The 72,089-nt window shown below is 39.9% G+C and overlaps 4 non-coding genes across 4 annotated transcripts; 1 reads left to right on the top strand and 3 right to left on the bottom strand.

The window, feature by feature from the left end:
- Positions 1 to 21,225: 21,225 nt before the first annotated feature.
- On the bottom strand, positions 21,226 to 21,329 carry LOC112719480 (small nucleolar RNA R71). Its single transcript, XR_003161781.1, has one exon. It is a non-coding gene; the product is annotated as a small nucleolar RNA R71 (small nucleolar RNA).
- A 7,831-nt stretch (positions 21,330 to 29,160) lies between these two features.
- Positions 29,161 to 29,264, bottom strand: LOC112719324 (small nucleolar RNA R71). Its single transcript, XR_003161629.1, has one exon. It is a non-coding gene; the product is annotated as a small nucleolar RNA R71 (small nucleolar RNA).
- A 10,999-nt stretch (positions 29,265 to 40,263) lies between these two features.
- LOC112719311 (small nucleolar RNA R71) lies at positions 40,264 to 40,367 on the bottom strand. Its single transcript, XR_003161617.1, has one exon. It is a non-coding gene; the product is annotated as a small nucleolar RNA R71 (small nucleolar RNA).
- A 16,282-nt stretch (positions 40,368 to 56,649) lies between these two features.
- On the top strand, positions 56,650 to 56,753 carry LOC112719300 (small nucleolar RNA R71). The gene has a single exon (XR_003161606.1). It is a non-coding gene; the product is annotated as a small nucleolar RNA R71 (small nucleolar RNA).
- The last annotated feature ends 15,336 nt before the right edge of the window (positions 56,754 to 72,089 follow it).

The following is a 72,089-nucleotide window of genomic DNA, read 5'->3' as shown; positions in this document are numbered from 1 at the left end:
AAGAAAACTCCTCACCTCAAACACAGCCCCTTTTGAATTCTGCTAGGATAGAGTTAAAGTTTTTCTAATTGTAATTTTATCAGTTTTCATCAAATTGAGACAACTATATATTTTAACAAAATTTTCCTCTCAAGTATTTTGAATTCCAAATATTAATTTCAAAACATTCATGAAATTAGCAATTGGAACGGGAAAAGAAATCCAGGAAGTGTATCCTAACTCCTAAGAATGAAATGCAACTAACTTGACAATATTGATAGCAATAGCATATAACTTGTAGCAGTACCTGTTTAATACCTAATCAATTCATAAAACATAGAGCAATGGCATCTTGTTATAGCTTACTTAAAGTACCTCCAAACGAATCTATCTATACCAAGATTTTCATCTCTTACACAATTTTTTTAACAAGAAATAATAAAAATAAACAAAAAACACAAACCTAAATAGAGGTAAGCTAGGAGCTAAATTAGGATGACAACAAATCAATAAAAATGCACATCAAAGTGAAATAAACTTACTTCAATAAGTTTTCACTATTTTTTTGTGTTATCTTCTGGCATCTTATCCCATCTTTTGATTGATATGGGGAAAAACATAATTCGACGAGTTACTTGACCAAGAAATCTCACAAAAAAGTTTGAGCCGTTATCTCGACTTTGTCCATCTGCATCCAACTCTATCATAACTTTTTTCTTTTTTTCAAGGCCCAAACTTAAATCGCTATCATTTTGCGAGTGATGATTTCTCTAGTAGAGTGTCTGAATTAATGGAAGAACGTCAAGTCAAATTAAACTAAAATTTAAAAAAGAAAAACAAAATGGCATTATCAAATTAATTGCACACATATATATCAATAACTAATCTAAATTGCATACAAATCTAATAATAAACTGCCTACACATTTTGATACCAAACTAAATATAGTATTCGATAATAAAAGCACAGTGGGTTTTCAAGAATTGTTTCTAGAATTCTAAACTTATCAATTAAACAAGTGCAGCTTTAATGAGACAGGAAATTAGATTATATGGTTTAAGGCTGTTCTACCAACTTGAATGACAAATGAATTAAAATGTCATTAATAACATTTTTTGTTCTCAATGAATAAAAATACACATAACACAGATAGAACTATCATATCTAAACCTCTGAATCCCTCTCCATAAATATATAGCTTTTCTCTCTCTTTCTTTCTTTTATTTATTATTTATTATTATTTTAGTATATAATAGTAGCCATTGATATAAATAATCTTACAATTTAAGTATGATTGTATGGGATAATAACAACATATAATAGAAATTAAATTTCTCAATAAAATTAAATTCTGACATAAATCCGAGGGAAAAAAATTAAAGAAACTAAAATTCGTATTAAAATAAAAAATACTAATAATTTCTAAAAAAGAATGATAAGAATTTAATAAAACCACATCGTTATTCATTTTCTAAAATCAGATTTTTATTTTTTAATATTTTATTTTATTTTGTCTTTGATTAAAATAATCAAAGGTAACTATTGGTATTTTTTTTCTTTCTTTGATCACGGACAATTGATAAAGTTATAAATAACAAACTATAATAATTAATCAACCATAACAATGAAAAGCAGGGACTTATTTAAGTCCAAATTCAAGTATGGTCCAAATTTTTAACTTATAAAAAAATTTAATCCGCCTAATTAACACTTCCATTCAAAAATTAATTTCAGTTAATACTTAATATAAAGAGACAAATTACTACAAACTATCCTATTGGACATAGAAACTACAAGACCTGATTGGACATAGAGTACAATACAACATGTGTCCATTTTTAAAAGCTTTTACCTAAGTTTTATATGTATAGAAAAAAATTACATTCTATAACATAGAATTTACCATTCAATAATTTTAAAATATATTTATAATTACACATATCTAAGAGAAGACAGAAAATTCACAAATATGCTTTGTGCAAAGCAAACATAGAAGGAACTAAAACTAAATGGAACAAAAATTGAGTTGTGTAACACTCTAATATTCAAATTCTTATGCTCGAGTCATAAGTCAATGATATTACGATGGTACGACTCTCAGGTGAATTTTTAAAACATAACTATAAGTATAATTGAAAGGAGTATTGATGAGCGGATAATTTATACGCTTTTTGGCATTGTTTTTAGGTAGTTTTTAGTAAGTTCAAGCTACTTTTAGGGATGTTTTCATTAGTTTTTATGTTAAATTCACATTTCTGGACTTTACTATGAGTTTGTGTGTTTTTCTGTGATTTCAGGAAATTTCTGGCTAAAATTGAGGGACTTGGGCAAAACTCTGATAGGAGGCTGACAAAGAACTGCTGATGCTGTTGGAATCTGACCTCCCTGCACTCAAAATGGATTTTCTGGAGCTACAGAACTCCAAATGGCGCGCTCTTAACGGCGTTGGAAAGTAGACAACCAGAGCTTTCCAGCAATATATAATAGTCCATATTTTATTCGGGAATTGACGATGTAAACTGGCGCTCAACGTCAGTTCCATGCTGCTGTCTGGAGTAAAACGCCAGAAACACGTCACGACCCGGAGTTGAACGCCCAAAACACGTTACAACTTGGCGTTCAACTCCAAAAGAAGTCTCAGCTCGTGGATAGATCAAGCTCAACCCAAACAAACACCAAGTGGGCCCCGAAAATGGATTTATGCATCAATTACTTACTCATGTAAACCCTAGTAGCTAGTCTAGTATAAATAGGATAATTTACTATTGTATTAGACATCTTTGGTCTCAGTTTTGTTTTATTCTTCATCTTAGGAGGCTATTGATCACATTTTGGGGCCTGGCCATTCGGCCATACCTAAACCTTTCACTTATGTATTTTCAACGGTGGAGTTTCTACACACCATAGATGAAGGGTGTGGAGCTCTGCTGTACCTCAAGTTTTAATACAATTACTACTGTTTCTATTCAATTCTCTTTATTCCTATTCTAAGATATTCGTTGCACTTCAACTTGATGAATGTGATGATCCGTGACACTCATCATCATTCTCACCTATGAACGCGCGTGACTGACAACCACTTCCGTTCTACCTTAGGCCGGGCGCATATCTCTTGGATTCCTTAAACAGAATCTTCGTGGTATAAGCTAGATTGATGGCGGCATTCATGGGAATCCGGAAAGTCTAACCTTGTCTGTGGTATTCCGAGTAGGATTCCGGGATTGAATGAATGTGACGAGCTTCAAACTCCTGAAGGCTGGGCGTTAGTGATAGACGCAAAAGAATCAAGGGATTCTATTTCAACCTGATTGAGAACCGACAGATGATTAGTCGTGCTGTGACAGAGCATTTGGACCTTTTTCACTGAGAGGATGGGATGTAGCCATTGACAACGGTGATGCCCTACATACAGCTTGCCATGGAAAGGAGTAAGAAGGATTGAAGGAAGAAGTAGAAAAGTAGAAAAAGAAAGGGCACAGTATTTCCATATGCTTATCTGAAATTCCCACCATTAATTTACATAAGTATTTCTATCCTATGTTATTTATCTTTATTTTCTGCTTATTATTTATTATTATTTGAAAATTCATAATCAATTATAATCCGCCTGACTGAGATTTACAAGATGACCATAGCTTGCTTCATACCAACACTCTCTGTGGGATCGACCCTTACTCACGTAAGGGTTTTTACTTGGACGATCCAGTACACTTGCTGGTTAGTTGAACGGAGTTGTGTCCACACATAGCAAAGAGCCATTATAATTATTCCATACAACAATAAAGAATACAACATTGATGATCACAATTTCGTCTACTAAGTTTTTGGCGCCGTTGCCGGGGATTGTTCGAGTATGGACAACTGACGGTTCATCTTGTTGCTCAGATTAGGTAATTTTCTTTTTATTTTCTTTTCAAAAAAGTTTTCAAAAATCTTTCAAAAATTTTTCTTTATTGTCATTTTCTTAAAATATAATTTTCGAAAAAAATAATAAAAATACAAAAAAATCATAAAATCATAAAAATCAAAAATATTTTGTGTTTCTTATTCAAGTCTTGAGTCAACTTTTAAGTTTGGTGTCAATTGCATGCTTTAAAAAAAATTTTCTTGCATTCTTCGAAAATTCATGCATTCATGGTGTTCTTCATGATCTTCAAGTTGTTCTTGACAAGTCTTCTTGTTTGATCTTGATGTTTTCTTGTTTTGTGTTGTTTGTTGTTTTTCATATGCATTTTTTGTTTGTTAGAGTCCATGCATTAAAGATTTCTAAGTTTGGTGTCTTGCATGTTTTCTTTGCATAAAAAATCTTTCAAAATTATGTTCTTGATGTTCATCATGATCTTCATAGTGTTCTTGGTGTTCATCTTGACATTCATAGTGTTCTTGCATGCATTTTTTGTTTTGATCCATAAAGAAAAGAGAAAAACACAAAAATGACGTTTTTAATTTTTCTCTCTCATCATTAAAAATTCAAAAAATTCAAAAAAATATCTTTTCCTTATTTCCCTCCAAATTTTCGAAAATTTTGGGTTGACTTGGTCAAAAATTTTTAAAATTAGTTGTTTCTTACAAGTCAAGTCAAATTTTCAATTTTAAAAATCTTATCTTTTCAAAACTTTTTCAAAAATCAAATCTTTTTCATTTTTATCTTATTAATTTCGAAAATTTTAAAATTTTTTTCAAAAAAAATCCTTTTCTTAATATTATTTCATGATTTTCGAAAATTACACCAACAATTAATATGATTGATTCAAAAATTTGAAGTTTGTTACTTTCTTGTTAAGAAAGGTTTAATCTTTAAATTCTAGAATCTTATCTTTAGTTTCTTGTTAGTTAAGCAATTAATTTTAATTTTAAAAATTAAATCTTTTTCAAAATATCTTTTTCTTAAAAATCTTATCTTTTTATCTTATCTTTTTCAAAATTTTATCTTTTTCAAAAAATTGATTTAAAAAAAATATCTTATCTAACTTATTATCTTCTTATCTTTTCAAATTTAATTTTAATTTCTTTTTCAACTAACTATTGACTTTTTGTTTGTTTCTTATCTTTTTCAAAACCAACTAACTACCTATCCCTCTCTAATTTTCGAAAATACCTCTCTCTTTTTCAAAAAAAAAAAAACTCTTTTAAATTTTAATTTTAATTATATCTTATCTCTAATTTTTAAAATTATTAACTTCTTTTTAAAGTAATTTTCGAATTCTATTTCTCTTCTCCTTCTATTTATTTATTTATTCACTAACACATCTCTTCATCTCTCTTCATCTCAGATCATCACCTCTATTCTTACCCATTCTTCTTCACTCTTCTTCCCTTTCTTCTTCTACTAACAATAAGGATCCTCTTTACTTTGACATAGAGGATTCCTCTTTCTTTTTTTGTTCTCTTCTTCCCTATATGAGCAGGAACACAGAAAAAGGCACTCTTGTTGAAGCTGATCCAGAACCTGAAAGGACTCTGAAGAGGAAACTAAGAGAAGCTAAATTACAACAATCTAGAGGCAACTTTTCTGAAATTTTCGAACAAGAGAAGGAGATGGCAGCCGAACCCAACAACAATAATGCAAGGAGAATGCTTGGTGATTTCACAAAACCAACGTCCAAATTTGATGGAAGAAGCATCTCCATTCCTACCATTGGAGCCAACAATTTTGAGCTTAAACCTCAATTAGTTGCTTTAATGCAACAGAACTGCAAGTTTTATGGACTTCCATCTGAAGATCCTTACCAGTTTTTAACTGAGTTCTTGCAGATTTGTGAGACTGTTAAGACGAATGGAGTATATCCTGAAGTCTACAGGCTCATGATTTTCCCTTTTGCTGTAAGAGACAGAGCTAGAACATGGTTGGACTCACAACCTAAAGATAGCCTGGACTCCTGCGATAAGCTGGTCATGGCCTTCTTGGATAAATTCTTTCCTCCTCAAAAGTTGAGCAAGCTTAGAGTGGATGTTCAGACCTTCAAGCAAAAAGATGGTGAATCCCTCTATGAAGCTTGGGAAAGATACAAGTAGCTGACCAAAAGGTGTCCATCTGACATGTTTTCAGAATGGACCATATTAGATATATTCTATTATGGTCTATCTGAATTTTCGAAAATGTCATTGGACCATTCTGCAGGTGGATCCATTCACTTAAAGAAAACACCTGCAGAAGCTCAAGAACTTATTGACATGGTTGCAAATAACCAATTCATGTACACTTCTGAGAGGAATTCCGTGAATAATGGGACGCCTCAGAGGAAGGGAGTTCTTGAAATTGATGCTCTGAATGTCATATTGGCTCAGAACAAAGTGTTGACTCAGTAAGTTAACATGATCTCTCAAAGTCTGAATGGATGGCAAAATGCATCCAACAGTACTAAAGAGGCAGTTTCTGAAGAAGCTTATGATCCTGAAAACCCTGCAATGGCAGAGGTTAATTACATGGGTGAACCTTATGGAAACACCTATAACTCATCATGGAGAAATCATCCAAATTTCTCATGGAAGGATCAACAAAAGCCTCAACAAGGCTTTAATAATGGTGGAAGAAATAGGCTCAGTAATAACAAGCCTTTTCCATCATCTTCTCAGCAACAGACAGAAAATTCTGAACAGAGCCCCTCTAATTTAGCAAACTTAGTCTCTGATCTGTCAAAAGCCACTTTAAGTTTCATGAGTGAAACAAGGTCCTCCATTAGAAATCTGGAGGCACAAGTGGGCCAGCTGAGTAAGAAAATCATTGAAACTCCTCCCAGTATTCTCCCAAGTAATACAGAAGAGAATCCAAAAGGAGAGTGCAAGGCCATTGATGTAATCAATATGGCCGAATGCACAAGGGAGGAGGAGGACGAAAATCCTAGTGAGAAAGACCTCCTGGGACGTTTCTCAAACAAGAAGGAGTTCCCCATTGAGGACCTAAAGGAATCCGAGGCTCATATAGAGACCATAGAGATTCCACTAAATCTCCTTCTGCCATTCATGAGCTCTGAAGACTATTCTTCCTCAGAAGAGGATGAAGATGTGATTGGAGAGCAAGTTGCTCAATATCTAGAAGCTATCATGAAGCTGAATGCCAAGTTGTTTGGTAATGAGACTTGGGAAGGTGAACCTCCCTTGCTCATTAGTGAACTAGATACATGGATTCAGAAAACTATACCTCAAAAGAAACAAGATCCTGGTAAATTCTTAATACCCTGTACTATAGGCAGCATGACCTTTAACAAGGCTCTGTGTGACCTGGGGTCAGGCATAAATCTTATGCCACTCTCTATAATGGAGAAACTAGGGATCATTGAGGTACAGCCTGCCTTATTCTTATTATAATTGGCAGACAAGTCAGTAAGACAACCTTATGGATTAGTAGAGGACGTGTTAGTAAAGGTTGAAGGCCTTTACATCCCTGCTGATTTCATAGTCTTAGACACTAGGAAGGAAGAAGATGAATGCATCATCCTTGGAAGACCCTTCCTAGCCACAGCAGAAGCTGTGGTTGATGTTAACAGAGGAGAATTAGTCCTTCAATTGAATGGGGACTACCTTGTGTTTAAAGCTCAAGGACCTTCCTCTGCAACAATGGAGAGGAAGCATGAAAAGCTTCTCTCAGTACAGAGTCAAAAAGAGCCCCACAGTCAAACTCTAAGTTTGGTGTTGAGAGGCCACAACCAAACTCTAAGTTTGGTGTTGAGAAGCCCCCTCATTCAAACTCTAAGTTTGGTGTTGGGAGGCCCTCATCATGCTCTGAATATCTGTGAGGCTCCATGAGAGCCCACTGTCAAGCTAATGACACTAAAGAAGTGCTTGTTGGGAGGCAACCCAATTTTTATATCTAATTTTAATTTTATTTTATTGTTATTTTGTGTTTTATTAGGTTCATGATCATGTGGAGTCACGAAAAAAATACTAAAATTAAAAACAGAATCAAAAATAGCAGAAGAAAAATCACACCCTGGAGGAAGGACTTACTGGCATTTAAACGCCAGTAAGGTGCATCTGGCTAGCGTTCAACGCTAGAACAGAGCATGTTTCTGGTGCTGAACTCCAGAAACAAGCAACATCTTGGCGTTTGAACGCCAGGAATGTGCCTTGAGGAAAGCTGGCGCTGAACGCCAGTAACAAGCATGGAACTGGCGTTCAACGCTAGAAACATGCTACACATGGGCGTTGAACGCCCAGAGTGTGCATCACTTCGGCGTTTAAACGCCAGAATGGTGTGCAAAGACATTTTACATGCCTAATTGGTGCAGGGATGTAAATCCTTGACACCTCAGGATCTGTGGACCCCACATGATCATCTCAGGATCTGTGGACCCCATATGATCCCCACCTAACATATTCTCCCCTCTTCTCACTATTCATTCTCTCCTCCCCATAAACCCCACCTACCTTCAAAATTCAAAAAATCTTTCCCACCCAAACCCACCTTATATGACCGAAACTACACCCACTCCCCTCCCTATATATACCCTTCCATTCTACTTCATTTTCACACAACACAAACCCCCTCTTCTACACCTTAGCCGAAACACCTTCCCTCACTGTCCTCCATATTTTCTTCTTCTTCTTCTTCTCTTCTTTCTTCTCTTGCTCGAGGGCGAGCAATATTTTAAGTTTGGTGTGGTCAAAGCATAATCTTTTTGTTTTTCCATTACCATCAATGGCACCTAAGGCCAGAGAATCCTCTAGAAAAGGAAAAGGGAAGACAAAAGCTTCCACCTCCGAGTCATAGGAGATGGAAAGATTCATCTCCAAAAGCCATCAAGACAACTTCTATGATGTTGTGGCAAAGAAGAAGGTGATCCCTGATGTCCCTTTCAAACTCAAGAAAAATGAGTATCCGGGGATCCGACATGAAATCCGAAGAAGAGGTTGGGAAGTCCTAACCAACCCATGCAACAAGTCAGAATCTTAATGGTTCAAGAGTTCTATGCCAATGCATGGATCACTAGGAACCATGATCAAAGTGTGAATCCGAGTCCAAAGAATTATCTCACAATGGTTCGGGGGAAATACTTAGATTTTAGTCCGAAAAATTTGAGGTTGGCATTCCACTTGCCCATGATGCAAGGAGATGAACGCCCCTACACTAGAAGGGTCAACTTTAATCAAAGGTTGGACCAAGTCCTTATGGACATATGTGTGGACGGAGCTCAATGGAAAAGAGACTCCAAAGGAAAGCCAGTTCAACTGAGAAGACTGGACCTCAAGCCTATAGCTAGAGGATGGTTAGAGTTCATTCAACGCTCCATCATTCCCACTAGCAACCGATCTGAAGTTACTGTGGATCGGGCCATCATGATTCATAGCATCATGATTGGAGAGGAAGTAGAAGTTCATGAAGTCATCTCCCATGAAATCTACAAAATAGCCGATAAGTCCTCCACCATGGCAAGGCTAGCTTTTCCTCACCTTATTTGCCATTTATGTTACTCAGCTGGAGTTATCATAGAAGGAGACATCCTCATTGAAGAGGATAAGCCCATCACCAAGAAGAGGATGGAGCAAGCAAGAGAGACCCTCCACGGATCTCAAGAGATGCATGAGGAAGCTCATCATCAAGAAATCCCTGAGATGCCTCAAGGGATGCACTTTCCTCCCAACAACTATTGGGAACAACTCAACACTTCCCTAGAAGATTTGAGCTACAATGTGGAACAATTAAGGGTGGAACATCATGAGCACTCCATCATTCTCCATGAAATAAGAGAAGATCAAAGAGCAATGAGGGAGGAGCAACAAAGGCAAGGAAGGGACATAGAAGAGCTTAAGGACATTGTTGGTCCTTCAAGAAGAAGACGCCACTAAGGTGGATTCATTCCTTGTTCTTATTTCTTTCTGCTTTTCGGTTTTTATATTATATGTTTATCTATGTTTTGTGTCTCTACTTCATGATCATTAGTGTTTAGTAACTATGTCTTAAAGTTATGAATAATTCCATTAATCCTTCACCTCTCTTAAATGAAAAATGTTTTAATTCAAAAGAACAAGAAGTAGATGAATTTTGAATTTATCCTTGAATTTAGTTTAATTATATTGATGTGGTGACAATACTTTTTGTTTTCTGAATGAATGCTTAAACAGTGCATATTTTTTATCTTGTTGTTTATGAATGTTAAAACTATTGGCTCTTGAAAGAATGATGAACAAAGAGAAATGTTATTGATAATCTGAAAAATCAAAAATTGATTCTTGAAGCAAGAAAAAGCAGTGAAAAAAGAAAAGTGGCGAAAAAAAAAAATATATATATATATATAGAAAGAAAAAGAAAAAGAAAGCAGAAAAAGCCAATAGCCCTTAAAACCAAAAGACAAGGGTAAAAAGGATCCAAGGCTTTGAGCATCAATGGATAGGAGGGCCTAAGGAAATAAAATCCAAGCCTAAGCGGCTAAATTAAGCTGTCCCTAACCATGTGCTTGTGTCATGAAGGTCCAAGTAAAAAGCTTGAGACTGAGTGGTTAAAGTCATGATCCAAAGCAAAAAGAGTGTGCTTAAGAGCTCTGGACACCTCTAACTGGAGACTTTAGCAAAGCTGAGTCACAATCTGAAAAGGTTCACCCAGTCATGTGTCTGTGGCATTTATGTATCCGGTGGTAATACAGGAAAACAAAGTGCTTAGGGCCACGGCCAAGACTCATAAGTAGTTGTGTTCAAGAATCAACATACTTAACTAGGAAAGTCAATAACACTATCCAAAATTCTAAGTTCCTAGAGAAGCCAATCATTCTAAACTTCAAAGGAAAAAGTGAGATGCCAAAACTGTTCAGAAGCAAAAAGCTACAAGTCCCGCTCATCTAATTATAATTAATATCCATTGATATTCTGAGATCTATAGTATATTCTCTTCTTTTTATCCTATTTGATTTTCAGTTGCTTAGGGACAAGCCACAATTTAAGTTTGGTGTTGTGATGAGCGGATAATTTATACGCTTTTTGGCATTGTTTTTAGGTAGTTTTTAGTAAGTTCAAGCTACTTTTAGGGATGTTTTCATTAGTTTTTATGTTAAATTCACATTTCTGGACTTTACTATGAGTTTGTGTGTTTTTCTGTGATTTCAGGAAATTTCTGGCTAAAATTGAGGGACTTGAGCAAAACTCTGATAGGAGGCTGATAAAGGACTGCTGATGCTGTTGGAATCTGACCTCCCTGCACTCAAAATGGATTTTCTGGAGCTACAGAACTTTAAATGGCGCGCTCTCAACGGCGTTGGAAAGTATACATCCAGAGCTTTCCAGAAATATATAATAGTTCATACTTTATTTGGGAATTGATGACGTAAACTGGCGCTCAACGCCAGTTCCATGCTGCTGTCTGGAGTAAAACGCCAGAAACACGTCACAACCCGGAGTTGAACGCCCAAAACACGTTACAACTTGGCGTTCAACTCCAAAAGAAGACTCAGCTCGTGGATAGATCAAGCTCAGCCCAAACACACACCAAGTGGGCCCCGGAAGTGGATTTATGCATCAATTACTTACTCATGTAAACCCTAGTAGCTAGTCTAGTATAAATAGGATAATTTACTATTGTATTAGACATCTTTGGTCTCAGTTTTATTTTATTCTTCATCTTAGGATGCTATTGATCACGTTTTGGGGGCTGGCCATTCGGCCATGCCTGAACCTTTTACTTATGTATTTTCAACGGTGGAGTTTCTACACACCATAGATGAAGGGTGTGGAGCTCGCTGTACCTCAAGTTTTAATACAATTACTACTGTTTCTATTCAATTCTCTTTGTTCCTATTCTAAGATATTGGTTGCACTTTAACTTGATGAATGTGATGATCCGTGACACTCATCATCATTCTCACCTATGAACGCGCGTGACTGACAACCACTTCCGTTCTACCTTAGGCCGGGCGCATATCTCTTGGATTCCTTAACCAGAATCTTCGTGGTATAAGCTAGATTGATGGCGGCATTCATGGGAATCCGAAAAGTCTAACCTTGTCTGTGGTATTCCGAGTAGGATTCCGGGATTGAATGACTGTGATGAGCTTCAAACTCCTGAAGGCTGGCGTTAGTGACAGACGCAAAAGAATCAAGGGATTCTATTCCAACCTGATTGAGAACCGACAGATGATTAGCCGTGCTGTGACAGAGCATTTGGACCTTTTTCATTGAGAGGATGGGATGTAGCCATTGACAATGGTGATGCCCTACATACAGCTTGCCATGGAAAGGGGTAAGAAGGATTGAAGGAAGAAATAGGAAAGTAGAAAAAGAAAGGGCACAGTATCTCCATATGCTTATCTGAAATCCCACCATTAATTTACATAAGTATTTCTATCCTATGTTATTTATCTTTATTTTCTGCTTATTATTTATTATTATTCGAAAATCCATAATCAATTATAATCCGCCTGACTGAGATTTACAAGACGACCATAGCTTGCTTCATACCAACAATCTCTGTGGGATCGACCCTTACTCACGTAAGGTTTATTACTTGGACGACCCAGTACACTTGCTGTTTAGTTGAACGGAGTTGTGTCCACACATAGCAAAGAGCCATTATAATTATTCCATACAACAACAAAGAATACAACATTGATGATCACAATTTCGTCCACCAAGTATTAAATGAGAAGCCTGAAAAGAGTAAAAATAAAATGATGAAGTCGTATCACTCACACATCGACAACTAAAAGATAAGGCGAGACGTCAAAAGCGATATACAGATAAAGGCATTAAGGAGAACAAGGAAAGGATAGTATATAGATATATAACATAAGTAAATAGCCACTAGTCGTGACCCGCGAAGTTTAGGTCAGCTAGGGTACAATATAAAAGTAGTTGACAACAGTATCTCCTAATCTCTCCCAAAAGAAACATAAGAGCCTCTATAGGCAAATCCAAAAGAGTTCAATACATAATATAAACTTTTCAAAATAAAGGTGGAGAGATTCTAATCAAAATATAAAGTGGAGAATATGAATATCTTCGCCATCTCTTAGATGAACCACAGCTCACTTCTGAGCACCTGGACCTGTATCTGAAAAACAAGAGATATATACGGAATGAGAACCCCCGACCCATGGGTTCCTAGTATGGTAAAAGTGCCAAATAAATACAATACATTGTAATAAAAACTCACTAAGCATCCTAAACTTCCTTTCACCAAATATTCATCCTATGTTCTCGCTAATCCACAAACAGGCAACTGTCATAAGGAATGCTAAATCTAATTCATCTTCCTCAGGCTTTCCAACTTTCTAACTCTCCAACGAATCAGAATCAGAATCATAAACAAAACCATCACCAGTTATTCTGTCTCAGCAATTCTATATCAATACATCATATCCTCACTTGGAGCAAAATCACTTCACTACGTCTACCCAGGGAGCTCAATTACCTCATTCAATAATCATGATCATTATTCAATCACATCATCAATTCATCTCATCAAGAACAGCCCTCAGCATCCACCGACAACAGCATGAGGGACCTCTCAGTTGTACAAACACAAGCAATACAGGCAAGTAATACACAATTAAAGTACAAGTAGAACAAATAGCACATAATCAGGTAAGATAACATATATGATATAGCAATCCAAAAAAAGTAGGCAGACCCAAACAATTCAAAACATATGCAAATGATATATGCCTACCCTATGGCTGATGAGTCTCATCTGTCGGTTATAAAGCCAACTCGAAAAGTCCTGGTAGCTAACCATTGGACTGTCCCTCTATCATACATCCCCAACTCGAGTAATTCTCAATTATAAACATGATCATAATCATAATCATACAACACCCATACTGGTGTTTATCCACACAACACCCACACTGGTGTTTATCCATGGGGGCGAGCTCATCCAGAACTTTCACAGTGTCTGGCCACACTTACGACATAGGGTCAGCAGAGTATCGAGTCTCAACCTGGAGCACGTGGTGGCTAGTCAATGCTTTCATCTAACATTCCATAATCATTCATCATGACTATATCGTCATTTATACATCACATGATTGCACATTTTATACATCACTCATCATTATCCAGGGCAAGTGGGGCAAAATCACAACCCTTGCGTCCACCCGGGGAGCCTTTATACTAACCAACCTGAAGCAAGTGGGGCGCAACCACAACCCTTGCATCTACCTAGGAGGTATGTTCTCATATGCCCAGGAGGAACCAAGGAGGGGATCCTAACCTCCCACCATCTTGTTGGGAGCGATTTTACAATACCAGGAGGAACAAGGAAGGAGATCCTCACCTTCCTTCATCTCTCTGGGGTTGCACTTCCGAGAAAGAGAGCTCAAGATAAAACAATCATTCAAAGCCATATTTTCATTTTTAGCCATAAATCAATATTTATCATAGGCATCTGGCTCATGGCATAACCCATAACCAGCCAATAATCATTATCAAATACAGCCCTTTGACTCACGGCATATACCGCACTTCCATCATCACCCTCAGTAACTCATACAGTAATCATTAATCATAACTCATCATTAATTCTCCCCTTACTTCGTCCACAAGTTACCACATCTCCTAGCCTCTTCCCATCGCTAGGCATACTATAAATATTTAGGCACCATTTGGTTGATGTCTGTGTGTGCCAAAGACAGAGACACGGTAGGACGTGTTCTTTTTTTGGTACATGAGACACAAACTAAGAGAGACACGGTGACACATAGATACCCACAAAAAATATGTATTTTATGTCTTTCCAATTAGCTGAGATACTAAATTTTAAGTTGAGACACAAAAAATTTTTACCATTTTATCCCTTCAACCTATTTTTTTTTCTTCAGCCATTCTTCATTTCCTCTCTCAGCCTCTATACTTTATTTGCCCATTGTTGTTGCTCGATTTGTGCTTCAATGGCATCGCTTCCATTCTCTCTCTGGTGGTGCTGTTTGTTTTCTATCTTCTCCTTGCAGGTAGCATCACAGCAAAGAAGAAAGTCTTTCTGCTTCACCCTTCAATCAACATCAACAACGACTGTTGTCGGTCCTGTCTTTCTTCCACCTTTACTCATTTTCATCTTCTTTTCATTTTTCTCTACCTCTTTCTTTTTCTTTTCAGTTACTCTGTTGCCTTGTTCTCAAATTGTATTTGGTTTAAATTTTTTATAATAAAAATTTGAATGTTTTTATTATTCAATTAGAATGTTATTGAAACACTTTTGTTTATTTTATAAATATTAAATTTAAGATTAAATTTTATTTGGTGTGTTCTTTATTGTGGATGAGGTGATAACTTATTCTATCTGTATTTAGATTGATGGAGATTTGTGTTTTCTATGCTAACTTTTAGCAATTTTGGGTAAATTTTTTATGTTTAAGGAGTTGATTTTGTTTTGGATAAAGAATTACCAAAAATTAAAAAAAATATGTTGTTTTTGAAGATGGTGATGGCATGATGCCATGGTAAATTGTGATGATTTTGAAGGAATATGAAAAGATATAAATGGTGATGATGATACAGGAATAAATTGGGTAAAATTGACTTTTTAGTAAAACTATGAGTTGTGTGTTGTGTCTATGTCTTTATTATCAAACAGAATGCAAAATTAATGCCTTCTTGTGTCTATGTACTCTTGTGTATTTGTGTCTATGTCTTCATAATTTTAAGACATGAACCAAACATAGCCTTAGGACATAAAGGGTGAGAATAAAGACTTAGAAGTCTGAAATTCAGCTTTGAAAACTCAAAATCAGCTTTGGAGTGAAAACGGGGTCACGCGTGCGCGTTGCCCACGCGCACGCGTGGAAGTCAGAAAGGCAAGGCGACGCATACGCATCAGCCATGTGTACGCGTGGGAGTCAGAATAGCAGAGTGACGCGTGCACGTTAGCTACGCGTACGTGTGGGTGCATTTTGTGCTCATCGCACACAACCAGCACACTACCCACGCAACTCTCGGGATTTTCTACGAAGCATTCGCATCAGTGTAGCGACGCGTACGCGTCAGCCAGGCGCACACGTGGGGGAGTAAAACTTGAGAGTGACGCGTGCGCGTGGAAGCCCGATTTGCCAAAAAATTTACTAAGTTAAAAAGCTGCAGAAATTCATTTTTAAACCTCAAACTTCCACCACACAAAACTTCTTCTACAAAATTCCTTTTTCAACCATTTCTGAACCGTTGGAAAGATCGTTGAATAAACTTTCATAAAAATCCAATTTTAAAGAATTCCAAACTCCGTGGACCAAGTTACGGACCGCCAGAGTTGGTCAAAAATCAGTTGTTATCCAAAAATAGAAATCACCAATTTTTTCAATATTTAGAAGCCAAATTCATTTTCGCTCATCCAAATGATCACAACCCAACCACATTTACATAATTACACTCAACTAAAACCAAACCTACCTTGATGAACGGAAAATTGATGGTTTAGAAGTTCACAAATGAAACCTCGTTGTAAGTATAGTTTCTAAACCAACAAACTATCCTTTCATACAAAATTGTTTGTCACGAGTACAAACCGCTAAAATTAATAACCAAAGTATTCAAATCTCGGGTCATCTCTCAAAGGAATTGCACGGAAATGTTCTTACTATTGGTCATGGGATGCATATTTTGGGGTTTTAATAAGAAGCATGAAGAGTAAATGGCAAGAAAGTAAATGAACTCAAATGTAAAAAGCCCTTAGCAAGGTATGGAAATTAGAAGTCATATCCTCATTATCCTCCTCAATTGTGACGTCAATTGTCTATTACTCCCACTTAGTCAAACTCTAGCTATGAAGGAAGGTCAAGTGGATGAATCAATTTGATTCCTCAAGTCCTAGTCAACTCCTAAGGAAAGACTAGAGTTAGTAGAATTCAAATCAACTAGCAACTTTCAATTATCAATCAACAAAAGAGTTAGATAATTCAAGAGTCTCCAATTACTCAACCAAAGCCAAGTGGAGGAGAAAAATCTACACTAACATCCTTCCAAGTATTTTATCAAACACTTGGAAGGCATAAAAGGAAAGTAAAATCAAATTGCAAGAAAAGTAAATCTACAATTACTAATTGCAAGGAATTAACAACAATAAAGCAAATCAACAATAAAGGAAAATAGAACATAAATTGCATTAAAAGGAAAATAGGGAAAACAAGAGTGCATCAACATAAAAGCAAAGAATTACAAGAATTAAAGTACAAAACTAGAGAGAGGAAAGGTAGAGGAACAAGAATTGGTAAAGGAAAAGTAAATCAAGGCATGAATTAAACCTAGATCTAGAAAAGAATTAAACATAATCCTAATCCTAATTCTAGAGAAAAGAGAGAGCTTCTCTTTCTAGAAAATAACTAAAGCCTCAACTAAACTATAACTAACTAGATGATTGATACCCCTTCATTCCTTGGGTTTAATAGCATTAGAAGTGAGTTGGATTTAGGCCTAGAAAGTCCAGAAATCGTCCCCAATGAATTCACTTTAATGAGGTCACGTGCGAATATCGACGCGTACGTGTGGGTCACGTGTATGCGTCCCTTGGCAACTTTCCATCCACGCGTACGCGTCGCCATGCGACTTCATATTCCACGCGTGTGCGTCTGCTACACTTTTGCGTTGATCTCAGCATCCCAAATCCTTGGTTTCCTATGATCTCTCCACTTGCATGCTTTTTCTCTTCATTCCTTTGATCCATTCCTAGCCTTTTCGATCTTAATTCACTTAACAAGCATATCAAGGCATCTAGTGGAATCAAAGGTGAATCAAAATAATCAATTAAAGGCTTAAAAAGCATGTTTTCACACTCAATCACAATTTAGGAAGAAATCATGAAACCATGCTATTTCATTGGATAAATGTGGGTAAAGTGGATAAAATCTACCTAAATTAAGTACAAAATGTACCACGAAATAGTGGTGCATCATACCTCATCTACACAATTTCACCCAAAACTATCAAATTCTACACCTTAATTCCTCAAACCTTACTATTCAATAATCAAACCAATTATTCACACATTCAATATCTAAAATCCATCCAACCACTTATATCATCACACAATACACACATCAACTTACCTTCCTTACCTCTTTTCGGCCTCTGGCCCAAGATTCACGGCCTCCGGCCCAAATTCACAATTTAAATGTATATTTCACAAACCAATATTTATTATCCAGTTAATCAAATTTTCAACACACCAAACATACAAATTCACACAATTCTCAACCCAATCATTAATTTACATTACGTATCAACTATGCATATTAGTACCAACCATTTACACAATCCAAACTTAATCTTAGGGGCATCTAGCCTAGGAATTCTCATCACAGCATATGGTACTGATGCCAAGGCATCTTAGGCTAGTTTCACTAGCATTTTTCTGTTAGTTTTAGTTGTTTTATGCATTTTCTTGAGCTTAAAGTAACCAAGAATGGTTAAATGAATAACAAAGCAATGAACCATCCAAACAGTATGATTTTGATGCAAATTCCATGAGTTTTTAGTTATATTACTTGAATGCTATGAATGGAAGATTTCTCATGAAATTTTGCAAGACTTTGATGCAGTTGTTTGGATGATTTCAGGGAAGAAGAGGTTAGGCAAGGAAGCAACAAAATCAATAAAGGAAGCTTGAATATCACATGTGGAGTTTAAGTTCCAGTTTAAGCTTAAACTGGAACTTAAACTGCCAAGCCATATAAGGCTGGGAACTATCAGTGGCGTTTAAGCTCCAGTTTAAGCTTAAACTGGAGCTTAAACGCCAAAATCATGAAAGCTGAGGAAAAGCTGAAAGTGGCGTTTAACCTCCAGTTTAACCTTAAACTGGAAGTTAAACACCAGAAATGAGAAATGCACCAGGGAGCCATTTCCACGTTTAAGCTCCAGTTTAACCTTAAACTGAAGCTTAAACGTGTTCGACCAAAATTCTCCTCCAGGGTTGCTTTCTTCATTTCCACGTTTAAGCTTCAGTTTAACCTTAAACTGAAGCTTAAACGTGTTCGACCAATCCACACTCCAGGGTTGCTTTCTTCCATTTCCACGTTTAAGCTTCAGTTTAACCTTAAACTGAAGCTTAAACGTGCTTGAGTTATACCACCTCCAGAAGTGTCCAACGTTTAAGTTCCAGTTTAAGCTTAAACTGGAACTTAAACGTGCTTCCACAAAAGGCATCACTGGAAGTGTCTGGCGTTTAAGTTGCAGTTTAAGCTTAAACTGCAACTTAAACGCCACTATTTGAAAAGGTTTCTGGGCCAAAGATATTGCAGTTTTAAGTTAGCATTTGAGCACAAACATTAACTTAAACGTACTCTGGTATGAAACCCAATTGAATATCATGGTTTATGGGATTGGGCCTGAAGAATTGATGAGTCTGGAATTTCAATTTGTTGAGTCATGTGTCATTACTTGATTATCACTAAGTTGGCTCAATGAATGTTACAGAATTGGATCAGCAGCCTCATCAGGATTATGGATCATAAACCCAAAGCAAAAGGAAATCAGGGAAAGGCCTCAAAGCCCAAGAAACACAACAGAAGCTCAATTTAGAAAGTGTATAAATAGGATAGAATTTAAGTTAGTACGGGGACTTTGGATCATTTTTTGAGTTTTCATACTTTTTGTAATTGAATTCAGAGCTGTGACTCACTAAACCCCTTTCATTGGGTTAGGGAGCTCTATTGTAATTCAATGAATCAATAATAGTTTTTATCTTCTTCTTCAATCTTTTCTCTTGAATTTTGTTAGAAAGCTTCTCGATCTAATTCCATTGGTTAGTTGTCTTGGGAAAGAAACTATCCATAATTGGAATCCTTCGGAACCTTGGGAAAGGAATGGAGGATTCATGCTAGAGAAGCTTTCTCACAGTGAATTGGATTGGGGTTTGGATGGATATTGTGACATGTAATCCTACCAAATTGTGGTTCATGAAACTGTGTGGTATAATCAGTGATCGAGCATCATCTCTTCTTATGAACATTTAAACCAAGGGATTGGGAATTTGTTTGTTTTTAGAGAGAATTGGTGAGCCAAGGGATTGGGATCCAATCATATAAGATTGCCAAGCAAAATTCAATGAATGCATTGGTTGAGGAAGGGATAAAAATGTTTTGATTCGGAGATCTCAATATCTCCTGAAACCCAATGAATTCCCCATTTCTGATCTACCACTTTCTCTTTACATTCTGCAATTAAATTCATGCAATCACCCCGATCCCTTTTTAATTTCAGCAATTTAGCTTCTCGCTCTTTAATTCATGCAATTTAAGATTCCGCAATTTCAATTTCTTGCCATTTACGTTTCCCGCAAATTTTACATTCCGCAACTCTCATCTAAATCTTGATTCCGCTCAACTAGAACACACTTCTAATCCGAATTGCTCACTCAACCAATCCTTGTGGGATTCGACCTCACTCTATTGTGAGTTTTTACTTGACGATAACCGGTGCACTTGCCGGAAGGAATTTTTGCCGATCGTGCAATTTCCTAAAATCGTAGCATCAAGTTTATGGCGCCGTTGCCGGGGATTGGTTTTCGATTGACAATTCTCAAATTGGAAGTTAACTAGATTGAGCATTTTTCTTGTTTTGTTAATTCAGTTCAAGTTACTTGTTGAATTTTAATTTCTGCACTCTGTTACTTGCTTTCTTTCTTTATGCCTTTAAATTCAAGCAACTAACTCACTGACTCACTAACTATTTGAATTAATTCCTCAACTGCTCTAACCATACTCTTCCATTAACCAAGAGTATTTCACTTGTTTGTTGCCTGCGCTGTGTTCTTGTATGACAGGTAGGAGAGGAGAGACATCAACTCCTCCATATACCGAACCAGAGAGGACCCTTCATAAACTTAGAAGGGAAGCAAGAGGGAAGAGAGTACTGGGAGAAGAAGAATCTGAAGGAGAATCTGAGGACAATTTTGAGGAAGCTCTAGATCTCAACATGGATAGAGAAGTTCACAACCATGAGAGAGCTGATGGAAACAATGCCATTCCCGAGAGGAGGGTTCTTGGTTCATACATAAACCCAACCTCTGGGAATTGTGGTAGTAGCATTCAGAAACCACCCATTCAGGCCAACAATTTTGAACTCAAACCACAGCTAATATCACTGGTAGAGAATCATTGTTCATTTGGTGGGAGTGCTAATGAAGATCCAGACCAACATCTCACAAAATTCCTGAGAATTTGCGACACTGTGAAGTCCAATGGAGTCCAGGAAGATGCCTATAAACTGCTCTTGTTCCCATTTTCACTTAGGGACAAGGCAGCTAAGTGGCTGGAATCATTCCCAAGGGGGAGCCTAACAACCTGGGATGAGGTGGAAAGCAAGTTTCTAGCACGTTTCTACCCCCCACAAAAGGTCAATAGGCTTCGATCTGAGGTTCAGACTTTTAGACAACAAGATGGTGAAACTCTCTACGAGGCATGGGAGAAGTTCAAGGATTTGACAAGGAAATGCCCACCAGACATGTTCCATGACTGGGTGCAATTGCATATTTTCTATGATGGACTTTCTTATGAATCAAGGAAGGCTGTAGACCATTCATCAGGAGGTTCATTGAACAGGAAAAAGACTGTGGAAGAAGCCATTGAAGTGATTGAGACAGTGGCTGAGAATGAGTACTACTATGCTTCAGAGAGACACAACACTAAGGGAGTCATGGAGCTGAACCATGTTGATACAATTCTAGCCCAAAACAAGGTGTTTGCCAAGCAACTAGCAGAGCTCACCAGGAAATTAGAAACAAATCAAGTGGCTGCAATACACACAAGATCAAGAGGAAGTAAGCACTGAAGGAGGTGATTGGGAAGAGGCCAACTATGTGGGAAATCAACAAAGGCAACCATATGATCCACATTCCAACACTTACAACCCAGGCTGGAAAAACCACCCAAACTTTGGGTGGGGAAACCAGCAAACCCAACCGCAAAACCACAAACCTTACAACCCCAACCAACATAACAATTTCACATACCAAAACTCCAACCAAAGATCATACCAAGCCACACAAAACACTTACTCCCAACCACCATATCATGGCCAAAATAATCAACCTGCCCAACCTAATCCGAACCAACAATTTCAAGATCAATTAAACAGGATAGAAGGAATGCTGCCAAACATAGGTCAGGACATAAGTGAGTTGAAAAGCTTTAGGGATGATGTGAGATCTACCTTAAGGAACCATGGTGAAAAACTCAAGAGGATGGAGTCTCGAGTAGGAGAGCTATCTCAACAGGCCCCCAAGTCAACTGCAGTGTTCCCTAGTGACACAGAAAAGAATCCTAAAGGGGAACAAAAGGGAGTGAGATGGGAAGAATGCAAGGCCATCACCATATTGAAGGAAGTCTCAGAAGAAGAAGGAATCAGACCCTCAGAACAGGAGCCAGAAATCTTGAAGGAAGGTGTGGAAGAAGCTAAGCAGGAAAGTGAAACTGAGCAAGCCAAGGAACTGCAAAATAAAGGCATGCTGGAAACATACCAACCAAAAGCACCATTTCTTCAGAGGTTAGGAGGAGGTGAAAAAGGGAAAACATATTCAAGGTTTTTAGAGACATTTAAGTCTCTCCATATCAATATTCCCTTTCTTGAGATTCTCCAGCAGATGCCTACACATATCAAGTATTTGAAGGAATTGCTGAGCAAGAAAAGACTTTTGAAGGGAGGACAAACTGTAATAATGAACAAAGAATGCAGTGCCCTCATCAAGAAGGACATAGTCTCTAAGAAAACAGACCCAGGAAGTTTTCATATCCCCTGCATCATAGGGGAAACAAAAATTGACAGAGGATTCTGTGATCTAGGAGCTAGCATAAATGTGATGCCTCTGACTCTTATGAAGAGGCTACAACTGAATGAGGTGAGATCCACTGATGTAATCATACAACTGGCTGACAAAACTCAGAAGCAAGCTGAAGGGGTAGTTGAGAATGTGCTGGTGAAAGTGGGAAATTATTTCTTCCCCACAGACTTTGTCATTTTGGACATGGAGGAAAGCTACCTACACCCTATCATTCTGGGAAGGCCATTTCTAGCCACTGCTAGAGCGCTCATAGATGTAGAACAAGGAGAGCTAATTTTGAGAATACATGATGAACAGCTCATTTTCCATGTTTTCAAACCTGCATCTGAGCCTGAACCAGAACCTGAAAAGCCTAAGGATGATAGTAGCCATCTGTGTTTGGAGGAAAGCAATCCAGCAGCTGAAACTCTGAAACAGTCCTTGGAAGGCAAACAAGAATTGCAAGAGTTAAAGCCACAAGAATCAATAGAAACAGCTCAGAAGGATCCTCCTGACATAAGGGTCAATGAAGAAATCCTCAAGAGAGAGGGAAGAATTGTAAAGAAATTGCCAAGAGGGTGGAGAAACAAGAAAATTCCCACTGAAGGTTTCTCTCCGAGAGATAAAGTGATATCAAGTCATTATCTGCCAATCCCACCTGGCCTCAAAACCATTCCTTCCCAGCTCCCTCAAGTGTTCACAATCAGGAAAGTTCTTTCTATGGAACATTTGGAAATCATGAAGGAATCAAATGGGGACGTTTTCATAGTGAGAGGAGAGGACATCAAGCACTACAATCCACCCTAACAAGGGACAACCGTCAAGCTAGTGACGTTAAAGAAGCGCTTCATGGGAGGCAACCCATGTTTTAGTATCCTTACTCTTTATTGTTTTGCTTTGCATCTAATAAAGCATGGTTTCTTATGCATGAACTTGAATCCTCAGGACAACTGTTGATAAGGTGCACTAAACATTGCATGTAAAATACAATTGGTCTCTAAGTTTGGTGTGCCTGAAGGCACCCCAAATCTTATTCAAATTGTATTCAATCTTTCATTCAAGGTGCACAACCAAACATTAAGTTTGGTGTTCCTCTTTGAACACAGTTAATGAAAAGCAAGAAGTTCCTCTGGATTTAGAAATTCATGACAAGTATACCATTTGCATGTTTTAATACTTTGATTTCAATTACTTTAGGTAGTAAAATTGTTTAGGATCAAAGAGCCAAAGTGACTATGATTTATTAGAATTATGCACATTCATTAAGGACAACCAACATGGATTTCATGTCATCAGGAGACATTACCAAACACTAAGTTTGGTGTCCAGTAATAAGTGTGCATACATACAAGGGTCACGGCTATAAGCTCATGAAGTCAATCATTGATTTACAATTCAAAAAGAATGAAAAACATGTGCAAGTACTATTCATTATTCACATGGACCGAAAAAAATGATAGCAAAGTTGTTTGTTTGTGCAGGTACAAAAGGAAGGATAAGAATGGATGAAAAAGACAAAGGGGGAGGTACGGTGCTTGGTCAAAAAGGGAGTTCACAAGTCTTTGAAACTAACACATGGGAAAAGGAAGTTCTGCATGAAAAGATAGCTACATGTACAACTTAATGCACCCAGAATACTTCCAAGAAAGTGAAAAGCAATTCGTCTTTCTCCCTAATTCATATATTTACCATCAAGCCATCCTTCACAAATCACCCTAGCCGTCCATTTTTCACTTGCATGCACTATAAAGAACCACTTGGGGAACGAGTACCACACCACCAAATTTCCTTCTTGCACATATTCTTTCATCATAGCATAACTACCTCTTGCCGAAAACAACCTCACCACACTTCTAACAACATTTTCTTACTTCACCTTGTCAACCTTAGCTTTTCACTTGCCAAAACTAAAGAACCAATGGCAGCCTCATCTAGCCACAAAAGAAGAAAAGACAAGCAGCCAATGGAGGAGGAAAGGGAATTTGATGCATGGAAATACAAATCAGTTTTCCATGAGATTCAGGCCGAATGGATGAAACCTAAAAGGATACTAGCTGAGATTCCCTTTGACCTTGGAGAGGAGGAGTTCCCAAGTGTTTGGGAGAAGATCAAAAAGAGGAAGTGGGAGCTCCTGACTAAGCCAATCACTAGAATCAACATCAGTTCTCAAATCAAGCTTAACTACATAGGGGAACATCTACACAAGATGGACCCAGCATTCCCAGCTTTTGATGAGTATTTCAAGGGGAGGAAAGAAGGAGAAATGAACAAGGCAGTGATCCTTGAAGAAAGAGTGGAAGAAACAATGAAAAAAGCTGGATTCTGGACAAAGCTCATAAGAAAAGACAAAGGAAGTACAAGTGGTCAAAAAGAGGCAAGAAGCAAGAAGAAGCAGGACCCCAAGAATCAAGAAGAACCAAGCAACAAATGAGAGGTGGTCTTGTTCCTTAATAATCAAATAATAGTTTGTGAATTGTCTTTATGAGCTTTCTTTCATTTTAAGTCATTTAAGTTTTATGTGAAATTTCTAGTATGTTTGTCTGTTTACTGCTTTGAATAAAGTGAATGTCTAGATGTTTGGATATAACTTCACCTTCTTAAACAAATGCTTTCCATGCTTGTTCTGTTTCCAAAAATAAAAGAAAAGTTTGAACAAAAGTAACTTGGCTCATTTAGTGACAAATCAAGTAGAATTAAGTGGTGGTATGCATGCTTGATTGTTTAGTCAGCTCACTGGAAATTGAGTGTAGAATTATCATTTTTGTGTAGAAGTTGAATACTGTCTATGGATCTTGATGAATAAATGTCTTTGGCCATGAAAAAGAAAGAAAAAGAAGAAGAAAAAGCCACTGAAAAAGGGCAACCAAAAAGCAAAAAAAAAAATTTGAGAAAATAAGCTAGGCACCAATGGTTTGAACTTCTGAGACAAATGCCTGTGGTGTTTATGTATTAAGGATATGCTTGGATGAATAGGTTCTGAGGAGTGTTTCAACACTTGGTAACTTGGGTTAACTAACCCGGGATTATCAACCAAAAGTCCATTATCAAGAGCAACCTAAATACAAAACATTTAGTCACACAAAGAGGTGCTGGGCACCAATGTCTCAAGAAGAAATGTGAACTAAAATGCCTGTAGTGGATATGTGTAGTGCAATGATAAGAAAAAGAAAATGCCAAAGACTTGTGCAACACATGACACTGAGCAAACAAGGAGCAAAGGAGCTCTAAGAAAAAGAAAAACAAAGAAGGGAAAAGTGCCAAGGACATAAGAATAACAAGAGGCCATAGCAGTGTTTGATGGATGCAATGAAAAAGTGATAATCTTACCTGATAAGAATGAAAAAGTGATGCTGCAACTTTCTGCATAAAACCCTTCTGATGAACTTCAAGTGCTTACTAATATAGCCAATGTAATTGCTTTCTGTTTCATACTTTCTTCTCAAATAACTCAGGACTTGCTTAGGGACAAGCAAGTATTAAGTTTGGTGTTGTGATGCCAAGGCATCTTAGGCTAGTTTCACTAGCATTTTTCTGTTAGTTTTAGTTGTTTTATGCATTTTCTTGAGCTTAAAGTAACCAAGAATGGTTAAATGAATAACAAAGCAATGAACCATCCAAACAGTATGATTTTGATGCAAATTCCATGAGTTTTTAGTTATATTACTTGAATGCTATGAATGGAAGATTTCTCATGAAATTTTGCAAGACTTTGATGCAGTTGTTTGGATGATTTCAGGGAAGAAGAGGTTAGGCAAGGAAGCAACAAAATCAATAAACGAAGCTTGAATATCACATGTGGAGTTTAAGTTCCAGTTTAAGCTTAAACTGGAACTTAAACTGCCAAGCCATATAAGGCTGGGAACTATCAGTGGCGTTTAAGCTCCAGTTTAAGCTCAAACTAGAGCTTAAACGCCAAAATCATGAAAGCTGAGGAAAAGCTGAAAGTGGCGTTTAACCTCCAGTTTAACCTTAAACTGGAAGTTAAACGCCAGAAATGAGAAATGCACTAGGGAGCCATTTCCACGTTTAAGCTCCAATTTAACCTTAAACTGGAGCTTAAACGTGTTCGACCAAAATTCTCCTCCAGGGTTGCTTTCTTCATTTCCACGTTTAAGCTTCAGTTTAACCTTAAACTGAAGCTTAAACGTGTTCGACCATTCCACACTCCAGGGTTGCTTTCTTCCATTTCCACGTTTAAGCTTTAGTTTAACCTTAAACTGAAGCTTAAACGTGCTTGAGTTATACCACCTCCAGAAGTGTCCAACGTTTAAGTTCCAGTTTAAGCTTAAACTGGAACTTAAACGTGCTTCCACAAAAGGCATCACTGGAAGTGTCTGGCGTTTAAGTTGCAGTTTAAGCTTAAACTGCAACTTAAACGCCACTATTTGAAAAGGTTTCTGGGCCAAAGATATTGCAGTTTTAAGTTAGCATTTGAGCACAAACATTAACCTAAACGTACTCTGGTATGAAACCCAATTGAATATCATGGTTTATGGGATTGGGCCTGAAGAATTGATGAGTCTGGAATTTCAATTTGTTGAGTCATGTGTCATTACTTGATTATCACTAAGTTGGCTCAATGAATGTTACAGAATTGGATCAGCAGCCTCATCAGGATTATGGATCATAAACCCAAAGCAAAAGGAAATCAGGGAAAGGCCTCAAAGCCCAAGAAACACAACAGAAGCTCAATTTAGAAAGTGTATAAATAGGATAGAATTTAAGTTAGTTGGAGGATTTTGGATCATTTTTTGAGTTTTCATACTTTTTGTAATTGAATTCAGAGCTATGACTCACTAAACCCCTTTCATTGGGTTAGGGAGCTCTATTGTAATTCAATGAATCAATAATAGTTTTTATCTTCTTCTTCAATCTTTTCTCTTGAATTTTGTTAGAAAGCTTCTCGATCTAATTCCATTGGTTAGTTGTCTTGGGAAAGAAACTATCCATAATTGGAATCCTTCGGAACCTTGGGAAAGGAATGGAGGATTCATGCTAGAGAAGCTTTCTCACAGTGAATTGGATTGGGGTTTGGATGGATATTGTGACATGTAATCCTACCAAATTGTGGTTCATGAAACTGTGTGGTATAATCAGTGATCGAGCATCATCTCTTCTTATGAACATTTAAACCAAGGGATTGGGAATTTGTTTGTTTTTAGAGAGAATTGGTGAGCCAAGGGATTGGGATCCAATCATATAAGATTGCCAAGCAAAATTCAATGAATGCATTGGTTGAGGAAGGGATAAAAATGTTTTGATTCGGAGATCTCAATATCTCCTGAAACCCAATGAATTCCCCATTTCTGATCTACCACTTTCTCTTTACATTCTGCAATTAAATTCATGCAATCACCCCGATCCCTTTTTAATTTCAGCAATTTAGCTTCTCGCTCTTTAATTCATGCAATTTAAGATTCCGCAATTTCAATTTCTTGCCATTTACGTTTCCCGCCAATTTTACATTCCGCAACTCTCATCTAAATCTTGATTCCGCTCAACTAGAACACACTTCTAATCCGAATTGCTCACTCAACCAATCCTTGTGGGATTCAACCTCACTCTATTGTGAGTTTTTACTTGACGATAACTGGTGCACTTGCCGGAAGGAATTTTTGCCGATCGTGCAATTTCCTAAAATCGTAGCATCAAGTTTATGGCGCCGTTGCCGGGGATTGGTTTTCGATTGACAATTCTCAAATTGGAAGTTAACTAGATTGAGCATTTTTCTTGTTTTGTTAATTCAGTTCAAGTTACTTGTTGAATTTTAATTTCTGCACTCTGTTACTTGCTTTCTTTCTTTATGCCTTTAAATTCAAGCAACTAACTCACTGACTCACTAACTATTTGAATTAATTCCTCAACTGCTCTAACCATACTCTTCCATTAACCAAGAGTATTTCACTTGTTTGTTGCCTGTGCTGTGTTCTTGTATGACAGGGAGGAGAGGAGAGACATCAACTCCTCCATATACCGAACCAGAGAAGACCCTTCATAAACTTAGAAGGGAAGCAAGAGGGAAGAGAGTACTGGGAGAAGAAAAATCTGAAGGAGAATCTGAGGACAATTTTGAGGAAGCTCTAGATCTCAACATGGATAGAGAAGTTCACAACCATGAGAGAGCTGATGGAAACAATGCCATTCCCGAGAGGAGGGTTCTTGGTTCATACATAAACCCAACCTCTGGGAATTGTGGTAGCAGCATTCAGAAACCACCCATTCAGGCCAACAATTTTGAACTCAAACCACAGCTAATATCACTGGTGGAGAATCATTGTTCATTTGGTGGGAGTGCTAATGAAGATCCAAACCAACATCTCACAAAATTCCTGAGAATTTGTGACACTGTGAAGTCCAATGGAGTCCAGGAAGATGCCTATAAACTGCTCTTGTTCCCTTTTTCACTTAGTGACAAGGCAGCTAAGTGGCTGGAATCATTCCCAAGGGGGAGCCTAACAACCTGGGATGAGGTGGAAAGCAAGTTTCTGGCACGTTTCTACCCCCCACAAAAGGTCAATAGGCTTCGATCTGAGGTTCAGACTTTTAGACAACAAGATGGTGAAACTCTCTACGAGGCATGGGAGAGGTTCAAGGATTTGACAAGGAAATGCCCACCAGACATGTTCCATGACTGGGTGCAATTGCATATTTTCTATGATGGACTTTCTTATGAATCAAGGAAGGCTGTAGAGCATTCATCAGGAGGTTCATTGAACAGGAAAAAGACTGTGGAAGAAGCCATTGAAGTGATTGAGACAGTGGCTGAGAATGAGTACTACTATGCTTCAGAGAGACACAACACTAAGGGAGTCATGGAGCTGAACCATGTTGATACAATTCTAGCCCAAAACAAGGTGTTTGCCAAGCAACTAGCAGAGCTCACCAGGAAATTAGAAACAAATCAAGTGGCTGCAATACACACACAAGATCAAGAGGAAGTAAGCACTGAAGGAGGTGATTGGGAAGAGGCCAACTATGTGGGAAATCAACAAAGGCAACCATATGATCCACATTCCAACACTTACAACCCAGGCTGGAAAAACCACCCAAATTTTGGGTGGGGAAACCAGCAAACCCAACCACAAAATCACAAACCTTACAACCCCAACCAACATAACAATTCCACATACCAAAACTCCAACCAAAGATCATACCAAGCCACACAAAACACTTACTCCCAACCACCATATCATGGCCAAAATAATCAACCTGCCCAACCTAATCCGAACCAACAATTTCAAGATCAATTAAACAGGATAGAAGGAATGCTGCCAAACATGGGTCAGGACATAAGTGAGTTGAAAAGCTTTAGGGATGATGTGAGATCTACCTTAAGGAACCATGGTGAAAAACTCAAGAGGATGGAGTCTCGAGTAGGAGAGCTATCTCAACAGGCCCCCAAGTCAACTGCAGTGTTCCCTAGTGACACAGAAAAGAATCCTAAAGGGGAACAAAAGGGAGTGAGATGGGAAGAATGCAAGGCCATCACCATATTGAAGGAAGTCTCAGAAGAAGAAGGAATCAGACACTCAGAACAGGAGCCAGAAATCTTGAAGGAAGGTGTGGAAGAAGCTAAGCAGGAAAGTGAAACTGAGCAAGCCAAGGAACTGCAAAATAAAGGCATGCTGGAAACATACCAACCAAAAGCACCATTTCCTCAGAGGTTAGGAGGAGGTGAAAAAGGGAAAACATATTCAAGGTTTTTAGAGACATTTAAGTCTCTCCATATCAATATTCCCTTTCTTGAGATTCTCCAGCAGATGCCTACACATATCAAGTATTTGAAGGAATTGCTGAGCAAGAAAAGACTTTTGAAGGGAGGACAAACTGTAATAATGAACAAAGAATGCAGTGCCCTCATCAAGAAGGACATAGTCTCTAAGAAAACAGACCCAGGAAGTTTTCATATCCCCTGCATCATAGGGGAAACAAAAATTGACAGAGGATTCTGTGATCTAGGAGCTAGCATAAATGTGATGCCTCTGACTCTTATGAAGAGGCTACAACTGAATGAGGTGAGATCCACTGATGTAATCATACAACTGGCTGACAAAACTCAGAAGCAAGCTGAAGGGGTAGTTGAGAATGTGCTGGTGAAAGTGGGAAATTATTTCTTCCCCACAGACTTTGTCATTTTGGACATGGAGGAAAGCTACCTACACCCTATCATTCTGGGAAGGCCATTTCTAGCCACTGCTAGAGCGCTCATAGATGTAGAACAAGGAGAGCTAATTTTGAGAATACATGATGAACAGCTCATTTTCCATGTTTTCAAACCTGCATCTGAGCCTGAACCAGAACCTGAAAAGCCTAAGGATGATAGTAGCCATCTGTGTTTGGAGGAAAGCAATCCAGCAGCTGAAACTCTGAAATAGTCCTTGGAAGGCAAACAAGAATTGCAAGAGTTAAAGCCACAAGAATCAATAGAAACAGCTCAGAAGGATCCTCCTGGCATAAGGGTCAATGAAGAAATCCTCAAGAGAGAGGGAAGAATTGTAAAGAAATTGCCAAGAGGGTGGAGAAACAAGAAAATTTCCACTGAAGGTTTCTCTCCGAGAGATAAAGTGATATCAAGTCATTATCTGCCAATCCCACCTGGCCTCAAAACCATTCCTTCCCAGCTCCCTCAAGTGTTCACAATCAGGAAAGTTCTTTCTATGGAACATTTGGAAATCATGAAGGAATCAAATGGGGACGTTTTCATAGTGAGAGGAGAGGACATCAAGCACTAAAATCCACCCTAACAAGGGACAACCGTCAAGCTAGTGACGTTAAAGAAGCACTTCATGGGAGGCAACCCATGTTTTAGTATCCTTACTCTTTATTGTTTTGCTTTGCATCTAATAAAGCATGGTTTCTTATGCATGAACTTGAATCCTCAGGACAACTGTTGATAAGGTGCACTAAACATTGCATGTAAAATACAATTGGTCTCTAAGTTTGGTGTGCCTGAAGGCACCCCAAATCTTATTCAAATTGTATTCAATCTTTCATTCAAGGTGCACAACCAAACATTAAGTTTGGTGTTCCTCTTTGAACACAGTTAATGAAAAGCAAGAAGTTCCTCTGGATTTAGAAATTCATGACAAGTATACCATTTGTATGTTTTAATACTTTGATTTCAATTACTTTAGGTAGTAAAATTGTTTAGGATCAAAGAGCCAAAGTGACTATGATTTATTAGAATTATGCACATTCATTAAGGACAACCAACATGGATTTCATGTCATCAGGAGATATTACCAAACACTAAGTTTGGTGTCCAGTAATAAGTGTGCATACATACAAGGGTCACGGCTATAAGCTCATGAAGTCAATCATTGATTTACAATTCAAAAAGAATGAAAAACATGTGCAAGTACTATTCATTATTCACATGGACCAAAAAAAATGATAGCAAAGTTGTTTGTTTGTGCAGGTACAAAAAGAAGGATAAGAATGGATGAAAAAGACAAAGGCGGAGGTACGGTGCTTGGTCAAAAAGGGAGTTCACAAGTCTTTGAAACTAACACATGGGAAAAGGAAGTTCTGCATGAAAAGATAGCTACATGTACAACTTAATGCACCCAGAATACTTCCAAGAAAGTGAAAAGCAATTCGTCTTTCTCCCTAATTCATATATTTACCATCAAGCCATCCTTCACAAATCACCCTAGCCGTCCTTTTTTCACTTGCATGCACTATAAAGAACCACTTGGGGAACGAGTTCCACACCACCAAATCTCCTTCTTGCACATATTCTTTCATCATAGCATAACTACCTCTTGCCGAAAACAACCTCACCACACTTCTAACAACATTTTCTTACTTCACCTTGTCAACCTTAGCTTGTCACTTGCCAAAACTGAAGAACCAATGGCAGCCTCATCTAGCCACAAAAGAAGAAAAGACAAGCAGCCAATGGAGGAGGAAAGGGAATTTGATGCATGGAAATACAAATCAGTTTTCCTTGAGATTCAGGCCGAATGGATGAAACCTAAAAGGATACTAGCTGAGATTCCCTTTGACCTTGGAGAGGAGGAGTTCCCAAGTGTTTGGGAGAAGATCAAAAAGAGGAAGTGGGAGCTCCTGACTAAGCCAATCACTAGAATCAACATCAACCTGGTGAAGGAGTTTTATGCAAATGCAGTGAGGGAGGATCCAACCGAGGAACCCACATACAAAAGCTATGTGAGAGGGGTGGAAGTTGACTTCAGCCCCAAGGCAATCATGAAAACTCTTGGCCTGAAAAACATACGTTTCAGCCAAGCAAGTTATAAGGATAGGATGATAGGAGAACCTGACTATCTGACTATTGCTGAAGACCTTTGTGCCATCAGAGCTGAATGGGTGAGAGGAACAAAAGGGGCTCCAAGAATCTTGAGAAGGGGAGACCTAACACCTGAAGCTAAAGGGTGGTATGAAATATTTAGGAGATCCATCCTACCCACTGCAAACTCTTCAGAAATACTCCCTAAAAGAGCCGTCTTGCTACATTGCATTATGATGGGAGGAGAGATCAAAGTTCATAAACTCATTGCTGAACAGATACAAGAGTTTAGTGAGAAAAGTGACCCTGACTCCTGGCTCCACTTCCCTAGCACCATCATCAGACTATGCATCAAGGCCCAAGTACCACTTGAAGATGCAAGACCTAATTGGCTACATCCTGGAATGGCCATGACTGCTCACAGAATGACTCTTGGCCCAATTGCTCCAAGACATACAAAAAGAAGAAATGAAGAAGGGCAACAAGCAGAAGGGGAGCAAGAAGCAGAGCAAGAAAGAGAAGAAGAGCAAGAAGAGCAAGGAAATCCAGAAAGAAGGCAACAAGTTCCCAGAGACCCCATGGATATGAGCAGAATGCAGGAAATCATAGAAGGAATGTCTCAACAATACATGAGGTCTCAAGAGAAGCAAGAGGACTTTCACCTAAAAATGATGGACATGCAAAGGAACTTTGAATCAAGATTCCTAGATCTGCAAAGGGAACAGAATTTACAATTACAGGAATCCCTCAGCCACATAGGCCAACACCAAGATGACAATATCTTGGCAATCAAGGAAGCCACCACTTTGCAGAATGCAAGATATGCAGTTCAAGCTGATTACAACATCAGTTCTCAAATCAAGCTTAACTACATAGGGGAACATCTACACAAGATGGACCCAGCATTCCCAGCTTTTGATGAGTATTTCAAGGGGAGGAAGAAGGAGAAATGAACAAGGCAGTGATCCTTGAAGAAAGAGTGGAAGAAACAATGAAAAAAGCTGGATTCTGGACAAAGCTCATAAGAAAAGACAAAGGAAGTACAAGTGGTCAAAAAGAGGCAAGAAGCAAGAAGAAGCAGGACCCCAAGAATCAAGAAGAACCAAGCAACAAATGAGAGGTGGTCTTGTTCCTTAATAATCAAATAATAGTTTGTGAATTGTCTTTATGAGCTTTCTTTCATTTTAAGTCATTTAAGTTTTATGTGAAATTTCTAGTATGTTTGTCTGTTTACTGCTTTGAATAAAGTGAATGTCTAGATGTTTGGATATAACTTCACCTTCTTAAACAAATGCTTTCCATGCTTGTTCTGTTTCCAAAAATAAAAGAAAAGTTTGAACAAAAGTAACTTGGCTCATTTAGTGACAAATCAAGTAGAATTAAGTGGTGGTATGCATGCTTGATTGTTTAGTCAGCTCACTGGAAATTGAGTGTAGAATTATCATTTTTGTGTAGAAGTTGAATACTGTCTATGGATCTTGATGAATAAATGTCTTTGGCCATGAAAAAGAAAGAAAAAGAAGAAGAAAAAGCCACTGAAAAAGGGCAACCAAAAAGCAAAAAAAAAATTTGAGAAAATAAGCTAGGCTCCAATGGTTTGAACTTCTGAGACAAATGCCTGTGGTGTTTATGTATTAAGGATATGCTTGGATGAATAGGTTCTGAGGAGTATTTCAACACTTGGTAACTTGGGTTAACTAACCCGGGATTATCAACCAAAAGTCCATTATCAAGAGCAACCTAAATACAAAACATTTAGTCACACAAAGAGGTGCTGGGCACCAATGTCTCAAGAAGAAATGTGAACTAAAATGCCTGTAGTGGATATGTGTAGTGCAATGATAAGAAAAAGAAAATGCCAAAGGCTTGTGCAACACATGACACTGAGCAAACAAGGAGCAAAGGAGCTCTAAGAAAAAGAAAAACAAAGAAGGGAAAAGTGCCAAGGACATAAGAATAACAAGAGGCCATAGCAGTGTTTGATGGATGCAATGAAAAAGTGATAATCTTACCTAATAAGAATGAAAAAGTGATGCTGCAACTTTCTGCATAAAACCCTTCTGATGAACTTCAAGTGCTTACTAATATAGCCAATGTAATTGCTTTCTGTTTCATACTTTCTTCTCAAATAACTCAGGACTTGCTTAGGGACAAGCAAGTATTAAGTTTGGTGTTGTGATGCCAAGGCATCTTAGGCTAGTTTCACTAGCATTTTTCTGTTAGTTTTAGTTGTTTTATGCATTTTCTTGAGCTTAAAGTAACCAAGAATTGTTAAATGAATAACAAAGCAATGAACCATCCAAACAGTATGATTTTGATGCAAATTCCATGAGTTTTTAGTTATATTACTTGAATGCTATGAATGGAAGATTTCTCATGAAATTTTGCAAGACTTTGATGCAGTTGTTTGGATGATTTCAGGGAAGAAGAGGTTAGGCAAGGAAGCAACAAAATCAATAAAGGAAGCTTGAATATCACATGTGGAGTTTAAGTTCCAGTTTAAGCTTAAACTGGAACTTAAACTGCCAAGCCATATAATGCTGGGAACTATCAGTGGCGTTTAAGATCCAGTTTAAGCTTAAACTAGAGCTTAAACGCCAAAATCATGAAAGCTAAGGAAAAGCTGAAAGTGGCGTTTAACCTCCAGTTTAACCTTAAACTGGAAGTTAAACGCCAGAAATGAGAAATGCACCAGTGAGCCATTTCCACGTTTAAGCTCCAGTTTAACCTTAAACTGGAGCTTAAACGTGTTCGACCAAAATTCTCCTCCAGGGTTGCTTTCTTCATTTCCACGTTTAAGCTTCAGTTTAACCTTAAACTGAAGCTTAAACGTGTTCGACCATTCCACACTCCAGGGTTGCTTTCTTCCATTTCCACGTTTAAGCTTCAGTTTAACCTTAAACTGAAGCTTAAACGTGCTTGAGTTATACCACCTCCAGAAGTGTCCAACGTTTAAGTTCCAGTTTAAGCTTAAACTGGAACTTAAACGTGCTTCCACAAAAGGCATCACTGGAAGTGTCTGGCGTTTAAGTTGCAGTTTAAGCTTAAACTGCAACTTAAACGCCACTATTTGAAAAGGTTTCTGGGCCAAAGACATTGCAGTTTTAAGTTAGCATTTGAGCACAAACATTAACTTAAACGTACTCTGGTATGAAACCCAATTGAATATCATGGTTTATGGGATTGGGCCTGAAGAATTGATGAGTCTGGAATTTCAATTTGTTGAGTCATGTGTCATTACTTGATTATCACTAAGTTGGCTCAATGAATGTTACAGAATTGGATCAGAAGCCTCATCAGGATTATGGATCATAAACCCAAAGCAAAAGGAAATCAGGGAAAGGCCTCAAAGCCCAAGAAACACAACAGAAGCTCAATTTAGAAAGTGTATAAATAGGATAGAATTTAAGTTAGTTGGAGGATTTTGGATCATTTTTCGTGTTTTCATACTTTTTGTAATTGAATTCAGAGCTATGACTCACTAAACCCCTTTCATTGGGTTAGGGAGCTCTATTGTAATTCAATGAATCAATAATAGTTTTTATCTTCTTCTTCAATCTTTTCTCTTGAATTTTGTTAGAAAGCTTCTCGATCTAATTCCATTGGTTAGTTGTCTTGGGAAAGAAACTATCCATAATTGGAATCCTTCGGAACCTTGGGAAAGGAATGGAGGATTCATGCTAGAGAAGCTTTCTCACAGTGAATTGGATTGGAGTGTGGATGGATATTGTGACATGTAATCCTACCAAATTGTGGTTCATGAAACTGTGTGGTATAATCAGTGATCGAGCATCATCTCTTCTTATGAACATTTAAACCAAGGGATTGGGAATTTGTTTGTTTTTAGAGAGAATTGGTGAGCCAAGGGATTGGGATCCAATCATATAAGATTGCCAAGCAAAATTCAATGAATGCATTGGTTGAGGAAGGGATAAAAATGTTTTGATTCGGAGATCTCAATATCTCCTGAAACCCAATGAATTCCCCATTTCTGATCTACCACTTTCTCTTTACATTCTGCAATTAAATTCATGCAATCACCCCGATCCCTTTTTAATTTCAGCAATTTAGCTTCTCGCTCTTTAATTCATGTAATTTAAGTTTCCGCAATTTCAATTTCTTGCCATTTACGTTTCCCGCCAATTTTACATTCCGCAACTCTCATCTAAATCTTGATTCCGCTCAACTAGAACACACTTCTAATCCGAATTGCTCACTCAACCAATCCTTGTGGGATTCGACCTAACTCTATTGTGAGTTTTTACTTGACGATAACCGGTGCACTTGCCGGAAGGAATTTTTGCCGATCGTGCAATTTCCTAAAATCGTAGCATCAAGTTTATTGTGATGCCAAGGCATCTTAGGCTAGTTTCACTAGCATTTTTCTGTTAGTTTTAGTTGTTTTATGCATTTTCTTGAGCTTAAAGTAACCAAGAATGGTTAAATGAATAACAAAGCAATGAACCATCCAAACAGTATGATTTTGATGCAAATTCCATGAGTTTTTAGTTATATTACTTGAATGCTATGAATGGAAGATTTCTCATGAAATTTTGCAAGACTTTGATGCAATTGTTTGGATGATTTCAGGGAAGAAGAGGTTAGGCAAGGAAGCAACAAAATCAATAAAGGAAGCTTGAATATCACATGTGGAGTTTAAGTTCCAGTTTAAGCTTAAACTGGAACTTAAACTGCCAAGCCATATAATGCTGGGAACTATCAGTGGCGTTTAAGCTCCAGTTTAAGCTTAAACTAGAGCTTAAACGCCAAAATCATGAAAGCTGAGGAAAAGCTGAAAATGGCGTTTAACCTCCAGTTTAACCTTAAACTGGAAGTTAAACGCCAGAAATGAGAAATGCACCAGGGAGCCATTTCCACGTTTAAGCTCCAGTTTAACCTTAAACTGGAGCTTAAACGTGTTCGACCAAAATTCTCCTCCAGGGTTGCTTTCTTCATTTCCACGTTTAAGCTTCAGTTTAACCTTAAACTGAAGCTTAAACGTGTTCGACCATTCCACACTCCAGGGTTGCTTTCTTCCATTTCCACGTTTAAGCTTCAGTTTAACCTTAAACTGAAGCTTAAACGTGCTTGAGTTATACCACCTCCAGAAGTGTCCAACGTTTAAGTTCCAGTTTAAGCTTAAACTGGAACTTAAACGTGCTTCCACAAAAGGCATCACTGGAAGTGTCTGGCGTTTAAGTTGCAGTTTAAGCTTAAACTGCAACTTAAACGCCACTATTTGAAAAGGTTTCTGGGCCAAAGATATTGCAGTTTTAAGTTAGCATTTGAGCACAAACATTAACTTAAACGTACTCTGGTATGAAACCCAATTGAATATCATGGTTTATGGGATTGGGCCTGAAGAATTGATGAGTCTGGAATTTCAATTTGTTGAGTCATGTGTCATTACTTGATTATCACTAAGTTGGCTCAATGAATGTTACAGAATTGGATCAGCAGCCTCATCAGGATTATGGATCATAAACCCAAAGCAAAAGGAAATCAGGGAAAGGCCTCAAAGCCCAAGAAACACAACAGAAGCTCAATTTAGAAAGTGTATAAATAGGATAGAATTTAAGTTAGTTGGAGGATTTTGGATCATTTTTCGAGTTTTCATACTTTCTGTAATTGAATTCAGAGCTATGACTCACTAAACCCCTTTCATTGGGTTAGGGAGCTCTATTGTAATTCAATGAATCAATAATAGTTTTTATCTTCTTCTTCAATCTTTTCTCTTGAATTTTGTTAGAAAGCTTCTCGATCTAATTCCATTGGTTAGTTGTCTTGGGAAAGAAACTATCCATAATTGGAATCCTTCGGAACCTTGGGAAAGGAATGGAGGATTCATGCTAGAGAAGCTTTCTCACAGTGAATTGGATTGGAGTGTGGATGGATATTGTGACATGTAATCCTACCAAATTGTGGTTCATGAAACTGTGTGGTATAATCAGTGATCGAGCATCATCTCTTCTTATGAACATTTAAACCAAGGGATTGGGAATTTGTTTGTTTTTAGAGAGAATTGGTGAGCCAAGGGATTGGGATCCAATCATATAAGATTGCCAAGCAAAATTCAATGAATGCATTGGTTGAGGAAGGGATAAAAATGTTTTGATTCGGAGATCTCAATATCTCCTGAAACCCAATGAATTCCCCATTTCTGATCTACCACTTTCTCTTTACATTCTGCAATTAAATTCATGCAATCACCCCGATCCCTTTTTAATTTCAGCAATTTAGCTTCTCGCTCTTTAATTCATGCAATTTAAGATTCCGCAATTTCAATTTCTTGCCATTTACGTTTCCCGCCAATTTTACATTCCGCAACTCTCATCTAAATCTTGATTCCGCTCAACTAGAACACACTTCTAATCCGAATTGCTCACTCAACCAATCCTTGTGGGATTCGACCTCACTCTATTGTGAGTTTTTACTTGACGATAACCGGTGCACTTGTCGGAAGGAATTTTTGCCGATCGTGCAGTTTCCTAAAATCGTAGCATCAAGTTTATGGCGCCGTTGCCGGGGGTTGGTTTTCGATTGACAATTCTCAAATTGGAAGTTAACTAGATTGAGCATTTTTCTTGTTTTGTTAATTCAGTTCAAGTTACTTGTTGAATTTTAATTTCTGCACTCTGTTACTTGCTTTCTTTCTTTATGCCTTTAAATTCAAGCAACTAACTCACTGACTCACTAACTATTTGAATTAATTCCTCAACTGCTCTAACCATACTCTTCCATTAACCAAGAGTATTTCACTTGTTTGTTGCCTGTGCTGTGTTCTTGTATGACAGGTAGGAGAGGAGAGACATCAACTCCTCCATATACCGAACCAGAGAGGACCCTTCATAAACTTAGAAGGGAAGTAAGAGGGAAGAGAGTACTGGGAGAAGAAGAATCTGAAGGAGAATTTGAGGACAATTTTGAGGAAGCTCTAGATCTCAACATGGATAGAGAAGTTCACAACCATGAGAGAGCTGATGGAAACAATGCCATTCCCGAGAGGAGGGTTCTTGGTTCATACATAAACCCAACCTCTGGGAATTGTGGTAGCAGCATTCAGAAACCACCCATTCAGGCCAACAATTTTGAACTCAAACCACAGCTAATATCACTGGTGGAGAATCATTGTTCATTTGGTGGGAGTGCTAATGAAGATCCAAACCAACATCTCACAAAATTCCTGAGAACTTGTGACACTGTGAAGTCCAATGGAGTCCAGGAAGATGCCTATAAACTGCTCTTGTTCCTATTTTCACTTAAGGACAAGGCAGCTAAGTGGCTGGAATCATTCCCAAGGGGGAGCCTAACAACCTGGGATGAGGTGGAAAGCAAGTTTTTGGCACGTTTCTACCCCCCACAAAAGGTCAATAGGCTTCGATCTGAGGTTCAGACTTTTAGACAACAAGATGGTGAAACTCTCTACGAGGCATGGGAGAGGTTCAAGGATTTGACAAGGAAATGCCCACCAGACATGTTCCATGACTGGGTGCAATTGCATATTTTCTATGATGGACTTTCTTATGAATCAAGGAAGGCTGTAGACCATTCATCAGGAGGTTCATTGAACAGGAAAAAGACTGTGGAAGAAGCCATTGAAGTGATTGAGACAGTGGCTGAGAATGAGTACTATTATGCTTCAGAGAGACACAACACTAAGGGAGTCATGGAGCTGAACCATGTTGATACAATTCTAGCCCAAAACAAGGTGTTTGCCAAGCAACTAGCAGAGCTCACCAGGAAATTAGAAACAAATCAAGTGGCTGCAATACACACACAAGATCAAGAGGAAGTAAGCACTGAAGGAGGTGATTGGGAAGAGGCCAACTATGTGGGAAATCAACAAAGGCAACCATATGATCCACATTCCAACACTTACAACACAGGCTGGAAAAACCACCCAAACTTTGGGTGGGGAAACCAGCAAACCCAACCACAAAACCACAAACCTTACAACCCCAACCAACATAACAATTCCACATACCAAAACTCCAACCAAAGATCATACCAAGCCACACAAAACACTTACTCCTAACCACCATATCATGGCCAAAATAATCAACCTGCCCAACCTAATCCGAACCAACAATTTCAAGATCAATTAAACAGGATAGAAGGAATGCTTGCAAATATAGGTCAGGACATAAGTGAGTTGAAAAGCTTTAGGGATGATGTGAGATCTACCTTAAGGAACCATGGTGAAAAACTCAAGAGGATGGAGTCTCGAGTAGGAGAGCTATCTCAACAGGCCCCCAAGTCAACTGCAGTGTTCCCTAGTGACACAGAAAAGAATCCTAAAGGGGAACAAAAGGGAGTGAGATGGGAAGAATGCAAGGCCATCACCATATTGAAGGAAGTCTCAGAAGAAGAAGGAATCAGACCCTCAGAACAGGAGCCAGAAATCTTGAAGGAAGGTGTGGAAGAAGCTAAGCAGGAAAGTGAAACTGAGCAAGCCAAGGAACTGCAAAATAAAGGCATGCTGGAAACATACCAACCAAAAGCACCATTTCCTCATTGGTTAGGAGGAGGTGGAAAAGGAAAAACATATTCAAGGTTTTTAGAGACATTTAAGTCTCTCCATATCAATATTCCCTTTCTTGGTTTTTTGCTTTTCACCATTTCTATTAGTGTGCACTTATTACTCATTGGTGCCTAGCTTATTTTCTCAATTTTTTTTTTGCTTTTTGGTTGCCTTTTTCAGTGGCTTTTTCTTCTTCTTTTTCTTTCTTTTTTTATGGCCAAAGACATTTATTCATCAAGATCCATAGACAGTATTCAACTTCTACACAAAAATGATAATTTTACACTCAATTTCCAGTGAGCTGACTAAACAATCAAGCATGCATACCACCACTTAATTCTACTTGATTTGTCACTAAATGAGCCAAGTTACTTTTGTTCAAACTTTTCTTTTATTTTTGGAAACAGAACAAGCATGGAAAGCATTTGTTTAAGAAGGTGAAGTTATATCCAAACATCTAGACATTCACTTTATTCAAAGCAGTAAACAGACAAACATACTAGAAACTTCACATTCCAGAAAGATTCAACAATTACAGTTTAAACCAGAACAAGCATGCTTTTGTTTGCCTTTTAAAGAATGGTCAAGGAACAACACCACCTTGTGAAATTTCTTGTTTTCTCTTTGTTGCCAGGAAACAATTTGATTTCTCCTTCTTCTCCTAGTTGTTGCTTCATGTTCTTTCTAAGATCCTTGTTTCCTTTCCTGCAAAGAGTGATGAAGTTGCTTGCTTCTCAAGCACTTGAGTGGTTAGCTCAACTATGTATAGGCAAGTGTCTGAGTCTTAAGTTGGTGTGTGAACACCAAACTTAGTCTCCTACTTACTCCTCTGCTCTTTGAATCCTTGAATTCTCCTTGGAATTAAGTTGCTGCTAAGGATTTTAAGCATTTCTGTGATTGCTTAGAATGGTTGTTCCTTTCATATAATTCAAAGGTTGTTGTGTTCAGTTGATCTGTATGGTGGAACACCAAACTTAGAGTCACACATTCCCCTTTGAATTATTGATCCACGAATTCATTGTTTGGTGTGAAACACCAAACTTAATTCTTTGCAATGCACAGAAACTACTTCACCTTTTTATTGAAACAAATAAAAGAAACAGCAAAGGAGTATTACCTCAGGTTGGGTTGCCTCCCAACAAGCGCTTCTTTAACGTCATTAGCTTGACGGTCAGCTTCCTCAGTTGAGGTGATATTTAACCTTGTCCTTCTCCTCCACATCTCCCAAGTAATGTTTGAGTCTTTGACCATTCACAGTAAAGGTTCGTTGTGACTTTTCTTCCATGATTTCTACTTGTCCATATTGGGAGACCTTGGTGACAAGGAATGGTCCAGACCACCTTGATTTTAGCTTCCCTGGAAATAGCTTCAGCCTAGAATTGTAGAGCAATACTTTTTGTCCCTCTTCAAATTTCCTTGGGGCTATGTTGCTGTCATGCTTCTTCTTTGCTCTTTCTTTGTAAATTTTGGCATTCTCATAAGCTTCAGCTCTGAATTCTTCCAACTCTTGAATTTGCAACATCCTTCTTTCTCCAGCAGCTTTGCTGTCCAAGTTCAAGAGTTTCAAGGCCCAGAATGCCTTGTGCTCCAACTCCAGTGGCAAATGGCAAGCTTTTCCATATACTAGTTGGTAAGGAGACATTCCAATTGGTGTTTTGAAAGCTGTCCTATATGCCCAAAGAGCATCATCTAGCTTAATCGACCAGTCCTTCCTTGAAGTTCCCACAGTCTTTTCCAGGATTCTTTTGAGTTCCCTATTAGATATTTCGGCTTGCCCACTTGTCTGTGGATGGTATGGTGTGGCTACCTTGTGTTTGACTCCATATTTTAGAAGCAATGCCTCTAATGGTTTGTTGCAGAAGTGGCTTCCTCCATCACTGATGATTGCTCTTGGAACCCCAAAACGGCAAAAAATGTGTTTTTTGAGGAAGTTCATGACTACCTTATTATCATTGGTTGGAGTTGCTATTGCTTCAACCCATTTGGAGACATAGTCTACTGCCACAAGAATGTAATTATTTGAGTATGAGGTGGGAAAGGGTCCCATGAAATCTATCCCTCATACATCAAACAATTCAAGTTCCAGAATGAATTGTTGTGGCATTTCATTTCTTCTTGGCAGGTTCCCCGCTTTCTGGCATTCATGGCAGTGCTTCACTAGTTCCTTTGCATCTTTGAAGATAGTGGGCCAATAAAAACCACACTGCAACACCTTAGCTGCTGTTCTTTCTCCTGCAAAATGTCCTCCATAAGTGGAGCCATGGCAGTCCCATAAGACTTCCCTTCCTTCTTCTTCTGATATGCATCTTCTGAGTATGCCATCCGAACATTTTTTGAACAAGTATGGTTCGTCCCAGATGAAGTATTTGGCATCATTTACCAATTTCTTCCTTTGATGCTTGTTAAATTCCAACGGCAAACTCCCAGTGGCCTTGAAGTTTGCTATGTCTGCAAACCAGGGTGCTTTGTGAATTACCATGAGTTGTTCATCAGGAAAGCACTCATTTATATGTGTGCTTTGTGTGCTTCCTTCTTCACATGGTATCCTTGATAAATGGTCTGCCACCTTGTTCTCTACACCCTTCTTGTCTTTGATTTCAATGTCAAATTCTTGCAACAAAAGAACCCATCTAATAAGTCTTGGTTTGGATTCTTGTTTAGCAAGTAAGTATTTTAAAGCTGAATGATCAGTGAAGACAATGACCTTAGATCCAATGAGATAGGATCTAAATTTGTCAAATGCAAAGACTATTGCCAAGAGTTCTTTTTCAGTGGTTGTGTAATTCCTTTGGTTATCATTCAAGACTTTACTGGCATAATAAATCACATGTACCAAATTGTCTTTCCTTTGTCCTAACACTGCCCCAATAGCAAGGTCTGATGCATCACACATCAGTTCAAAAGGTAAGTTCCAATCAGGTGGGGCAATGATAGGTGCAGAGGAAAGTTTTTGCTTCAAAAGTTCATAGGCTAGCATGCAATTTTTATCAAATACAAAGGGTGTATCAGAGACAAGCAAGTTACTCAAAGGTTTGGCTATTTTAGAAAAGTCTCTAATAAACCTTCTGTAAAAGCCAGCGTGTCCCAAAAAACTCCTAACTGCCTTGACATTACTTGGTGGAGGTAGTTTTTCAATGAGTTCCACCTTAGCTCTGTCCACCTCAATGCCTCTATTAGAGATTTTGTGGCCAAGGACTATTCCTTCTGTGACCATGAAATGACACTTTTCCCAGTTTAATACTAGGTTGGTCTCTTGGCATCTCTTAAGCACCAAGGCAAGGTGGTGTAGGCAGCTAGGAAAAGAATCTCCAAACACAGAAAAATCATCCATGAAAACCTCAATAAATTTTTCAATCATGTCCGAAAAGATGGACAGCATGCATCTTTGGAAAGTGGCAGGTGCATTGCACAATCCAAAGGGCATGCGTCTATAAGCAAAAACTCCATATGGACAAACAAATGATGTTTTCTCTTGATCTCTTAGATCAACTACTATCTGATTATAGCTTGAGTATCCATTCAGAAAGAAATAGTAAGCATGTCCTGCAAGCCTTTCAAGCATCTGATCCATGAATGGGAGTGGGAAATGATCTTTTCTGGTGGCTTCATTGAGCTTCCTGTAGTCTATGCACATCCTCCACCCAGTGACAGTTCTTGTGGGTATGAGTTCGTTCCTCTCATTTGGCACCACAGTTATGCCACCTTTCTTGGGAACTACATGGATGGGACTAACCCATGGGCTATCAGAAATGGGGTAGATTACCCCTGCCTGCCATAACTTCATGACCTCCTTTTGTACCACTTCTTTCATGACGGGATTCAATCTTCTCTGAGCTTGAATGGAGGGTCTAGCATCCTCTTCTAACAAGATTTTATGCATGCATATGGATGAACTTATCCCCTTCAAATCAGCTAGGGTCCATCCAATGGCATCTTGATGCGTTTGTAGCACCTTGATCAATTCTTCTTCCTGTTCTTGGCTCAGGGCAGAGCTAATGATAACAGGATGGCTCTCATCACTACCCAAGTATGCATACTTGAGATTAGGGGGCAATGCTTTGAGCTCAGGTTTTGGTGCTTCCTTCTCTTCTTTCACTCTCTCTGGCATGCTTGGCATGGTTGTTTCAGCAGCCTTGATGTCACTAACTTTAATATCCTTGGTGAACTCCTCCTCTGCCACTTCCTTTGTTGTTTCCTCAAAGGTTTTTTGTACTGCAATGTCCACTACATCCACCCTCATGCATTCCTTTAGTGATTCTGATGGATAGCTCATTGCCTTGAATACGTTAAACACCAATTGCTCATCATGTAGTCTAAGAGTGAGTTCACCCTTTTGGACATCTATGATGGCTCCAGCAGTAGCCAGGAAGGGTCTTCCCAGTATTATCGAAGCTTTGGCTTCTTCCTCCATATCTAACACCACAAAATCGGCAGGAAATATAAAATCTCCCACTTTCACCAACAAATCCTCAACTATCCCATGAGGGAATTTAAAAGTTCGATCTGCCAATTGGAGGGCCATTCTTGTTGATTTGGCTTCCTCAATCTTCATTCTTCTCATCATTGTTAGAGACATCAAATTGATACTGGCCCCTAAGTCACACAAGGCCTTCTCCACAATGACTTCTCCTATGATGCAGGGGATTTGGAAACTGCCTGGATCCTTCAATTTCTGAGGCAATTTGTGTTGAATGATGGCACTGCATTCTTCAGTCAACAACACAGTTTCCTCATTTCTCCAGCTTCTCTTCTTGGTCATTAATTCCTTTAAGAATTTTGCATAGAGTGGCATTTGCTCTATTGCCTCAGCAAACGGAATGTTGATTTGAAGCTTCTTGAAAATCTCCAAGAATCTGGAGAATTGGCCATCCTTTTCACTTTTCATCAAACGTTGAGGATATGGTGCTTTGGGTGTATAAAGCTTCAGGACCTCTTTTTCTTTTTCTTTTGTTGCAGACGGTGTAAAAGATTGTCCCTGTTCCTTGTCTCTCACATTTTCCTTTGCTTCATCCTCTGTGGTTTCCTTTGAGATCTCCTTTAGCTTCTTTCCACTTCTGAGGGTTATGACCTTACATTCTTCCCTTGCAATAGCCTTGGCAGCATGAGAAACGCTTGGCCCAAGGGTTTGCTTAGACAAATACCCAATTTGATTTTCTAGCTTCTGGATGGCAGCTCCTTGGTTTTGCAAGTTAGAATTTACTTCTTCCTTAAAGGCTTTCAATTCGGTTATGTCTTGACCCATGGTTGCAAGCATTCCTTCTATCCTGTTTAATTGATCTTGAAATTGTTGGTTCAGATTAGGTTGGGCAGGTTGATTATTTTGGCCATGATATGGTGGTTGGGAGTAAGTGTTTTGTGTGGCTTGGTATGATCTTTGGTTGGAGTTTTGGTATGTGGAATTGTTATGTTGGTTGGGGTTGTAAGGTTTGTGGTTTTGTGGTTGGTGTTCATACCCTGACCGGGCTCCTCCAACTCGGCAAATTCATAAGAGGTCCGACCTCGTCCTAAGGCTCACGCCGACAGGTCGGACCTCGGACAATAAAGCAAGGAAGGCCCATCAAAAGGAACGCAGCCCAAAACCTAAAGGCCGAAAAGGCCTAGAAAAGGCGGTTCCACAAAGATAGAGATAAAACTCCCAAAAGATAAGATAAAGATAAGAATATCTTATCCAGGGAAGATCACGGCCAACTACTATAAATACACTGGAGCACCCAGGTATGGCATTCATTCCACATTCTACACATATCTGCTTGGACCCATGCTAACTTAAGCATCGGAGTGTCATTGCAGGTACAACCACCAACCGCTCCGCATATCAAGCTCGGAACATTGGCGCCGTTGCCGGGGACCTGGAAGTCATCCCTCTACCATGGCGGACGACCCTCACAACAATGACCGCGCTGCATCTGAACAAGAGGACGAAATTGACACCGGAGAACGACCAGACAGCCCTCTATCACCACGCACTCCAGGAGGAAACAAACAGAATCGCCCAAAGACATCACTCCCAAACAAAGATCCACAAAATTCCGAAAAAGAGAAGAGCTCGGAAATTCTAGAAGCAGTCTGGGCACAACAAAACCGACTGAAACAACTCGAAGAGGACATAAAGAAGCAGAAAGAAACTGAACAAGATCTGAGAAGAGAGACTCGAAAGCGCAGAGAATTAGAAGAAAAACTGCGGAAAATAGAGGCCAACCTGAAAGACCGGACAGAACGCGGCACCACCCCCGAAGATAACCATGACCCCTTCACGCAAGAGATCATGAAGGAGAAGGTACCGCGGAATTTCAAACCACCCGATATGGATCTCTACGACGGCACCACCGATCCAAGTCACCACCTCAGCAACTTCAGAAGCAGAATGTACCTAGTCGACGCCTCCGACGCGATTCGGTGCAAAGCCTTCCCCACCACTCTCACCAAGTCAGCCATGAAGTGGTTCGACAACCTGCCACCAAGATCAATCACCAGCTTCGAAGACCTAACCAAAAAATTCCTAACAAGGTTCTCTATTCAAAAGGACAAGACAAAACATGCCCCCAGTCTACTCGGGATCAAACAAGGTAACCAAGAAACTCTCCGAGAATACATGGAGCGATTCAACAAAGCCTGCCTGGACATACAACATTTGCCCACTGAAGCAGCCATCATGGGACTAGCAAACGGCCTAAAAGAGGGACCGTTTAGCCAATCCCTATCCAAACGATACCCGACCTCCCTATACGAGGTGCAGGAGCGGGCAGAAAAATATATCAACATGGAGGAAACCTCCCAGCTAAGAGACTCTTCTAGGAAGGAATCAACCTACCCACTCCGAGATCGAGATCGGGAACAGAAGAAGAAAGAAGAACCCAACTCGGACAAGCCACGGAAGTACCACAACTACACCCCCCTCCGAGTCTCCCTGGTAGACATCTACAGAGAAGTATGCCACACTGAAAAGATCCCACCGCCCCGACCGCTAAAACACAAGAGAGCGGGGAGAGATCGGTCCGAATACTGTGAATATCACAAGCTCTACGGTCATTCTACTAACGACTGCTACGACCTAAAAAATGTTATAGAAAAGCTAGCCAGAGAAGGAAAACTCGACAGATACATAGCAGAGAAAGGAGAAGAGACCAGGAAGAGAAGGCGGGGAGATAACGAAGATCGGGCCGAACAAACCCCACGAACCCCTGAAAGGCACGTTCACATGATAAATGGAGGTTTTGCAGGCGGAGGAACATCCAGATCCTCGCGAAAAAGACACCTCAAAGAAGTCTATCACGTCCGAGAAGACAGTCCCCTACCCGAGTTACCTACTATCTCATTTACCCGAGAAGATGCTCAAGGGATAATACTCGGGCACGATGATCCAATGGTAATCACCATTATCCTAGCAAACGCCAACTTACATCGAACCCTGATTGACCAGGGAAGCTCAGCAGATATCCTGTTCAAAACGGCCTTCGACAAGCTCGGACTTGAAGAAAAAGAACTAAAGGCCTATCCCACCGACCTATTTGGGCTAGGGGATACCCCGATCCATCCCTTAGGATACATCTCGCTGCACACTACCTTTGGAAGAGGCGAGCAATCTAAAACATTAAGCATCGACTACATTATAGTCGACGTCACTTCAGCATACAATGCCCTCATTGGGCGACCAACCCTAAACAGACTGGCAGCTATAGTCTCGACCCCACACCTCTGTATGAAGTTTCCTACCGTAAAAGGAATCGCTACCCTAAAAGGCGACCAAAAATTAGCGCGGCGATGTTACAACGAAAGCCTGAGCCTAAAAGGGAAAGAGGTCAACGCAATAGAACTCGGACGAGTTCAATCCCGAGAAGATCTTCGGCCACAACCAGAAAGGGAAACCGAAAAAGTCCAGATTGGGAACGCACCTGAAAAAATAACAAACATAGGAACAAACCTCGAAGCGGGCCTAAAGGAGGAACTCATAACCCTCTTAAGGGAGAATTCCGACCTCTTCGCCTGGAAAGCCTCCGACATGCCAGGCATAAGCCCCGACCTGATGTGCCATAAGCTATCAGTTTACCCGGGATCCCGACCTGTCCAACAAAGACGCCGAAAGCTCGGACCCGAGCGCATGCAAGCAATAGAAGAACAAGTACAAGCACTGCTAGATGCAGGGTTCATTAGGGAAGTAAAATACCCCCTATGGCTCGCAAACGTGGTCCTGGTGAAAAAGCCCAATGGAAAATGGAGGATGTGCGTCGATTACACGGATCTCAACAAAGCCTGCCCTAAAGACCCATATCCACTACCAAACATCGACGCCTTAGTAGACGCAGCCTCAGGCTATAGATATCTCTCCTTCATGGACGCATACTCGGGATACAATCAGATCCCGATGTACGGACCCGACCAAGAAAAGACCTCGTTCATAACCCCAAGGGCAAACTACTGCTACGTAGTGATGCCCTTCGGGCTGAAGAACGCAGGCGCAACCTACCAGAGGCTAATGAACAAAGTGTTCTCAGAGCACATCGGATTACAGCTGGAGGTGTATGTCGACGACATGCTGGTAAAGACACAAGAAGACAAAAACTTATTGACCGACCTTACCAGTATCTTCGGTACCCTCAGAAAACACAACATGAGACTTAACCCGGCAAAGTGCACCTTCGCCGCAGAGGCCGGAAAATTCTTAGGCTTCATGCTGACTCAAAGGGGCATCGAAGCAAACCCGGACAAATGCCAAGCGATACTCAATATGAAGAGCCCGACGTGTGTCAAAGAAGTACAACAACTGAATGGAAGGCTAGCCGCCCTATCAAGATTCTTGGCAGGATCAGCAATAAAGTCACTACCTCTCTACTCACTCCTAAAGAAAGGGAAGCCCTTTTCATGGACCCCGGAGTGCGAAAAAGCCTTTCAAGAATTCAAAGAATTCCTCGGGCAGCCACCGATCCTAACCCGACCTTTAAAAGGAGAAGAGCTCGTACTATACCTCTCGGTCGGACATCGAGCAGTCGCTTCAGCATTAATACGAGAAAATGACCAAGGACAACACCCCATATACTTTGTAAGCAAGGCACTACAAGGGGCCGAATTAAACTATCAGAAGATAGAAAAATTCGCCTACGCCCTAGTGTTCACAGCTCGGAGGCTCCGTCCCTACTTTCAAGCCCACACCATCAAAGTCCGAACAAACCAACCCATGAGACACATCCTCCAAAAAACAGACCTGGCAGGACGAATACTGCAATGGGCGGTGGAGCTGTCCGAGTTCGACCTCCACTATGAAACCCGGACTGCCATAAAATCTCAGTATCTAGCCGACTTCATCGCAGAATACACTAAGACCCCTGGAACCCCACTCTCATGGAACCTGTATGTCGACGGGTCCTCAAACAAAACTGGAAGCGGAGCCGGGGTTATACTCGAAAGCGACCAAGAAACACGGATAGAACTATCCCTAAAATTCGAGTTCCGGGCTTCGAACAACCAAGCCGAATACGAGGCCCTACTAGCAAGTCTAAAGCTAGCCGAAGAGGTCGGAGCCCAGAAAATCACGATCTTCAGCGACTCCCAGGTCGTCACATCACAAGTAAATGGAAGCTACCAAGCCAAAGACCCCACCATGAAAAAATACCTGGACCAAACACAGGCACAACTACGCCACTTCTCAGAGATACAGATTCAGCACATACCTCGGGAACAAAACGCCCGGGCAGACGCCCTCTCAAAGCTCGCCAGCACCAAACCCGGAGGCAACAACAGAAGTCTCCTCCAGGAAACCTTACAATCCCCCTCCGTGCTAAGAGAGGAAGAAACGCTAAATATATCCAACCAACAGCAAGGATGGGTGACCCCCATACTCAACTACCTGAAGTCGGGAACCCTTCCCGCCGAAAGAAAAGAAGCTAAAAGACTCACGAAAGACGCCCAGAATTATACACTAATTCACGATGTATTATACAGAAGAGGATTCTCAAACCCCCTCCTTAGGTGCGTCCCGACCTCGGAAACAAAGAGCGTCCTCGAAGAAGTCCACGGAGGCATGTGTGGGAACCATCTCGGAGCTCGGGCATTATCCAAAAAAGTAGTCCGAGCCGGGTTCTACTGACCGACCTTGCAGAAAGACGCAACGGAATTTGTGAAAATATGCCCCCCTGCCAAAAACACGCCAATTTCCACAAGGCACCACCCGAGGACCTTATCAGCATCACCGCACCATGGCCCTTCGCAAAATGGGGACTTGACCTACTCGGCCCGTTCCCCCAAGGACCGGGGCAAGTCAAATACCTCATAGTAGGGGTCGACTACTTCACAAAGTAGATCGAAGATGAACCCTTAGCCACCATTACGGCTCAGAAAAGCCGCAAATTCCTATACAAAAACATTGTCACAAGGTTCGGAGTCCCCTACTCCATCACAACAGACAACGGAACACAGTTCACGGACACAAGTTTTCAGAACTTAGTGGCCGAACTAAAAATCAAACAGCAATTCACCTCAGTCGAGCACCCACAAGCCAATGGACAAGCAGAGGCCGCAAATAAAGTCATCTTGGCCGGATTAAAACGAAGACTCCAAGAAGCCAAAAGGGGCATGGGCCGAGGAGCTCCCCCAGGTACTATGGGCATATCGGACAACCCCACACTCTACAACGGGAGAATCGCCATTCCGACTAGCTTACGGGATGGAGGCAATGATTTCTATCGAAATAGATGAAGGGTCACCCAGAGTCATCTTCTACAGCGAAGAAGGTAACCCGCAGGCACAAAAGGAAGAACTCGACCTCCTCCCCGAGGTCCGAAAAAGGGCCCGGATCCGAGAAGAAGCCTTAAAACGGCGAACGGCCCTCAGATACAATCAGAAAGTAATAAAGCGAAGCTTCTCCATTCACGACCTGATTCTAATCCGAAATGACATCGGAACACAAAAGTCGGGAGAAGGAAAGCTAGCTGCAAATTGGAAAGGACCCTACAAGGTAACAGAAGTCTTAGGGACAGGCTATTACAAAATATCCGACCTAGAAGGCAATGAGCTGCCTAGGGCCTGGCACGCCTGTAATCTAAGACGGTACTACAGCTAGAAATATTTAACCCGAGGTGTACTCTTTTTCCCTACAAGGGTTTTTTAATGAGACACCCGGTCAAGTAAGGCACCCGACCTAGTCAAGGGTAAACACTCTGTAAATATTCTTTCTTTTTTAATACTAATCAAATTCTTCTATTTTCTTTTCTTCTTCCTCATGATGAAACAAATCCTAGAAAATACCCCGCCAAGACGCATTAATTTATGCTCGGCAAAACGCAAAAAATCATTTGCCAAAAGACCACACAAGGTCGGCAAAAGATGAAGCGACGAGGTTCAAATTAATGTGAGAAGTTATAAAGCAACTCTGAAAAGGCTCAAAAAGCCAAATAAAAAGAGATCACAAAAATAACTTAAAGGGCCGACCAACGACAAGGTCGGACCCAACAAAGGGAGGTACTCGAACGCCCAAGGTCCGAGAAAAAGCCCGAATCCAAGAAAGAAGCCTTAAAACGGCGAAAGCAAAGATTTCGAAAAACGCTTACTAAAAAGTTGCTATACAAAAACAACTAAAAAGTGCAAGCGAAAAAACGAAATCAAAGGAAGGGGTAAAACAGAAAAGTTTCAAGCGCTAGCTAAAAAGTTGTTATCCAAAAACAACTAAAAAGCATAAAAGCGGAACAAAAAGTCAAAACGCGAACAAAACACCGCATAATAAGCTAAAAAGTTACTACAAGTAGCTAATAGCAAAAAGGCGTCCAAAGCGTTCACAGATACCATCCAAAAACAAAAGAGCCCACAGGCCGGGCAAAAAACCAAAAATAAAAGATTACAGAGGATCAAGGTCCTTTCCGGACTCCACATCAACAGAAGGCTGCGGAGGAAACATAGAAATCGGGACTGCATCGACGGCACCGTCATCCCGGTTTAAAACCTCCACACCAGAACCATCCCCGGCCAAAGGTGAAGTCGGGTTCGCAACCGGAACTTTGGGGTCGGACACCGGAACCTCATCCTCGTTGGGAGCAGGAACAATCTTTCCCTCCACAACGACGTTATCCGTACTAAATAAACTCAGATCCAGGTCAGGAGCAAGAACCCGGACCTGAGCCTTCAAATTTTCAAACATAGCATCCATACCCTTAGCCACATGACCTTCTAGCTCGTAAAATTCATCCTGAGCGGATTGCAACCTCTCCTTTGTCTCCACAAGCTCGGCATATATCCGAGTATAGTTCTCCGTCGCCGCCTTCGCCATCTCCTCAGATGCTTTCGCTGCCGCCACAGCCGCGGTAGCTTTAGCTTTCTCTTTCTCCAAAGAAGCCTCCAGCTCAGTAATCCTAGCAGCCTTCAGCTCACTAATCCTCTCAAACTCAGACTGAGCCTTCTCAAGTCGGGAGCTGGTCGCACCAATGGGGGATTTCTTGAACTCCCGGGCAATAGCAGCATGAAGACTAGCCATCCGGACACAACTCCGCGCCATATACTGAAAATGGTGTTCCATAGACACATCATCAGTAGAAATAAAAGTCTGAGGGAGAATATGCCGTTCAATCCAACCAAGAGCATCAAAATCCTTGTCATTAAAACCCGCAAGCTCTTGAGAGGTCTTCTGCTTCTTGGGAGGAGGACCCGAGGTCGAAGGAGGAGAAGAGGTAGCAGGCCCAGAGGTCGGAGGATCCTGACTTATAGGTCGGAACTGGGGAGTCGGAATAGCCTTCGACCGAGTAGTGACACCCACAGTAGTCTTCTTCGGAGAAGATCGGGCAGAAGCCTCCCCAGCCTCGATATTTTGAGCAGCCACAGACTTCTTTGTCCGACGAAGGAACTTCATGGAATCCGCCTGAGAAGACATCTCTGCAGAAATAAAAGAAAAAGGATTACCACAACGGAAATTCCACCAAAACAAGCAAAACCAAAATACTAAAAAAAAAGACGAATCTCGGAGAGGTCGGGAACTACCTAACTCGGAACGGAGAAGGCTTGGATCTCCCAACATTTTCTTCGTGTCCAAGTGAGGTGCCCGACCCCATAAACTGCTCACCACACCCACAAAAGCCTGCTCCACCTCATCTAGACTCTCAAAGGTATACTTAGCAGACACTACATTCTCCTGCCAAAAAAGAGGAAAAGAAGGCTCCCCACTCTCATCTAGAAAGAAAGGTCGGACGTCTCCAGTAGCCCGGACCTTGAAATAAAAGTTCTTAAAGTCATGAAAAGACTCATCATACAGGGTACAAAACTTCCTTCCCTGGTTAGCCCTAAAAGAGACCCAAGATACCTTCCCTCCACCCGACCCCGGCTTCGTCAACACAAACAGATAGGAAAAAAGAGAAATAGAGGGGGAGACGCCCAAAAACTGACACAAAAGTTGAAACAGCTTTAAAAACGCCCAAGAATTTGGATGGAGCTGCGTAGGGGCAAGATTACAAGACCATAACACCTCGGACTCCAGATCGGTAAAGGGAAGTCGGACATTCAGCTTAGAGAAAAAACAATCATAAGCATAAAAGAAGAGCTTCTCGGAACTATCTAAGGGCGGGAAGCACACTCTCTCCTCGGAATCCGGGGCTACTAGTTCATAATCCCTCTCAGACTCTCTATTTTCACATATGCTACAGTGCCTACGAAACCTAGCTAAATACTCAGAATCTACCACAGAAGGGACTCTTAGAGGAAGAGGGTCTACCCAACCAAGACCACATGGAATCTTAGTCGACATCGCTTGAAGAACCTTTCGAGACATAAAAATTCTTACCTACAAAGAAGAATACAACAGCAAAGCAAAAATCACATAAAGAAGACAGCGAAAACCCAGTTAGCCAAGCAAGAAACAAAAACCCCACGAAGAAAACACGGCAACCCGGAACAAAAAATACCAGAGAACAAAAAGAGCCCCCCCCATATACAAACAAACGAGCAATGGCGGCGCCTCTTTTCGGGGCAACCCAGGCATAAAGAAACAAACAAGGGCCACACAAAGAACAGAAGCATATGTGCACAAAGAAAAGAGAAGCATGGGAACAAACCTGGAAGAAAGAAACGAAGACGACGAGCTCCGAAGCAAGAAAAACGAAACGGCGGCACACAGAGAGATTCGGGGAAGCAGAGCAAAGAGAAAGAAGAAGCAGTGCTCGAAAAGGATGAAGAAAAACAAAAACGCAGAAAAAAAAGGAGGAAAGGGGCAAATAAATAAAGCCTTCACAGAGCCCGAACGGAAATCAAGGAAAAACGGTAAAATGCAATAAATGCAGGAACGGCCATTTTTTGAAATTTTGAAAAACTACTATGCCCGAGCTCGACCTCCCAAAAAGGACGAACTCGGGCAGGGGCACTGTTCATACCCTGACCGGGCTCCTCCAACTCGGCAAATTCATAAGAGGTCCGACCTCGTCCTAAGGCTCACGCCTACAGGTCAGACCTCGGACAATAAAGCAAGGAAGGCCCATCAAAAGGAACGCAGCCCAAAACCTAAAGGCCGAAAAGGCCTAGAAAAGGCGGTTCCACAAAGATAGAGATAAAACTCCCAAAAGATAAGATAAAGATAAGAATATCTTATCCAGGGAAGATCACGGCCAACTACTATAAATACACTGGAGCACCCAAGTATGGCATTCATTCCACATTCTACACATATCTGCTTAGACCCATGCTAACTTAAGCATCGGAGTGTCATTGCAGGTACAACCACCAACCGCTCCGCATATCAAGCTCGGGTCCCTGAACCCCCACCTCGGGCCTTTCCAGACGACCGAGCTACACGTTTCAGGTAACCCTCGGAACAGTTGGGTTTGCTGGTTTCCCCACCCAAAGTTTGGGTGGTTTTTCCAGCCTGGGTTGTAAGTGTTGGAATGTGGATCATATGGTTGCCTTTGTTGATTTCCCACATAGTTGGCCTCTTCCCAATCACCTCCTTCAGTGCTTACTTCCTCTTGATCTTGTGTGTGTATTGCAGCCACTTGATTTGTTTCTAATTTCCTGGTGAGCTCTGCTAGTTGCTTGGCAAACACCTTGTTTTGGGCTAGAATTGTATCAACATGGTTCAGCTCCATGACTCCCTTAGTGTTGTGTCTCTCTGAAGTATAGTAGTACTCATTCTCAGCCACTGTCTCAATCACTTCAATGGCTTCTTCCATAGTCTTTTTCCTGTTCAATGAACCTTCTGATGAATGGTCTACAGCCTTCCTTGACTCATAAGAAAGTCCATCATAGAAAATATGCAATTGCACCCAGTCATGGAACATGTCTGGTGGGCATTTCCTTGTCAAATCCTTGAACCTCTCCCATGCCTCGTAGAGAGTTTCACCATCTTGTTGTCTAAAAGTCTGAACCTCAGATCGAAGCCTATTGACCTTTTGTGGGGGGTAGAAACGTGCCAGAAACTTGCTTTCCACCTCATCCCAGGTTGTTAGGCTCCCCCTTGGGAATGATTCCAGCCACTTAGCTGCCTTGTCCCTAAGTGAAAATGGGAACAAGAGCAGTTTATAGGCATCTTCCTGGACTCCATTGGACTTCACAGTGTCGCAAATTCTCAGGAATTTTGTGAGATGTTGGTTTGGATCTTCATTAGCACTCCCACCAAATGAACAATGATTCTCCACCAGTGATATTAGCTGTGGTTTGAGTTCAAAATTGTTGGCCTGAATGGGTGGTTTCTGAATGCTGCTACCACAATTCCCAGAGGTTGGGTTTATGTATGAACCAAGAACCCTCCTCTCGGGAATGGCATTGTTTCCATCAGCTCTCTCATGGTTGTGAACTTCTCTATCCATGTTGAGATCTAGAGCTTCCTCAAAATTGTCCTCAGATTCTCCTTCAGATTCTTCTTCTCCCAGTACTCTCTTCCCTCTTGCTTCCCTTCTAAGTTTATGAAGGGTCCTCTCTGGTTCGGTATATGGAGGAGTTGATGTCTCTCCTCTCCTACCTGTCATACAAGAACACAGCACAGGCAACAAACAAGTGAAATACTCTTGGTTAATGGAGAGTATGGTTAGAGCAGTTGAGGAATTAATTCAAATAGTTAGTGAGTCAGTGAGTTAGTTGCTTGAATTTAAAGGCATAAAGAAAGAAAGCAAGTAACAGAGTGCAGAAATTAAAATTCAACAAGTAACTTGAACTGAATTAACAAAACAAGAAAAATGCTCAATCTAGTTAACTTCCAATTTGAGAATTGTCAATCGAAAACCAATCCCCGGCAACGGTGCCATAAACTTGATGCTACAATTTTAGGAAATTGCACGATCGGCAAAAATTCCTTCCGGCAAGTGCACCGGTTATCGTCAAGTAAAAACTCACAATAGAGTGAGGTCGAATCCCACAAGGATTGGTTGAGTGAGCAATTCGGATTAGAAGTGTGTTCTAGTTGAGCGGAATCAAGATTTAGATGAGAATTGCGGAATGTAAAATTGGCGGGAAACGTAAATGGCAAGAAATTGAAATTGCGGAATCTTAAATTGTATGAATTAAAGAGCGAGAAGCTAAATTGCTGAAATTAAAAAGGGATCGGGGTGATTGCATGAATTTAATTGCAGAATGTAAAGAGAAAGTGGTAGATCAGAAATGGGGAATTCATTGGGTTTCAAGAGATATTGAGATCTCCGAATCAAAACATTTTTATCCCTTCCTCAACCAATGCATTCATTGAATCTTGCTTGGCAATCTTATATGATTGGATCCCAATCCCTTGGCTCACCAATTCTCTCTAAAAACAAACAAATTCCCAATCCCTTAGTTTAAATGTTCATAAGAAGAGATGATGCTCGATCACTGATTATACCACACAGTTTCATGAACCACAATTTGGTAGGATTACATGTCACAATATCCATCCAAACCCCAATCCAATTCACTGTGAGAAAGCTTCTCTAGCATGAATCCTCCATTCCTTTCCCAAGGTTCCGAAGGATTCCAATTATGGATAGTTTCTTTCCCAAGACAACTAACCAATGGAATTAGATCGAGAAGCTTTCTAACAAAATTCAAGAGAAAAGATTGAAGAAGAAGATAAAAACTATTATTGATTCATTGAATTACAATAGAGCTCCCTAACCCAATGGAAGGGGTTTAGTGAGTCATAGCTCTGAATTCAATTACAAAAAGTATGAAAACTTGAAAAATGATCAAAAGTCCTCTAACTAACTTAAATTCTATCCTATTTATACACTTTCTAAATTGAGCTTCTGTTGTGTTTCTTGGGCTTTGAGGCCTTTCCCTGATTTCCTTTTGCTTTGGGTTTATGATCCATAATCCTGATGAGGCTGCTGATCCAATTCTGTAACATTCATTGAGCCAACTTAGTGATAATCAAGTAATGACACATGACTCAACAAATTGAAATTCCAGACTCATCAATTCTTCAGGCCCAATCCCATAAACCATGATATTCAATTGGGTTTCATACCAGATTACGTTTAAGTTAATGTTTGTGCTCAAATGCTAACTTAAAACTGCAATATCTTTGGCCCAGAAACCTTTTCAAATAGTGGCGTTTAAGTTGCAGTTTAAGCTTAAACTGGAACTTAAACGTTGGACACTTCTGGAGGTGGTATAACTCAAGCACGTTTAAGCTTCAGTTTAAGGTTAAACTGAAGCTTAAACGTGGAAATGGAAGAAAGCAACCCTGGAGGGTAAAGTAGTCGAACACGTTTAAGCTTCAGTTTAAGGTTAAACTGAAGCTTAAACGTGGAAATGGAAGAAAGCAACCCTGGAGTGTGGAATGGTCGAACACGTTTAAGCTTCAGTTTAAGGTTAAACTGAAGCTTAAACGTGGAAATGAAGAAAGCAACCCTGGAGGAGAATTTTGGTCGAACGTTTTAAGCTTTAGTTTAAGGTTAAACTGGAGCTTAAACGTGGAAATGGCTCCCTGGTGCATTTCTCATTTCTGGCGTTTAACCTTCGGTTTAAGGTTAAACTGGAGGTTAAACGCCACTTTCAGCTTTTCCTCAGCTTTCATGATTTTGGCGTTTAAGCTCCAGTTTAAGCTTAAACTGGAGCTTAAACGCCACTGATAGTTCCCAGCATTATATGGCTTGGCAGTTTAAGTTCCAGTTTAAGCTTAAACTGGAACTTAAACTCCACATGTGATATTCAAGCTTCCTTTATTGATTTTGTTGCTTCCTTGCCTAACCTCTTCTTCCCTGAAATCATCCAAACAACTGCATCAAAGTCTTGCAAAATTTCATGAGAAATCTTCCATTCATAGCATTCAAGTAATATAACTAAAAACTCATGGAATTTGCATCAAAATCATACTGTTTGGATGGTTCATTGCTTTGTTATTCATTTAACCATTCTTGGTTACTTTAAGCTCAAGAAAATGCATAAAACAACTAAAACTAACAGAAAAATGCTAGTGAAACTAGCCTAAGATGCCTTGGCATCACCAAACTTAATACTTGCTTGTCCCTAAGCAAGTCCTGAGTTATTTGAGAAGAAAGTATGAAACAGAAAGCAATTACATTGGCTATATTAGTAAGCACTTGAAGTTCATCAGAAGGGTTTTATGCAGAAAGTTGCAGCATCACTTTTTCATTCTTATCAGGTAAGATTATCACTTTTTCATTGCATCCATCAAACACTGCTATGGCCTCTTGTTATTCTTATGTCCTTGGCACTTTTCCCTTCTTTGTTTTTCATTTTCTTAGAGCTCCTTTGCTCCTTGTTTGCTCAGTGTCATGTGTTGCACAAGCCTTTGGCATTTTCTTTTTCTTATCAGTGCACTACACATATCCACTACAGGCATTTTAGTTCACATTTCTTCTTGAGACATTGGTGCCCAGCACCTCTTTGTGTGACTAAATGTTTTGTATTTAGGTTGCTCTTGATAATGGACTTTTGGTTGATAATCCCGGGTTAGTTAACCCAAGTTACCAAGTGTTGAAACACTCCTCAGAACCTATTCATCCAAGCATATCCTTAATACATAAACACCACAGGCATTTGTCTCAGAAGTTCAAACCATTGGTGCCTAGCTTATTTTCTCAATTTTTTTTTTTGCTTTTTGGTTGCCCTTTTTCAGTAGCTTTTTCTTCTTCTTTTTCTTTCTTTTTCATGGCCAAAGACATTTATTCATCAAGATCCATAGACAGTATTCAACTTCTACACAAAAATGATAATTCTACACTCAATTTCCAGTGAGCTGACTAAACAATCAAGCATGCATACCACCACTTAATTCTACTTGATTTGTCACTAAATGAGCCAAGTTACTTTTGTTCAAACTTTTCTTTTATTTTTGGAAACAGAACAAGCATGGAAAGCATTTGTTTAAGAAGGTGAAGTTATATCCAAACATCTAGACATTCACTTTATTCAAAGCAGTAAACAGACAAACATACTAGAAATTTCACATAAAACTTAAATGACTTAAAATGAAAGAAAGCTCATAAAGACAATTCACAAACTATTATTTGATTATTAAGGAACAAGACCACCTCTCATTTGTTGCTTGGTTCTTCTTGATTTTTGGGGTCCTGCTTCTTCTTGCTTCTTGCCTCTTTTTGACCACTTGTACTTCTGATGACAAGTCATCATATACCCATTTTTCAAGCTAATTTCACTTGTTTTGTTAGCATTTATGCACTTTCTTGCATCCTAAGTAAGTGATTTGGAGTGAAAATGCATAACTTCTCTAAATCAAGCAACCACCATGAAATTAATGTTAAATCATGAGGTTTGAGCTAATTTTAATTGAATTTTAATTGATTTATAAGCCTCTTGAATTTAGTGATACTTGGAGTGGTTGTTTTGGTTTATTGTAGGTGAAGAAAAGAAAAGAAAAGGAAAAGCGTGGCCTAAGAAGTGTAGCCTAAGGAAGGGAAAGCATGGCCAAAGTAATAGAAAGCGTGCCGCATACAATGGGGGAGGCAACATTGCCCTCCACAAGAGCAGACTGCCCTCTAGGAGGGCAACATAGAGGAACCAAGAAGAATAGGCAACTCTGCCCTGCCCACTACAAGGGCAGAGCACAAAATGTGCCTTGGGACCAAGAGAAAGAGAACCTTGCCCTGCCCTTGTGGAGGGCAGAATCGGGCTCCCCAAGGAAAGAAATCAAGGAAAAATGTCATCCATGCATGCTACAAGGTTCGAACAAGGAACCATGAGGAAGCCAAGAACTAAGGGTGATTGCCGTGCCAAGAAGCCAAGGAAATTAATTGAATTTGTGCTTCCTCCGTGTTTCGAACACGGGACGTGGAAGAGGGAACTCTGCCCTGCCCTTGGCGCGGGCAGGGCAGCATTTTGTGTGTGGCGCACCAAGAAGCAAAACTGGCGCACCATGGAACGTTCCTGGCAGCATCTGGCGCACCACGACCCCTCCTGGCAGCACCACAACTTTCTGCCCTGCCCTTGGCGCGGGCAGGGTAGCGTTTTGCATTCCTGGCGCACCACGCTCGTCCCTGGCGCACCAATTCCCATCCCTGGCAGCACCAACACGCGCAACGTTCGTCCCTGGCAGCACCAACTTTTCCTGCCCTGCCCTTGGCGCGGGCAGGGCAGCATCTCACGCATCAGGGCGCGCCAGACTCGCACCACGCTGCACCAACTCGCACCAACTCGCACCAAGGCCGCACCAACCGTCCGCACCATGCATCAATTTTCTGCCCTGCCCTCCACAAGGGCAGGGCAGCCTCCTGGGAGTGAATTTTCATGGGCCGAAAATTCAAATTAAATTCCCATTTTAATTCATTTCTTCACCAAATCAAAAGCCCATCCAAATCCCAAAACCCAAGAATAGAAAGTGTATATATAGAAGCTAGTTTGATGTAATTAGGACCTTTTTTACCACTTTTGATTTCCACCTTTATTTTGGAATTTTACTTTCACCTTTCTTTTGAGCTTTTGCAATTGTTCTTGAGAGACTTGTCCGAGCACCAAGAGGATCAAGGGAGAATTGACTGATCTCCTTCCTCATTCTTACTTGGGCAATTCTACTCTTCTGTTTTTTGAGATTTGGGTGTGTGAAATTGAGGAAATTCTGTCTCAATTCCCATTCAAACTCTTTTCAAATTGTTTTCTGCATAATTGAATCCGAATTCTGTTCTTCTACTGCTTTCTCTTCTAATTCTTGTCAATTGCTTTGCAAACTTGGATCTAGGAAGGCAAATAGAGATCTAGGCTCTGCTACCTAGTCTCTTGAGACCTGAGACCCAATTTTACTTTTGGTTCTTCTGTGAACCCTTGCTACATTTTATTTTCTTTCTGTTTGAATGATATTTGCTTCTGATTCAATTTCTGCTCAATCAATTGCTGCAATTTACTTCTTCTTTGTTTAGATCCTGCAATCCCATTCCTCAATTCCCTTTTACTTTCTAGCAATTTAACTTTCTTGCCATTTAAGTTACTGCAATTTACCTTTCTTGCACTTTAAGTTTCAGTTATTTACTTTCTTGTTCTTTAAGTTTCTGCACATTTACTTTCCTGTTCTTTAATTTACTGCACTTCTCCCTTTCCTCTTTACATTTACTGTCATTTACTTCTTGTTAAACACAATTCACTCAACCAAAACTTGATTCGCTTGACTAAATCACCCACTAAACTAAAATTGCTCAATCCTTCAATCCCTGTGGGATCGACCTCACTCATGTGAGTTATTATTACTTGATGCGACCCGGTACACTTGCCGGTGAGTTTTGTGTTGGATCGTTTTCCACACATCAAGTTTTTGGCGACGTTGCCGGGGATTGAAATAGATTGACAATGATTAAGTGAAGTGGAGGTCTAGATTAAGCATTTTTCCTTTTCTGTTATTCTAATTCCTACTAACACACTAACTGTTTGAGAAATTGCCTCTATTAACTCACTAACAATTTATCTCAAATAACTGCACTTAATTCTCAAGCGTGTTGTTGTTTGGTCATCCTGATTGTTTGCATATCACAGGAAATCAAGTTTCTACAGACAAAGGGTATCATGACATGAAGCCACCACTCATTACACTCATCAAGAACAATTGTTCTTATAACGGAAATCCATCGGAAGATCCTCAGCAGCACATATCCACTTTTCTAAAGACTTGTAATGCAGTCAAAATCGATGGTTCAGATCATGACACTTATAAGATCTTGTTATTCCCCTTCTCATTAAAGGGTGAAGCTGCACAATGGTTTGAAACTTTTCCTCAAGGAAGTATCACTAGTTGGGATGATTTGGTTACCAAATTTCTGGCCAAATTCACCTCATCCAGACAGATCATCCAGCTGAAAAAGGAGGAACAGCTATTCACACAAGGGGACGAAGAACCACTCTTTAAGGCCTGGGAAAGATATAAGAAAGCGACTGATAAAGTGGGCTTCCGAGCTTTCTATGAAGGATTGACCCCAGAAACAAGAAAAGCAGTGGATTACTTCTCAGATGGCCTACTCAAAGCAACAACAACTGCCCAAGGAATTGCAGACCTCAATGACAAAGGAGTCAACAACCAACAGTCACTTGAGAAACCACATAATGCAATCTCAGAAAAAGAAGTAATGAATAGTGAAGGGGTGAGTGCGCTCAAAGACTTAAACAGACAAATGCACCATCAACCACAGTAAAACATGGAGTTGTCTGCTGCAGTGAATGCCAAATTTCCACCATGGAGACCTCATTCTTATCTAAAAATGAGGGAGCCTCAACATCAAGAACACGGAAGTTTCCACCAGGACAATTCCATGACCACAACCAATCAACATCTACCACCCACTAATACCACCCAAAACCAATACTCACAACACAGACACTCCCAAACCCATCTCAACTGGAGAAGGAGTGAGTACCAAAATCACAGACCAAGGGAATTCCATTATAACAACCCGAACTTCATAAACCATCAAAAACACCATTACAGCAATAACAACCACTACATGTCGCCACCACACCCACCCTTCCTACCTTCAACATGTCATAACCAACCAACCTCACAAGACTCTTAGAGAATCACAAACTTGGAGATCCTAATGGAGAGAATGATGAAACATCAAGAGGAAACAACAAGGAACCAAGATATGTTAATGAGAGGAATTGAGGAGCAGATAGTTCAACTGGCAAAGTATTTTTCAGAAATGGGTGAGAAGAAACCAGATACTTTCTTCAAAACCATTGAAGACAAACCAACCAACAACAAAGATGCTACAAAGAAGGAAGGATGGAAAGGGATCATAGAGGACAACAAGAAAATACTGGACAAAGGAAGCACCAGCTAAGAAAAACACAACAAGGAATTCTTTCAAGAAAAAGCAGAGGATAGAACTAAAGAAAAGCAAAAAATCCTCACTGGAAAGTTTTCACTAGGGGATCGAGTGATGATCAATATTCAACCCTTGAAGGTATCCCCACATTTGTCTGATCACTACACTGTGACTAAGATCCTTCCACAAGAATGTATAGAAGTCATCAAAGAGGAAACCGGAAGGAAGTTCACAGTGAAGATAGACAAGCTAAGGCACTGTGATTTCCGACCTCCATGATAAGCAAAAATGGAAGATGTCAAGCTAATGACAATAAAAGAGCGCTTGTTGGGAGGCAACCCAACCTGAGGTAGCTGTCTTTTTCATATCTTTTCAATAAAGATGTTGAATAATTGGTATGCATTGCAAGGAGCTAAGTTTGGTGTTGCACACCAAAACAATTTGAGGGAGAATGAAAATTTCTAAGTTTGGTGTTCCACCAGAAATATCATTTAAAAACACACTCTCACCTCTTGCATGATTCTAGCTCCAAGCAATCAAACACATTATTCAACTGTTGAATTGTTTTCTAGCTTTAATTTCATTAACCTTTAGCAAGGATACATGGTTTCAATTATGGTTAACTTGTCACATCTGAGGTAGTGGCAAACAATTAAGTTTGGTGTCCCTACACCAAAAATCAGTCCTGGATCCACACTCAGTTTATACACACTAACCATATAATTAAGGGCTTGAGAAACAAGCAACTTTGAGGATTATGCAGAATATGAGTCAACAATTGAAGACATTATGCATCTTCACTCAAAGAGAACACAACAGAAGGAAGAATCAAAGGGCTGCAACTTCAAAGGTTGTATCTGAACTTAATCCTTGCTGCTGTGTATTGTTTTGAACATGGGAACCAGTGTATGTCTTGTTAGAGTGTTCATCTAGTTGCAAGTGAAATTGTTTGCTAAAAATGATAAGTCTGCATAATGCTTGTATCCATCACTTAGCTTTAAATATTGCTTTGTTTCCCATTTGCTTAAATAAAAGAGTTTGGTCTGAATTGAAAAGTAAAATATCCAATGTTGCATAAGTATGAATGGAAGTTGGTGGTGGTATATGTGTTTGATTAAATGTATAACTCATGAAATAATTGTTGCATAATATCATTTTCATCTAAGAGTGAGTTAGCTTGCTGTTATAAAAACTCCTATCAGTAATGAAACAACCTTGGTAACAAAAACAGAAAGAAAAGGAAGAAAGAAAAAGCCAAAATGGCAAGAAAAACAAAGAATAAAGGTTGGACACCAATAGCTTGAACCTTAGGACATATGCCTGTGGTGTTCTTGTACTAAGATCTGCTTGGATGAGTAAATTCTAAGGGGTATTTTAAAACCCGGTCACTTAGATCAACTGATTTGGGATGGCCAATTGAAAATCCACAATAAAAAGCAACTTAGATACAGAACATTTAGTTATCCAAAGAGATGCTGGGCATCAATGATCCTAGGAAGAGTTAATGAGCCAAGTGTCTGTGGTGGAAAGATGTTGAGCAAAAAGAAAAGAAAATAAAGCCAAAGGCTATGCTGCAGCATTTGACACCCAACCTATAAAAGAATAATAAGCTTGTTAAGCTTTGTAAGCCAAGAAAAGTTAGCAAGGGAGTGAATCAAAAAGTAAGTCTCATAACAGCAAGTTTAGCAAACCTTTGATGCAAAATGTATATCATGTAACAAGAACAATAACTTGAGTTGTCATTGTCTGCATAAATGCCCCATAGATCAAGTTCTACTATCTGCATAATAAGGATATGTATCCTTTTCTTATTCATTCCATTTACTCTTAGTTTTGATGCTTGCTTGGGGACAAGCAAGGTTTAAGTTTGGTGTTGTGATGACAAGTCATCATATACCCATTTTTCAAGCTAATTTCACTTGTTTTGTTAGCATTTATGCACTTTCTTGCATCCTAAGTAAGTGATTTGGGTGAAAATGCATAACTTCTCTAAATCAAGCAACCACCATGAAATTAATGTTAAATCATGAGGTTTGAGCTAATTTTAATTGAATTTTAATTGATTTATAAGCCTCTTGAATTTAGTGATACTTGGAGTGGTTGTTTTGGTTTATTGTAGGTGAAGAAAAGAAAAGAAAAGGAAAAGCGTGGCCTAAGAAGTGTGGCCTAAGGAAGGGAAAGCGTGGCCAAAGTAATAGAAAGCGTGCCGCATACAATGGGGGAGGCAACATTGCCCTCCACAAGAGCAGACTGCCCTCTAGGAGGGCAACATAGAGGAACCAAGAAGAATAGGCAACTCTGCCCTGCCCACTACAAGGGCAGAGCACAAAATGTGCCTTGGGACAAAGAGAAAGAGAACCTTGCCCTGCCCTTGTAGAGGGCAGAATCGGGCTCCCCAAGGAAAGAAATCAAGGGAAAAATGTCATCCATGCATGCTACAAGGTTCGAACAAGGAACCATGAGGAAGCCAAGAACTAAGGGTGATTGTCGTGCCAAGAAGCCAAGGAAATTAATTGAATTTGTGCTTCCTCCGTGTTTCGAACACGGGACGTGGAAGAGGGAACTCTGCCCTGCCCTTGGCGCGGGCAGGGCAGCATTTTGTGTGTGGCGCACCAAGAAGCAAAACTGGCGCACCATGGGACGTTCCTGGCAGCATCTGGCGCACCACGACCCCTCCTGGCAGCACCACAACTTTCTGCCCTGCCCTTGGCGCGGGCAGGGCAACGTTTTGCATTCCTTGCGCACCACGCTCATCCCTGGCGCACCAATTCCCATCCCTGGCAGCACCAACACGCGCAACGTTCGTCCCTGGCAGCACCAACTTTTCCTGCCCTGCCCTTGGCGCGGGCAGGGCAGCATCTCACGCATCAGGGCGCGCCAGACTCGCACCACGCTGCACCAACTCGCACCAACTCGCACCAAGGCCGCACCAACCGTCCGCACCATGCATCAATTTTCTGCCCTGCCCTCCACAAGGGCAGGGCAGCCTCCTGGGAGTGAATTTTCATGGGCCGAAAATTCAAATTAAATTCCCATTTTAATTCATTTCTTCACCAAATCAAAAGTCCATCCAAATCCCAAAACCCAAGAATAGAAAGTGTATATATAGAAGCTAGTTTGATGTAATTAGGACCTTTTTTACCACTTTTGATTTCCACCTTTATTTTGGAATTTTACTTTCACCTTTCTTTTGAACTTTTACAATTGTTCTTGAGAGACTTGTCCGAGCACCAAGAGGATCAAGGGAGAATTGACTGATCTCCTTCCTCATTCTTACTTGGGCAATTCTACTCTTCTGTTTTTTGAGATTTGGGTGTGTGAAATTGAGGAAATTCTGTCTCAATTCCCATTCAAACGCTTTTCAAATTGTTTTCTGCATAATTGAATCCGAATTCTGTTCTTCTACTGCTTTCTCTTCTAATTCTTGTCAATTGCTTTGCAAACTTGGATCTAGGAAGGCAAATAGAGATCTAGGCTCTGCTACCTAGTCTCTTGAGACCTGAGACCCAATTTTACTTTTGGTTCTTCTGTGAACCCTTGCTACATTTTATTTTCTTTCTGTTTGAATGATATTTGCTTCTGATTCAATTTCTGCTCAATCAATTGCTGCAATTTACTTCTTCTTTGTTTAGATCCTGCAATCCCATTCCTCAATTCCCTTTTACTTTCTAGCAATTTAACTTTCTTGCCATTTAAGTTACTGCAATTTACCTTTCTTGCACTTTAGGTTTCAGTTATTTACTTTCTTGTTCTTTAAGTTTCTGCACATTTACTTTCCTGTTCTTTAATTTACTGCACTTCTCCCTTTCCTCTTTACATTTACTGTCATTTACTTCTTGTTAAACACAATTCACTCAACCAAAACTTGATTCGCTTGACTAAATCACCCACTAAACTAAAATTGCTCAATCCTTCAATCCCTGTGGGATCGACCTCACTCATGTGAGTTATTATTACTTGATGCGACCCGATACACTTGCCGGTGAGTTTTGTGTTGGATTGTTTTCCACACATCAACTTCCTTTGTCTTTTCTTATGAGCTTTGTCCAGAATCCAGCTTTTTTCATTGTTTCTTCCACTCTTTCTTCAAGGATCACTGCCTTGTTCATTTCTCCTTCTTTCCTCCCCTTGAAATACTCATCAAAAGCTGGGAATGCTGGGTCCATCTTGTGTAGATGTTCCCCTATGTAGTTAAGCTTGATTTGAGAACTGATGTTGTAATCAGCTTGAACTGCATATCTTGCATTCTGCAAAGTGGTGGCTTCCTTGATTGCCAAGATATTGTCATCTTGGTGTTGGCCTATGTGGCTGAGGGATTCCTGTAATTGTAAATTCTGTTCCCTTTGCAGATCTAGGAATCTTGATTCAAAGTTCCTTTGCATGTCCCTCATTTTTAGGTGAAAGTCCTCTTGCTTCTCTTGAGACCTCATGTATTGTTGAGACATTCCTTCTATGATTTCCTGCATTCTGCTCATATCCATGGGGTCTCTGGGAACTTGTTGCCTTCTTTTTGGATTTCCTTGCTCTTCTTGCTCTTCTTCTCTTTCTTGCTCTGCTTCTTGCTCCCCTTCTGCTTGTTGCCCTTCTTCATTTCTTCTTTTTGTATGTCTTGGAGCAATTGGGCCAAGAGTCATTCTGTGAGCAGTCATGGCCATTCCAGGATGTAGCCAATTAGGTCTTGCATCTTCAAGTGGTACTTGGGCCTTGATGCATAGTCTGATGATGGTGCTAGGGAAGTGGAGCCAGGAGTCAGGGTCACTTTTCTCACTAAACTCTTGTATCTGTTCAGCAATGAGTTTATGAACTTTGATCTCTCCTCCCATCATAATGCAATGTAGCAAGACGGCTCTTTTAGGGAGTATTTCTGAAGAGTTTGCAGTGGGTAGGATGGATCTCCTAACTATTTCATACCACCCTTTAGCTTCAGGTGTTAGGTCTCCCCTTCTCAAGATTCTTGGAGCCCCTTTTGTTCCTCTCACCCATTCAGCTCTGATGGCACAAAGGTCTTCAGCAATAGTCAGATAGTCAGGTTCTCCTATCATCCTATCCTCATAACTTGCTTGGCTGAAACGTATGTTTTTCAGGCCAAGAGTTTTCATGATTGCCTTGGGGCTGAAGTCAACTTCCACCCCTCTCACATAGCTTTTGTATGTGGGTTCCTCGGTTGGATCCTCCCTCACTGCATTTGCATAAAACTCCTTCACCAGGTTGATGTTGATTCTAGTGATTGGCTTAGTCAGGAGCTCCCACTTCCTCTTTTTGATCTTCTCCCAAACACTTGGGAACTCCTCCTCTCCAAGGTCAAAGGGAATCTCAGCTAGTATCCTTTTAGGTTTCATCCATTCGGCCTGAATCTCATGGAAAACTGATTTGTATTTCCATGCATCAAATTCCCTTTCCTCCTCCATTGGCTGCTTGTCTTTTCTTCTTTTGTGGCTAGATGAGGCTGCCATTGGTTCTTTAGTTTTGGCAAGTGACAAGCTAAGGTTGACAAGGTGAAGTAAGAAAATGTTGTTAGAAGTGTGGTGAGGTTGTTTTCGGCAAGAGGTAGTTATGCTATGATGAAAGAATATGTGCAAGAAGGAGATTTGGTGGTGTGGAACTCGTTCCCCAAGTGGTTCTTTATAGTGCATGCAAGTGAAAAATGGACGGCTAGGGTGATTTGTGAAGGATGGCTTGATGGTAAATATATGAATTAGGGAGAAAGACAAATTGCTTTTCACTTTCTTGGAAGTATTCTGGGTGCATTAAGTTGTACATGTAGCTATCTTTTCATGCAGAACTTCCTTTTCCCATGTGTTAGTTTCAAAGACTTGTGAACTCCCTTTTTGACCAAGCACCGTACCTCCCCCTTTGTCTTTTTCATCCATTCTTATCCTTCCTTTTGTACCTGCACAAACAAACAACTTTGCTATCATTTTTTTCGGTCCATGTGAATAATGAATAGTACTTGCACATGTTTTTCATTCTTTTTGAATTGTAAATCAATGATTGACTTCATGAGCTTATAGCCGTGACCCTTGTATGTATGCACACTTATTACTGGACACCAAACTTAGTGTTTGGTAATGTCTCCTGATGACATGAAATCCATGTTGGTTATCCTTAATGAATGTGCATAATTCTAATAAATCATAGTCACTTTGGCTCTTTGATCCTAAACAATTTTACTACCTAAAGTAATTGAAATCAAAGTATTAAAACATGCAAATGGTATACTTGTCATGAATTTCTAAATCCAGAGGAACTTCTTGCTTTTCATTAACTGTGTTCAAAGAGGAACACCAAACTTAATGTTTGGTTGTGCACCTTGAATGAAAGATTGAATACAATTTGAATAAGATTTGGGGTGCCTTCAGGCACACCAAACTTAGAGACCAATTGTATTTTACATGCAATGTTTAGTGCACCTTATCAACAGTTGTCCTGAGGATTCAAGTTCATGCATAAGAAACCATGCTTTATTAGATGCAAAGCAAAACAATAAAGAGTAAGGATACTAAAACATGGGTTGCCTCCCATGAAGCGCTTCTTTAACGTCACTAGCTTGACGGTTGTCCCTTGTTAGGGTGGATTGTAGTGCTTGATGTCCTCTCCTCTCACTATGAAAATGTCCCCATTTGATTCCTTCATGATTTCCAAATGTTCCATAGAAAGAACTTTCCTGATTGTGAACACTTGAGGGAGCTGGGAAGGAATGGTTTTGAGGCCAGGTGGGATTGGCAGATAATGACTTGATATCACTTTATCTCCCGGAGAGAAACCTTCAGTGGGAATTTTCTTGTTTCTCCACCCTCTTGGCAATTTCTTTACAATTCTTCCCTCTCTCTTGAGGATTTCTTCATTGACCCTTATGCCAGGAGGATCCTTCTGAGCTATTTCTATTGATTCTTGTGGCTTTAACTCTTGCAATTCTTGTTTGCCTTCCAAGGCCTGTGTCAGAGTTTCAGCTGCTGGATTGCTTTCCTCCAAACACAGATGGCTACTATCATCCTTAGGCTTTTCAGGTTCTGGTTCAGGCTCAGATGCAGGTTTGAAAACATGGAAAATGAGCTGTTCATCATGTATTCTCAAAATTAGCTCTCCTTGTTCTACATCTATGAGCGCTCTAGCAGTGGCTAGAAATGGCCTTCCCAGAATGATAGGGTGTAGGTAGCTTTCCTCCATGTCCAAAATGACAAAGTCTGTGGGGAAGAAATAATTTCCCACTTTCACCAGCACATTCTCAACTACCCCTTCAGCTTGCTTCTGAGTTTTGTCAGCCAGTTGTATGATTACATCAGTGGATCTCACCTCATTCAGTTGTAGCCTCTTCATAAGAGTCAGAGGCATCACATTTATGCTAGCTCCTAGATCACAGAATCCTCTGTCAATTTTTGTTTTCCTTATGATGCAGGGGATATGAAAACTTCCTGGGTCTGTTTTCTTAGAGACTATGTCCTTCTTGATGAGGGCACTGCATTCTTTGTTCATTATTACAGTTTGTCCTCCCTTCAAAACTCTTTTCTTGCTCAGCAA

The sequence above is a fragment of the Arachis hypogaea genome, chromosome 10 (genome assembly GCF_003086295.3).
Source record: "Arachis hypogaea cultivar Tifrunner chromosome 10, arahy.Tifrunner.gnm2.J5K5, whole genome shotgun sequence".
NCBI classification, from domain to species: domain Eukaryota; kingdom Viridiplantae; phylum Streptophyta; class Magnoliopsida; order Fabales; family Fabaceae; genus Arachis; species Arachis hypogaea.
The sequence above is the reverse complement of the archived record's forward strand: the minus strand, read 5'-3'. Positions and strand labels throughout refer to the sequence as shown.